This window comes from Oncorhynchus tshawytscha, linkage group LG32, assembly GCF_018296145.1.
Source record: "Oncorhynchus tshawytscha isolate Ot180627B linkage group LG32, Otsh_v2.0, whole genome shotgun sequence".
NCBI classification, from domain to species: Eukaryota; Metazoa; Chordata; class Actinopteri; order Salmoniformes; family Salmonidae; genus Oncorhynchus; species Oncorhynchus tshawytscha.
The window spans coordinates 6,531,516-6,592,463 of NC_056460.1; the positions used below are offsets into that span (position 1 = coordinate 6,531,516).

A 60,948-nucleotide genomic window follows, 5' to 3' on the forward strand; every position below is an offset into this window, starting at 1 on the left:
ACAAAATCTGGAGTGAATCCTGCATATGGCTGAGGAGATATGAGGAGAAGATGATTGCAGATGATTTTGAGCATCAGCGTTACACATGCAAAGAATTAGTTAATAGTTTCCTTGTTTTTTGAGATATCATTACCAAATCCAGTCTGGTTCCTTTTAGGGACATCCATAATAGCGATGCCAAGTTTAAAGTTGATAGGCCACTGTTTAGTGGATTTACAGTGGTTTAAATTGATACCTAAAATCCGATTTTATATTTGTCATTGACTCCGCAACTTTGACCAATCCCTTAGCTCTTCTAAAAGTTAAGCCATGTACAATTGGTCATGTGGTTCATTTTGATTGCATGTCTTTTTTGCATGTTTTAGTATATTAGCGAATGTACTAATATGCATCTACTGGTAGTGTGGCAATATTTGAATGTGTCAATGTTATTTTCTCAAACTCTTTAGGGACTATTGTGATGAGTCCAAATACCAACTTTGGAGTGACTTTTAGTCCATGAGAAGATTTTATGTGATTATTTTAAGCTTTTTAACGTTAGTCAAAAAAGGTTATTGTATAGTTTCCTTATCTCTTAAGATGTCAATACCAAACTTTACAATTTTCATCATGGTAATGTTTTTGATTACCCTAAAATGTTTGAAATTGATAGGCCATTGTGGAGTAGATTTACAAAGGATTGAAATGGACAAGAAAAATCTGATTTTCTTATTTATCAATAACTCAGCCATCTCTTAACCAATCCCTTAACTTTTTTAAGTTAAGAGATGTGCCATGGGCCGACAAGTTCTTTGGAATTATGGTCCATGAGAAATTTTTCAAAAGTTTTTCCAAAATGTCCAAGATGGAAAAAAATATATCCTGAGGGACCTTATGTGTCCTTGATACAAATTTGTTCAGCATGAGGAAAGATACGTATACAAAATTTGAAGTCTACGTCAAACGGGGCAATGGATATAAGGGGGATTAGAAATTATGCAAACAATTAAATATTAAAGCTGATTCAAATCATCAAAGCTTGATGAAAAGATGATGACTTGAATCAGCTGTGTAGCGCTAGGGCAAAAGGACCAGGATGAAGAAAAAAAACACTGATTTAAATGACCGAAAACGTCTGTAAATATCAGTGGGCCTTTAATGTACTACTACACTCTTGCCTTCTCTCTGAAGTAAATGTTATGGTGGGTTTACACAGCTGTTCACAATAAAAGTGAGTGCGGTGGATGATTGTTGTTTATGCAGAAATGTATTTTTGTATCAAGGTACCCACAGGCCATCTGCAATATGAAGCGTATGGCTGTTGTTACTTCCCACCACAAGCTCCAGACACACACACACAAACCAGCAGGCTCCAGACTCCGTAGGGTAAGAGTTGAATACCTCTGCTACACAAAGTGTGTGTGTGTGTGTGTGTGTGTGTGTGTGTGTGTGTGTGTGTGTGTGTGTGTGTGTGTGTGTGTGTGTGTGTGTGTGTGTGTGTGTGTGTGTGTGTGTGTGTGTGTGTGTGTGTGTGTAGCAGAGGTATTCAACTCTTACCCTACGGAGTCTGGAGCTTGCTGGTTTTCGGTTCTACCTGTTTGCTGCATCCACCTGGTGTTCCACGTCTAAAAGCAGTCCCCGATTTGAAGGTAACAATGACAAAATGCAGTGGAACTGGCTTCAAGGTCAAGAATTGAGTTTGAGAGGAATATACAGTGAGCTCCAAAAGTATTGGGACAGTACAAATGTTTTGTTGTTTTAGCTCTGTATTCCAATACTTTTGATTTGATATGACACCATGACTATGAGTGCAGACTGTCAGCTTTAATTTGAGGGTATTTTCATCCATATCGGGTGAGCCATTTAGAAATTAAAGCACTTTTTGTACATAGTACTGGGACAAAAGTACTGGGACAAATTCACTTATACTGTATGTGTATTAAAGCAGTCAAACGTTTAGTATTTGGACCCAAAGTCTTTGCACACAATGATTACATCATGCTTGTGACTCTACAAACTTATTGGATGCATTTCCTGTTTCTTTTGTTTGTGTTTCAGATTATTTTGTGCCCAATATAAAATAATGGTAAATAATGTATCGTGTTATTGTGGAGTCACTTTTATTGTAAATAAGAATAAAATATGTTTCTAAACACTTCTACAGAGAGAGAGAGAGAGGGAGAGAGAGAGAGAGCAGTAAATGTACTTTTCACCACCCTCCTTTATCGTTCTCTGACCTAGCACTCCTTCCCCCATTGTACCATGGCCTTGAACCTCTCTGAATGAGACTCCACTTCAGAGAGAACACATCCCTTGTGCTTTGGATCCATCTATTTGTCTTAAGGCTACGTGCACTTAAATTAGGCTGGATGTCATTTATAAATATAAACACATGTAAGGTGTTGGTCCCATGTTTCTTGACCCGAAATAAAAGATCCCAGAAATGTTTACAGCCCTTTTAGTGAGCATTTCTCTTTTGCCAAGATAATCCATCCACATGACAGGTGTGGCATTTCATGAAGCTGTTGGTCCCATGATTAAACAGCATGATCTTTACACAGGTGCACCTTGTGCTGGGGACAATAAAAGGCCACTCTTAAATGTGCAGTTTTGTCACACAACACAATGCCACAGATGTCTCAAGTTTTGAGGGAGTGTGCAATTGGCATGCTGACTGCAGGAATGTACACCAGAGCTGTTGCCAGAAAATGGAATATTAATTTCACTACCATAAGCCGCCTCCAACATCGTTGGAATTTGGCAGTATGTCCAACCGGACTCACAACCACAGACCCCGTGTAACCCCATGGTGGCGGTGAAGTTATGTTATGGGCAGGGATAAGCTACGGACAACAAACACAATTGCATTTATTGATGGCAATTTAAATGCACAGAGATACCATGTTGAGATCCTGAGGCCCATTGTTACATTCATCCGCCGGCCATCACCTCATGTTTCAGCATGATAACGCACGACCCCATGTCGCAAGGATCTGTGCATAATTCCTGGCAGTTAAAAATGTCCCAATTGTTCCATGGCCTGGATACTCACCAGAAATGTCACCCATTGAGCATGTTTCAGATGATCTGGATCGACGTGTACGACAGCGTGCATGAGGCAAATTGTGGTCACACCAGATACAACTGGATCCACACCCATACCTTTTTTTTTTAAAAGGTATCTGTGACTAACAGATGCACATCTGTATTCACAGTCATGTGAAATGCATTGATTAGGGCCTAATGAATTTATGTCAATTGACAGATTTCCTTGCATGAACTGTAACTCCGTAAAATCTTTGAAATTGTTGCATGTTATGTTTATATTTTTGTTCATTGCCCATGAAGGATGTGATTTATTTCCATGCAGAACATTCCGTCCATTTGTCCAGATGACACTAACCATGGTTGTTTGTATAGACTGTTCTACTGCCGCAAGCGCAATTCAAATACCAGGGGAACCACTCATCTGGCTGTATTCACTCACAGATAGAAGTATCACTAGTGTGAACACATCAAGTAGGTTGATTGATAAACATATGGTTGAAGACAGTTCCTGTTCAACTGTAGCCTGCTCTATTGCCATATACTATTTCCAAGGTCATAATACACACACACAAAAAAATAGTATTTTGTAGTTATTTGAAAGCGCTTTCTAGATGAGTAAATGCCATTTAATACAATTATATAATGGGTGATTTAGCAAATACATGTGTCTCAGGGTTAGAATCTTAAGATAAAATGTTCATTTATTTTTTATTTTTTATTGTACAGCCATTCAGTACAGACTAAAATAAACCTTAACATTTGTTTTTCAGCTTTCAATATGTTTCTAAAATGTAATTTTCTAAAGCATTTCATGTCTGGATTTCAATTGTTTTGCACCGTTTTTGCCCTGTCTCACACACATACTTTTGACATTCTTCTATGTATTACACGTGCAAAAGTCTTGATAATTACAACATATTTAATGGACCAGTTAAAAAGAAAAAGTATAATAAATGGAAACTATGTACATATTAGATGTGCATAAGCCATTTGATACTTAAAAAAAAAAATACAAAACACAATCCTTTCTAAGTATTGTGTTATTACCACCAAGACAAGCAAATTACAAGAAATAACCTTTTTATAAAAGGTTGTGTACTTGGTTACCATGGATATGAATAGTGACAGTGACATGGGTGTCATGGAGGGGAATTCCAATTTTGATGCCAGGAAATTAAAAGGTCAAAAATAAAGGTAAATATTACTTGAGATAATATTTTGTATTGTATGTAATTAGCAAATTGGCTATAATTACATCAAATTATGTTAGATTTTAGAAATTATGTTTTAATTATGATTATTTGGATAACATTGTATACTAGCTGTTCAACTGGAGTTATTAGTATGCTAGAATCCCTGCTATTTATGACCAAATACTGCAAAAAATGTCATTCCCACTGCACCTCATTACCAGCACATAAAGAACTGTAATGGTAAGGACAGAATGTTGTGGTAATGACAAAATGTATTAGCTCATACACTTTTACTTACCTTAAGACCTGAAAAGACACAAATTACATATATGATCATGGTTAAATTGAAATGGAACACTTATTTGCTAGTAAGACATGCATGTTGTATTATGTTAGGATGATTGAGTGATTTTGATGTCTAATTATGTGCCTTACTATGGTTATTACTGATTAAAATTATTTATTTAAATTTGCCCCCTAAATTTGCCCCCTAAATCAACCACATTATATATACACAAGAATGTGGACAGCCCTTGAAATTAGTGGATCGAATTAGTGGATTCGGCTATTTCTGCCACACCCGTTTATTGAAAGGTGTATAAAATCGGGCAAACAGCCATGCAATCTCTATAAACAAACATTGGCAGTAGAATGAACCATACTGGAGAGCTCAGTGACTTTCAACGTGGCACCGTCATAGGATGCCACCTTTCCAACAAGTCAGTTGGTCAAATGTCTGCCCTGCTAGACCTGCCCAGGTCAACTGTAAGTGCTGTTATTGTGAAGTGAAAACGTCTAGGGGTGCAACTCAATAATTGGACGGTGTTGCTAATGTTTTGTACACTCAGTGCACGGTGGTTGGAGAGTGGAGTTGACACTGGTGCGCGCACTGACTGAATAGCATGGCATTGCCACTAGAGGGGGAAAGGAGGGTTACAATCTACAACAACAGAGATGATACCCAACCGCCGATTCCAATTTGAGCCCATTCTCCTAGCAGGAATGGAAAGAGCGCATCCGCGCTGCCTCAATGTTATTTTTTCCATAGAATACGCGGTGCTTTAATATGAAAAGAAAAGTCACTTCTGGCTGGAGTTTTGGTGAGTGTGATAGAATATTTCTCTGGTCTCAACTATTTTAGCACTGTCACAGTTTTGTTGACTCTCAAAGTTTGAACATATCAATTGAACGGATCAAATATGTTACTTTATGTAAATAAAAAAACGTATTTTTATTAATTTAGTCTGCAAATATTTTACCCCGTATTCAGATCGATTATGATGAAATAAATATGGAAACGCAACTGGTAACCTAATTTAGATACCTTGGATTTGGGATCACTCTAAAACATTTTGATTCTGTTGGACACAAGGAACACAGCATAGGTCTACCTCATGCTTTAAAACTCAAGCAAATTCAGGAACAAACGATTGTGTGGTCTTTAAAATGTCAGTCCATCCAAATTTGGTTTCCTCAAAATCTGAAAAATGTTATGTTGCACATCATCATGTTCTCTCTCCCAACATATTTATTATATCACTGATGTTAAAATACTGTGCCACCTAAAATGTTGTGCCACTATGTCATTGTAAGATCTCTATGCTAAACCTTCTACACACATTCAAAGGGGGGCAGTGAATGGAAGCGGCATTAAAATCCAGGCATCATTTTCTTCCTACTTTTTTACTGCAAAGTTAGAAAAAGTCATTATGTGTAAATTATGGATGTAGTTATAATTTTAGCATATAGGACATATCTCCTGGGAAGCATAAATTACCCTAAAGGTTTAGTTGGTGTTTATAATTGAATTGTTGTAGTTTTACTGGCATTTTTCCCTTGTGTAGGCAGGCTAGAATGCAAACCAATTGAATTTCACTTTTTTTTTATTAAACCAAAATAACATCGTTGTGATTTGCCTTGCAGTTAACCTTGGTTGAATATGTTAATCCAACATGGGTGAATGTCACAATAACAGCAGCTTCTCCATGACGCAAGACCTGCCGGAGAATTGTCCTGACACTTTCAATTCCAGCGCATACGATCTGGACTATGGAGTTCCACGGGAGGAGATCCCCGATACAACGCAGGGATGTGCGTTTTTTGTGGCTACCATTGTCATAGCCATGGTCCTGGTCTGTATCATATTAGTCTGTGGCATTGGCAACTGTCTGTTCATTGCCTCTCTGGCGCGCTACAAAAAACTCCGTAACCTCACCAATCTCCTCATTGCTAACTTGGCCGTGTCGGATATTCTGGTGGCTGTAGTGTGCTGTCCGTTTCTGTTGGATTACTATGTGGTGAAGCAGCTGTCATGGGACCATGGGCTTGTCCTGTGCGCCTCAATCAACTATTTACGCACGGTGTCCCTGTATGTGTCCACCAACGCGCTGCTGGCAATCGCAGTGGACAGGTGGGTGAGGCGTTTGCAGGTTCATCCCTCTCCGACACAGAACATAGCAAACAGTTTATCCATATTCACACAACAGAAAATGAATCCCACTATTACCATTCTGTCAACTAAATCTTCATCTGATTTTTTGTTGTTGTCAATTTCAAGACCATATCTCCTCCTGAACTTTTTATAGTTCTCATAAAACCTAAACCTGTAGAGCTATAAACATCTCAGGTGACACACATATTTTACCTACTTTCCTAGCAACATGTGATAATACAGTATATATGCACTTTGAGCATATGGAAATATATAAATGCAATCAATTATTATTATTATTATTATTATTAATATCAACATATCCTATATTGTAACCCTGAATAGTTACAAAGTCAACCCACACACATGTTCAGTGCTCTCATATCCTCAGGCCAGCAGCAGTGCGCATCTTCAACCGTGGGGGTGTGACAGGAGGATATTTGCCATGTTTATGCTCCCTCATAAGCCTCTCTATGTGTGTATGCGTGATGTGTGCATTGCAATGAGAGTCCTATTTTTTTTTAGGTGGTTGTAAACAGTTTACGTAAAAATACATGCATGCAACATCAAATCTTATATGTCACATGCTTTGTAAACAACAGGTGTAGACAAACAGTGAAATGCCCACTTTTCCCCGGGCGCCGAAGACATGGTTGTCGTTTAAGGCAGCCCCCCGCACCTCTCTGATTCAGCGGGGTTGTGTTAAATGCGGAAGACACATTTCAGTTGAAGGCATTCAGTTGTACTACTGACTAGGTATCCCCCTTTCCCTTACTTATGGGCACTTCCAAGCAATGCAGAGAGATGGAAAAAAGAGAAATAATAGGAAAGTAAAACATGTAATGATAAAAGCAATAATACACAATGAGTAACGATAACATGGCTATATGGGTACCAGTACCGAGTCGATGTGCAGGGGTACGAGGTGATTGAGGTAGATAAAGTGCATTCGGGAAGTATTCAGACCCCTTGACTTTTTCCACATTTTGTTATTTCACTTTTATTTAACCATGTAGGCAAGTTTGCGACCTGGCCAAGATAAAGCAAAGCAGTTTCGCACATACAACAACACAGAGTTACACATGGAGTAAAACAAACATACAGTCAATAATACAGTAGGAAAATAAGTCTATATACAATGTGAGCAAATGAGGTGAGAAAAGGGAGGTAAAGGCAAAAAAAGGCCATGGTGGCGAAGTAAATACAATATAGCATGTAAAAAAACTGGAATGGTAGATTTGCAGTGGAAGAATGTGCAAGGTAGAGAAAAAAATAATGGGTTGCAAAGGAACAAAATAAATAAATACAGTCGGGGGGAGGTAGTTGTTTGGGCTAAATTATAGATGGGCTATGTACAGGTGCAGAAATCTGTGAGCTGCTCTGACAGCTGGTGCTTAAAGCTAGTGATGGAGATAAGTGTTTCCAGTTTCAGAGATTTTTGTAGTTCGTTACAGTCATTGGCAGCAGAGAACTGGAAGGAGAGGCAGCCAAAGGAAGAATTGGTTTTGGGGGTGACCAGAGAGATATACCTGGATAGTGCCAGGTTTCCTCCAGACGTGACGCGTCAATCTTGGTTTCATCAGACCAGAGAATCTTGTTTCTCATGGTCTGAGAGTCTTTAGGCCTGATTGGTGGATTGCTACAGAGATGGTTGTCCTTCTGGAAGGTTCTCCTAACTCCACAGAGGAACTCTGGAGCTCTGTCAGAGTGACCATCGGGTTCTTGGTCACCTCACTGACCAAGGCCCTTCTCCCCTGATTGCTCAGTTTGACCGGGCAGCCAGCTCTAGAAAGAGTCTTGGTGGTTCAAAACTTCTTCCATTTAAGAATGATGGAGGCCACTGTGTTCTTGAGGACCTTCAATGCTGCAAACATTTTTCAGTACCCTTCCCTAGATCTGTGCCTCGACACAATCCTGTCTCGGACATCATGGCTTGGTTTTTGCTCTGACATGCACTGTCAGCTGTGGGACCTTACTGTTACATGTGTGTGCCTTTCCAAATTTGAATTTACAACAGGTGGACTCCAATCAAGTTGTAGAAACATCTCAAGGATGATCAATGGAAACAGGATGCACCTGAGCTCAATTTCAAGTCTCACAGTAAAGGGTCTGAATACTTATGTAAATAGGTTATTTCTGTTTAAAAAAAACTTTAATACATTAGCAAACATTTCTAAAAACTTGTTTTCGCTTTGTCATTAAGGGGTATTGTTTGTAGATTACTGAGGGAAACAATTGATTTAATCCATTTTAGAATAACAAAATATGGAAAAAGGGGAGGGGTCTGAATCCTTTCCTCGTGCACTGTATGTACATAGAACTAGGAATAAGGTGACAGATAATGGACGGTAGCATCAGCGTGTGTGATGAGTCAAAAAGGTTAGTGCAAGAAAGGGTCAATGCAGATAGGCCAGCTAGCTATTCGGTTAACTATTTAACTATTTAGCAGTCTTCTGGCTCGGGGGAAGAAGCTGTTCTGGGTCCTGTTACTGCTCACGATACATGCCAGCAAACGTAGGCTGAAAACCTTTGAACATGAGTGTGACAGTTAATCTGCTTTCATCACATCAATTTACTTATTTTCATTTCACTCCAAACTATACCAAAAGCCAGTTGAAACAACGTTTTCAAAGTGCCATCATGCTGTTAAGTCCCCTCCAAAATAATCAAGTCAAATTAATCATGACCAAAAAAAGGTTCCGAACTTAACCTAGAAAATCACCTTACTGTCACCACAGAAAGCACATTTCATGCATTAATAGGAATATACATCTTTATCCAGGGTAACTAAGATATGATATAACAAAGTATTTGTTTAATAACAATGACATATAGCCATGTTCTGTGGAAACATAACATTCCCTGTGAAGTAAGAGCAATTGAGCAACACCAATGGGTTGCCCACCAAAAATCCATCACCTGCTTTTAGTTAGTCCTATCACACTGCCCTTTTAGGATCATATGGGAGGAAGTTACTTGGACAAGGCTACGTGCTCCCATAAATCATTGCTGACATGCCCAACTATGTAAAAATAGCCATTTATGAAGATGGATAATCTCCCGTCATCTCAAAATGCTAAAGCATTTCCAAATTCCCCATTATTGCTATGTGCAGAGTTTGCTAGGAAGCCAAGAGGCGGTAAGCTCCATAATATAACTTCAGGTTCCGGATACGAATCATTTACCCTAGTCAACAGTCCCAACAATGAAGTTCTTCTACATTGTGACAGATCCAAGATTGTCCTAGAACTTCCAAGATCATTCAATAACCTCAGAGAGATCACTTGGTCTTTCCAACTCCCTGGCATATAAAGCTTGACATAAAACACCTTGACACTCATAACTCAAACCTTCCAACTAGTTTCTTTGCATTGTCTGTCTTTTCCTTGTGTTCCCAGGTACATGGCCATCGTCCACCCTATGAAGCCTCGCATGAAGTACCAGACGGCCTACAGCCTGATCCTGGGCGTGTGGATCGTACCCATCTTCATCTCCATCCCCTCTGCCTACTTTGCTTCCGAGATCACATACCCGCGCATCTCCAGTCAGAGCCACAAGACCTTCTGCGCCCAGATCTGGCCTGTGGACCACCAGCTCTACTACCGCTCCTACTTCCTCTTCATCTTCACCCTGGAGTTCGCCGGGCCCGTGGCCATCATGGCCGTGTGTTACGCACGGATTTTGCGGGAGCTGTGGTTCAAGAGCGTGCCTGGCTTCCAGACAGAGCAGATCCGGAAGCGGCTGCACAGACGGCGGAGGATGGTGGTGGTGCTGATTCTGGTGTTGGCCGCCTACGTGCTCTGCTGGGCACCGTACTACGGCTTCACACTGGTACGGGACTTCCACCCCACCCTGATCTCCAGGGACAGGAACTCCCTGGTGGCCTTCTACATTATCGAGTGCGTCGCCATGAGCAACGGGGTCATCAACACGCTGTGTTTCGTGAGCGTCCGCAACACTGCCGAGTGCATGCGGACAGTGACCAGGCTGCGCTGGAAGTCTGTCAAATGTGCAGCGGGAAAGACGGTGGATGAGCACACCTCGTCTTTACGCGTGACAGAGGATGTTGAGTGCACACGCCTGAGATAGAGGCCTGATCCTGAGATGATCGTCTCTATTGAAAGGTAGAACCAGCAGTAGACCAAGTGGATTCTGGGATGTTGCACACTTCCCATTTTTTAAGGTCCAAAATGGTGAGATCTAAGATTGAGTCAAGGGAACGGTTTGGCGTTGGACAAGAGATCCAGACTGCTGACAGAGTAGGGCTGCATGATAAAGGCAAAAAAATTGAACAGCGATTTTTTTGGACCAAATATTGCGATTGCAATTTGGCTTGCGATAAACAGTAGATCAAAACACTTGGTGAATTATATAAATCAAATAAAATGATTTATATTAAGAAGCAAAGTGGAAAGCAGCATTGTTCTTGTTTGGAACAATGCATTGACTGCATTTGACCTAACAGAACAGCATGCAACCTTAGAGTGAATCTAACAGCGAGGAGGAAAAACTGCACTGTTCGAGTGACAGGGGGCAGGGCTTTGTATGTGGGAATAATTTTGAAGTGAATTATATTAATTGTGCAGCCCTAAGACAGAGTGACAATGTCCTGCCAAGTTCATAACTTAGTTCATACTGGCACAACGCCTCTCATCGTCACTGCTATCATACCATGAAGGCCATTTTGAAAAAACTTGAAAGTTTAATGGAATTAGAACTTCTTCACAATGTGGAATTACTCACGAGGAAGGCATTTGACTTTGAAAGGATTTTGCCTGTATTTATTCAAGAGGCTTGATTTGATGTAATCCTGGAGGTTACAAAACAAACAGGTTATTACAAGTCTCTATGTCTTACAGTAAATAATTGTGCTCTCTATTCTTATTTTAAAATAAATAATTCAACCGAAACTAGCACACTTATGGAATCTAAGAATCTAAGATAAATCTATTGTGGCGTGGGGATAGCTAGACAATTAAGAGTTAGGATAGATCCAGATGGATCAATTCATTAAGAGATGCTTTCTCGTTTGACGCTTCTTCTTCTTCTTCTTCTTTTTTTTACCATACATACTCTCAAAACACATGACTGAATAACATTCCATTCGCAAATCCAGACACATTACTTTACTTTGACATTTGGCACCATTAATTGGCACCATTAACAAATAGCATAATCCCATAATTAAAGTATCAGTCTACCGAGCCAGGTACCAAATTGGCGCAACACCAAGTAAGCATTTCACTGTAAAGTCTGCACTCGTTGTATTCGGCGCATGTGACAAATACAATTTGATATGACCATGGCTATCGGAGGGGGTCACACTGTAAAGCCTAGCATGTGATAGGAGTGAGATTGGGGGGGGGGGAATAACCACTTCAAGTTGGTGCTGGTCCCAGATCATGGGAGGATATTATGGTGACGTCGTCGTTGCTTCTCTCGCTATCAATTCAGTTCACCTGTTTTAGTCTGTAATGTCAAATAAATGGCTCAAAGAAATTCCCTAATGATAATCTGTTCAAGTAGAGGGTGAAATAAAAAAAGGTGATTTGAAGTCTGGAAACCAGCAGGTTCATATTGGCGTTGAAATTCCTCAAGGCTACTTTTGAGTTCTCACTGCTACCTTTTGGGATCTCAACGATGACAATAACTATTAACCATTAGGTTTAATCAAAACGACATTTTAGGAGTAAATCAATTACGGAAAGCTTGTCACTTTTGTTGCCTACCAGTTTTTCATTCTCTTTTACAAAATTGCTGTTAACGTTTTCATATGATAGCGCCATACATGGGGGCTCTTACATTTGTAATAGGATGTATTATTATTTATTTTTTGCCTTGCTTGTTATGCTACGAGACCAACAGTTAGCTTGTACTTGTTATGAGACATGCGCTTGGCATTTGCAGTAATTCAAGTCAGAACCCTTACCACTTCTAGGCTCGAATTAGTCATAGAAATCCAACAACCTGCCTCCGCAGTATGTATGTTTTTCCAGCAGGTTCCAGAAAATGTGAAAAGAGAACATGCCATGAAGGATAATTTCATTATTTTCATATTATATTTTTTACAGTGTATGGAGCTGTGTGTTGACCTGTTTTTGTTACGCTGTCCACAAAAGAGGGTGAAAAGAGGGAGATGTTATTAAAACCGCTACCCGGATGAAAAACACGAGGCCGCCACGCTGTGTTTTTGTTTATGAATGCATGTGGATTGGATCACAAAATGAGTGGTCAAACTGGACGACAAAATAAATACAAATTTGCTCACAAAAAAACGGTATATATTTTTATTTATTTTTTATAATTAAACACTATTACACTCTGGTGTAATCCCATCTTGTGTATTTTTACAAATCTTTCTACATTGAGACAGACAATGAATATTGTTCTATAAAAGCATATGTACTGTAGAAAAACATGACACTGGCATTGATCATACAAATCATGACAAACTACTGTCAATTAAACACATAACTACTGGTATGATACATTATTTATAATGCCTTCAGAAAGGATTCACATCCCTTGGACTTCTCCCACATTTTGTTGTGTTACAGCGTGAATTTAAAATGGATTAAAGAACTACATTGTGTGTCACTGATCTACACACAATACCCCAGAACGTCTAAGTGAGTTTTTAAGCATGTTTTACAAATGAAAACAAAAATGGCTGGAATGGCTTGAGGCAATATGTATTCAACCCCTTTGTGATGACAAGCGTAAATAAGTTCAGGAGTAAACATTTGCTTAGCAAATCACATAAGTTGCATGGACTCACTCTCTGCAATAGTGGTTAACATGATTTTTGAACGACTAGCCCGTCTCACACATATAATCATCTGTAAGGTCCCTCAGTTGAGTTGTGAAATTCAAGCACAGATTCAACCACAAAGACCAGGGAGGTTTCTCAATTCCTCACAAAGAAGGTCACCGATTGGTAAATGAGTAAAAAAATGTAAAAAGCAGATGCTGAATATTGAGCATGGTGAAGTTATTCATTAGGTTTTGGATGGTGTATCAATACATCCAGTCACTACAGAGACACATGCGTCCTTCCTAAGTCAGTTGCTGGAGAGGAAGGAAACCACTCAGGGATTTCACCATGAGGCCATCAAAACAGTGTAGTTACTCGATAATCCTAACCTAAATGACGATGCATCCTGTTTGCAAAAAGAAATTAAAGTAATACTGTGAATAATGTGGCAAAGAAAAAAACTTTTGTCCTGAATACAAAGTGTTATGTTTGGGGCAAATTCATCACATCACTGAGTACCACTCTTTGTATTTTCCAGCATGGTGGTGGCTGCATCACGTTATGGATATGCTTATTGTCTGCAAGAACTAGGGAGCTTTTCAGGATAAAAATAAAGAGAATAGAGCTAAGCACAGGCAAAAACCTAGAGGAAAACCTGGTTCAGTCTGCTTTCCAACAGACAATGATCAACAACCAACTTGACAGAGCTTGAATAATTTTTTCAAGAATAATAGGCAAATTTTGCACAATACTGGTGTGCAAAGCACTTAGAGACTTACCCAAAACAATTCACACCAAAAGGTGTTTAACATTTACTGATTATTTTCCTTAATAAATACTAAATCTAGCATTTTTCTTTGAAATTACAAAACCTTTTGTGTAGATAGTTGACGAAAAATTGACAATTTAATTGCACTTTATAACAACAAAATGTGAAAAAAATCAAGGGGTGTGAAAACTTTCTGAAGGGACTGATCAAAGATTTTTAAAGGAATATATATATATATATATATATATATATGTTTTACTGCTTGTCCATACTATTCAAACAAACCAATAATCAAGAATTTCTACACCTCAAAAATGCTAGTGATGAATTACTATCCAAGAAAGTATTACACATAAATTCAATTACTTAAAAAATAAAGGTATAGCCAGCAATATGACATCAAGACATCAAGTCAAGAATCCCATTATTGATTCTTCCCAACTGATGGGGTAAATTGCTGACAATTTTCCCATCACAGGGAGACTAATATTATTTGAGATTCTAGACCTGCTGGATTCCAAGTGTGTTTGAAGAGGAAAAAAGGTATACCCAAACACGCTTCAACCCTGCTTAAATAGCATGCTTAGTTTAAAAACAGGTAAGGGGAGATTAGTCCAGTTTAGGCCAGTAGTTCAGATTTGTGAAGGCCTTGGCTTCTTTCTTGAGTCTTTTGAGGTCCTCCTTGCCACTGTCGTCTGAGTCAGGTGGCTCATAGTCTTCACTTACGTCCTCGCTCTCATCATTGATGAAGCGGTCATCGTCCCCAAACTCATCATCATCGTTGTTGTAATGATACCGGCTTTATCGCTGCAGAAGGGATTGTATAGAATTATTAATGACCATTTATAGTATTATTAACGTGCTGTATAATTACATTGATGCTAGCACAAGACATTGGTTGTGTCTTTATCAATATTATATGGTACGTTCCACAAAAACAGCACAGCATTTTATTACATTCACTCATAACAGGATTCAAATAGGTATCATTCAATTCAGCATTGAAAAAAGGGACAAGTTTAAGTTTGTTCCACCTGAGCGAGTCCGACCACAAGTCTTCTTCTAATGCATTTTAAGGGGAAAGTAATCCAAAAGTAACTGAAAGTAATTCACCAGGTAACTAGTAACTAATGGATTGCATTTAGAAAGTAGCCTACCCAACCTGTGACCTACGCTCCGGGATGAAGTTTCCCTATGCAATGATCGAGAACAGGGGTGGGGGGTTTGATGGCCCACAGGAGGTTTGGTGGTGGTGGTGGGGCATTATAAATATAAATTATAATGGAAACAGATTTTGACAAGCAAATTGTTTAAAAAAAAAAAAATCTGTGCGACCCTCCAATGAATTTCTAAATCCTGATGTGGCCCTCGAGACAAAAAGCTTGTCCACACGTGATCTACGATTAGCATCCCCTTCCCCGATCGTTACCTTAACCATTAGTGGGGTAAATGCTAAACTGACACAAGATCAGCGTCTAGGGGCAACTTCATCCTACTACAGGTTTCTGGTAATGGCAGCTATGTTCAATATCATAACTATGAGTCTGTAAGCTGAGAGGCAATACAAATTGAGTTTACACACCTCCCTTACAGGAAGTCAATGTTACCCAATGAGCTTAAAGATCCTGCTGACGTCACATCCGAGAAACGGAGGGCAATTGGTTTAATTGCTTCTTTAAACTCTGGAGGGGAATGTGGATTATACGTTTGTACAGTGTATTCACTAGTGCTACAGTGGATGGATATGCATACACATCGCTGTCTGACTAAATCTGGAAAGATAAAACAAACTGAATTCAATAGCCCAGATAAGATTGTTGGGCATCTGCACAATAGACGTATTTATAGCATTGCTTCAGATCAAAGGTTTCTCTTATATCTCTGCTCTGCATACAAGTTGGATTCATTGGATGTGCGGCTGATTATGTTCTGCATTGAAAGGAACCAAAAATGGAACCTAAGAAACAATTGAGGGGTTTCTTGGTGTGTTTGTATTCCTTCCAGTGAAGAGGGTTTTTCCTGGAAAGAAAACATGAAAAATTGCTTGATTTACTACAAAGGGCTACTAGTATTGTCAAATGCCAATGAGACTAAAATGTCAGCCTCTCCTGTTGCTCAAGCACTTTGGTCGCCGATGTCAACTGCTCAAGGTTAAAATGGAGGCCAACAAATTGAGTCCACTCAGACACTCTCCTGTCATCTGAGTCCTGATTACTGCCTTACTGTTTTATTTAACCTTCCTGTATCCAGAAAGTTCCATTGAGGTCATAATACCTCTTACAGGGGAGAACTGGCTATAATAATAGGTTATATTCTCTTTTCCTGTTGAAATTGTAGGAGCTATTAGGCTACTTTTTTCTGATGTTTGCCATTACTGACAATAAATGGTCTTGAGACGCGATTACCAATTCCTTATATCCTGTGGTGTGCATCCTACCTGTAGCAGTCTGTGCCATATGGACACTCAGGTTGGTCCACGTCCTCCTCTTCCTTCACGTCTTTCGCGGAATCGTCCTCGTAGTCGCTGTCCCCGTGGTGACTGGGTTCTTGGAAGTGGACTGGGTTTTTCCTTTGATAGAAATAACAATTTTGAGAAGAAAATCATTGAAAGCTCGCTATTAAAACATTGAAACTCACTGAAAGTTATGGTCAATCCCGTTTTGATTGGTATTCTTTGAAGAGCTTTTAGCTTTTGAGCTAGCACATTCTCTTTGCTCATTTCATTTGCCTGAAAGAGAATCTAAATTTGAACCTGCTCTCTGCCATTTAGTTTTGGACCCTGAGTCCCTATCTAGGCAAATCCTTGTGTACGTCCCAAATGGCACACTACTCCCTATATACAGTGGGGCAAAAAAGTATTTAGTCAGCCCCCAAATGTGCAAGTTCTCACACTGAAAAAGATGAGAGGCCTGTAATTTTCATCATAGGTACACTTCAACTATGACAGACAAAATGAGAAGAAAAAAATCCAGAAAATCACATTGTAGGATTTTTAATGAATTTATTTACAAATTATGGTGGAAAATAAGTATTTGGTCACCTACAAACAAGCAAGATTTCTGGCTCTCACAGAACATTTTGACGGCCTAAATTCATGTTCTCAGAAGTGCATTTCGAACAGTTGTTGTTCAGACAATGTTATGTTGGGATGTACCTGTAACAGTACTTTCCAAAGGGGCAGGTCGTACTGAGCCAAACTTAGGACTGGGCGGGGCCTGAAACTTCACTTGACCCCTGAGGTCCCTTGCCGACCTTCTGTTCTGAGGCTGTCTCCTTCTAACCTCGGACTCGCTGACCTCCGCTCTGCTCGTAGAAGTGCTGCTGCCTTTCCCTGTGGAAGCTTCTTCTCCTCTTCATCATCCTCCTCCTCCTCCTCCACGTCAGAGTGGTCCGACTCCTCGCTCTCCTCTACTTTACTAGGCTTCACCTGCTGCCTGGCTTTAAATGCCTGAGGAGTGATATACCATACACTGTAACATTAACCAACAACACACAACAAACACAATACTGCACATTACAGACAACACTACACAACAGTGGAGGCTCCTCAGAGGAGAAAGGGTAGGACCATCCTACTCAGTAAATTTCAGAAAACTTTTAAAAATGTTTAACTATTTCCATTTATAATTTTTTGACAAAAATATACGAAATACAGTTGAAGTCGGAAGTTTACATACACCTTAGCCAAGTACATTTAAACTCAGTTTTTCACAATTCCTGATATTTAATCCTAGTAAAAAAATTCCCTGTTTTAGGTCAGTTAGTATCACCACTTTATTTTAAGAATGTGAAATGTCAGAATAATAGTAGAGAGAATGATTTATTTCAGCTTTTATTTCTTTCATCACATTCCCAGTGGATCAGAAGTTTACATACACTCAATAAGTATTAGGTAGCAATGCCTTTAAATTGTTTAACTTGAAGGCCTCCCAGGTGCCGCAGTGGTCTAAAGCACTGCATCGCAGCGCTAGCTGTGCCACCAGAGACTCTGGGTTCGAGCCCAGGCTCTGTCGCAACCGTCCATGGGGCGACGCACAATTCTCCTAGCGTCGTCTGGGTTAGGGAGGGTTTGGCCGGTAGGGATATCCTTGTCTCATCGCGCACTAGCGACTCCTGTGGCGGGCCGGGTGCAGTGCATGGTGTTTCCTCTGACAAATTGGTGTGGCTGGCTTCCAGGTTGGATGTGAGCTGTGTTAAGAAGCAGTGCGTCTTGGTTGGGTTGTGTTTCAGAGGACGCATGGATCTCGACCTTAGTCTCTCCCGAGCCCGTACAGGAGTTGTGGTGATGAGACAAGATAGTAACTACAAACAATTGGATACCATGAAATTGGGGAGAAAAAGGGGGGTAAAAAAAAATCTATATAAAAAAGTTTAACTAGGGTCAAATGTTTCAAGTAGCCTTCCACAAGCTTCCCACAATAAGTTGGGTGAATTTTGGCCCATTCCTCCTGACAGAGTTGGTGTAACTGAGTCAGGTTTGTAAGGCCTCCTTGCTCGCACATGCTTTTTAATTTCTGCCCACAAATTTTCTATAGCATTGAGGTCAGGGCTTTGTGATGGCCACTCCAATACCTTGACTTTGTTGTCCTTAAGCCATTTTGCCACAACTTTGGAAGTATGCTTGGGGTCATTGTCCATTTGCGACCCTAACCCTAACTCTAACCCTTTAACTTCTTGACTGATGTCTTGAGATGTTGCTTCAATATATCCACATCATTTTCCCTCCCATGATGTCATGTATTTTGTGAAGCAAAGCACCCCCACAACATGATGCTGCCACCCCTGTGCTTCACGGTTGGGATGGTGTTCTTCGGCTTTTTCCTCCAAACATAATGATGGTCATTATGGCTAAACAGTTCTATCAATCTTTGTCCGCGTATGCTGTTGCAAACCGTAGTCTGGCTTTTTTATGGTGGTTTTGGAGCAGTGGTTTCTTCCTTGCTGAGCAGCCTTTCAGGTTATGTCGATATAGGACTCGTTTTACTGTGGATATAGATACTTTTGTACCCGTTTCCTCCAGCATCTTCACAAGGTCCTTTGCGGTTGTTCTGGGATTGATTTGCACTTTCAACACCAAAGTACTTTCATCTCTAGGAGACAGAATGTGTCTCCTTCCTGAGTGGTGTGACGGCTGTGTGGTCCCATGGTGTTAATAATTGCGTACTATTGTTTGTACAGATGAACATGATACCTTCAGGCGTTTGGAAATTGCTCCCAAGGATGAACCAGACTTGTGGAGGTCTACAATTTATTTTCTGAGGTCTTGGCTGATTTCTTTTGATTTTCCCATGATGTCAAGCAAAGAGGCACTGAGGTTGAAGGTAGGCCTTGAAATACATCCACAGTTACACCTCCAGTTGACTAAAATGATGTCAATTAGCCTATCAGAAGCTTCTAAAGCCATGACATTTTCTGGAATTGTCCAAGCTGTTTAAAGGCACAGTCAACTTAGTGTATGTAAACTTCTGACCCACTGGAATTGTGATACAGTGAATAATAAATGAAATAATCGGTCTGTAAACAATTGTTGGAAAAATGGTAAACTGCTTGCTAAGTGTACACGATGTGGTCCAGTCTAAAACAGTTGTGTATACGAACTATTGTGTGTGTGCGCGAGAATGTACGTACGTACGTTCAAAAGTTTGGATACACCTACTCATTCAAGGGATTTTCTTTATTTTTTACGATTTTCTACATTGTAGAATAATAGTTAAGAGATCAAAACTATAAAATAGCACATATGGAATCATGTAATAACCAAAGTGTTAGACAAATCAAAATGTATTTTATATTTGAGATTCTTTAAAGTAGCCGCCCTTGATGTCAGCTTTGCACACTCTTGGCATTCTCTCAACCAGTTTCATGAGGTAGTCACCTGGAACGCATTTCAATTAACAGGTGTGCCTTGTTAAAAAATAATTAGTGGTATGTCTTTCCTTCTTAATGCGTTTGAGCCAATCAATTGTGTTGTGACAAGTAGGGGTGGTATATAGAAGATAGTCCTATTTGGTAAAAGACCAAGTCCATATTATGGCAACCTCAAATAAGCAAAGAGAAATGACAGTCCATCGACACGAAGGTCAGTCATTCCGGAAAATTTCAAGAACTTTGAGAGTTTTTCAAGTGCAATCGCAAAAACCATCAAGCGCTATGATGAAACTGTCTCTCTTGAGGACCACCACAGGAAAGGAAGACCCAGAGTTACCTCTGCTGCAGAGGATAAGTTCATCAGAGTTACCAGCCCAAATAAATGCTTCAGAGTTCAAGTAACAGACACATCTCAACACCAACTGTTCAGAGGAGTCTGCTTGAATCAGGCCTTCATGGTCACATTTCTGCAAAGGACACCAATAATAAGAAGAGACTTGCTTGAACCAAGAAACACGAGCAATGGACATTAGATCGGTGGAAATCTGTCCTTTGGTCTGATAAGTCCAAATTTGAAAATTTTGGTTCCAACCTCTGTGTCTTTGAGAGACGCAGAGTAGGTGAACAGATGAACTCCACATGTGTGGTTTCCTCATAAAACATTTTTTGTCCTCCCTCATCTTAAAACGGCACCGACCGCCACTGCCACATACAAATTAATGGATGATAAATTGCAAGGTCACAATGCCTCTGTGTTGATGACATGGGAAAAAAGCTACCAGCCCCTCCGGTACTTCATGCAAAAATAGCTACCATTCCATTCTTGAGTAACTGTTAGTGGAATTCTAAATTCCTCTGTATTATTTCCCAATCAGAATTCATTACTCTGTCAATGCATTCTAAAGGGATTGTAAGACCCAATATTTTTATAAGAAATGGACAGAGTCCCGGTCTTAAAAGTCAGGTAACAGCGTTTAATTCAAGAGAGTACTGACTTATAATACAAAGAGCATTTGATTTTAAAGAGAGAACATAAAATGACGTCATCAGTTTCACACACTCTCTCCGATCCCCACAATAGCGCAGTATCTTCAGGTCTGGAGATGTCTTCTACTCCCCTCATAAAACAAACATTCCAATCTGTCTAAAATATATACTTTTCTCCACTAATGGAACCTCAAACAAACATTCTTATCTATCTGAAAAGATATATGCCCTCCTTTCTCCCTTAAACCCGCAAGGTACAGACAATTAATTTGTTCTACTTATATTTTCAGTAACAGCTTAACCAAGAACCCATACATTTCATACCATAACGCAATAGTATTAAAAGAAATGGTTCTTAAAGAAATGTATACATAATTAATAATTTCAACGATAATTTCCTCCAACAGTAACGCTACATGGCATGAGTACATTAGGGAGGAAAATGCTCAGTTAATACCCAGTCTGATATAAGCCTTTTAAAGATCCTTATCTAACCCAACTACTAGAACACCTATGAATAGTCAGTTTAGTAGAATAGCTGCCAAAATGTGCTTTGTTATGTTATCAGGTCATCACAGAACAATAAGCCTTTATGATGGGGCAACTGGGGAGGGGATCATGGAGTAGAAGATTTGACAAGGTACAGGAAATACTCTCATAGTAGCTCATTTCGTTTTATCACGCGCCAGCATCTGTAAATGCACTAAGATGATTCAGTGATGTATTCTTGAGGAATTTCAAAATTCCCTTTTATGTACCGATTTGTTGATCAAAATCAATTCGAGGGTTGCAAAAAATTGTAGTTATTTCAAAAAACTGTATCTAGGTCCATTACAATTTGTTCAAATAAAAAAATATATATATTTTTTTAGAAGTTCAAGTATAGCTTGGAGTTGTTTTCTAACCCAAAACAATAATTTCCCCCCCAAAAAGATCACTCCTTTGTGTATAACATACAGGACAATTTTGTTCCACAACACACCAAGCCCATCTGGTATTTGCCCAAATTTCCCTATGGCTACTCTTTTTACAAACTAAATTTCCCTCGGGGACCATAAAGATTGATTGGTTGATTGTAAGTAAATTACAAGTCAATGTGAGCCACGAGAGGCTGTGGTCTAGCGGATGTGGTCTAGTGGTTACACATCCGGTGCAATCACACCAGAGACCAGAGTTCCATCCACATGATATATTTTACCTTTATTTATCTAGGCAAGTCAGTTAAGAACAAATTCTTATTTTCAATGACGGCCTAGGAACAGTGGGTTAAACTGCCTTGTTCAGGGGCATAACGACAGATTTTTACCTTGTCAGCTCAGGGATTCGATCTTGCTACCTTTGGGTTACAAGTCCAACGCTTTAACCACTAGGCTACCTGCCGCCCCAATATATACAGTACGAGTCAAAAGTTTGGACACACCTACTCATTCAAGGGTTTTTCTTCATTTTTACAGTTTTATACATTGTAGAATAATAGTGACAACATCAAAACTATGAAATAACACATACGGAATCATGTAGCAATCAAAAAAGTGTTGAACAAATCAAAATTTAATATTTGAGATTATTCAAAGCCACCCTTTGCCGTGATGACAGCTTTGCACACTCTTGGCATTCTCTCAACCAGCTTCATGAGGTAGTCACCTGGAATCCATTTAAATTAACAGGTGTGCCTTGTTAAAAGTTAATTTAATGCGTTTGAGCCAATCAGTTGTGTTGTGAAAAGGTTTGGTTGTGACAAGGTTTTGTGGTATATAGAAGATAGCCCTAATTGGTAAAAGACCAAGTCCATATTATGGCAAGAACAGTTCAAGTAACAGACACATCTCAACATCAACTTTTTAGAGGAGACTGCATGAGTCAGGCCTTTATGGTCAAATTGCTGCAAAGAAACCACTACTAAAGGACACCAATAAGAAAAAGAGACTTGCTTGAGCCAAGAAACACGAGAAATGGACATTACACTGGTGAAAATCTGTCCTTTGGTCTGAGTCCAAATTTGAGATTTTTGGTTCCAACTGCCGTGTTTTTGTAAGACGCAGAGTAGGTGAACGGATGATCTCCGCATGTGTGGTTCCCACCGTGAAGCATGGAGGAGGAGGTGTGATGGTGCTTTGCTGGTGACACTGTCTGTGAATTATTTAGGATTCAAGGCACACTTAACCAGCATCGCTACCACTGCATTATGCAGCGATACGCCATCTCATCTGCTTTGTGCTTAGTGGGACTATCATTTGTTTTTTTCAACAGGACAATGACCAAACACACTTCCAGGCTGTGTTAAGGGCTATTTGACCAAGAAGGAGAGTGATGGATTGCTGCAACAGATGACCTGGCCTCCACAATCACCCGACCTCAACCCAATTGAGATGGTTTGGGATCAGTTGGACCACAGACTGAAAAGCAGCCAACAAGTGCTCAACATATGTTGGAACTCCTTCAAGACTGTTGGAAAAGCATTCCAGGTGAAGCTGGTTGAGAGAATGCCAAGAGTGAGCAAAGCTGTCATCAATGCAAAGGGTGGCTACTTTGAAGAATCTCAAATATAAAAGATATTTTGATTTGTTTAACTTTTTTTGGTTACTACATGATTCCATGTGTTATTTCATAGTTTTGGTGTCTTCACTATTATTATAGTAACCAACCAATGTAGAAAATAGTAAAAATAAAGAAAATCCCTTGAATGAGTAGGTGTATCCAAACGTACTCGCGCACGCACACGCACACACACACACACACACAATAGTTAGTATACACTCAATGTGGACCACATCGTCCTCATCACTCTTCCTCCTCACCCTCTTGGCTCCGGCTCGCTGTGTTCAGATTCCTCCTCCCCTGACAAGGGCACTGCGTCCCTGGCCCTTTCGGCCGTGCCCTGATTGGTGCTAATGATTGGGGTTGTGGTTCCTCTGCCTCGATTTCCAGCTCCTAAAACGAGGAGGATTCTGGGTTAACAGGTCGAAGGACACCAGAAACAAAATTGTAGACCTGCACCAGGCTGGGAAGACTGAATCTGCAATAGGTAAGCAGCTTGGTTTGAAGAAATCAACTGTGGGAGCAATTATTAGGAAATGGAAGACATACAAGACCACTGATCTCCCTTGATCTGGGGCTCCACGCAAGATCTCACCCCGTGGGGTCAAAATGATCACAAGAACGGTGAGTGAAACTCCCAGAACCACACGGGGGGACCTAGTGAATGACCTGCAGAGAGCTGGGACCAAAGTAACAAAGCCTACCATCAGTAACACACTACGCCGCCAGGGACTCAAATCCTGCAGTGCCAGACGTGTCCCCCTGCTTAAGCCAGTTCATGTCCAGGCCCATCTGAAGTTTGCTAGAGAGCATTTGGATGATCCAGAAGAAGATTGGGAGAATGTCATATGGTCAGATGAAACCAAAATATAACTTTTTGGTAAAGACTCAACTCGTCGCGTTTGGAAGACAAAGAATGCTGAGTTGCATCCAAAGAACACCATACCTACTGTGAAGCATGGGGGTGGTGCTTTGGGGCTGTTTTTCTGCAAAGGGACCAGGACGACTGATCCGTGTAAAGGAAAGAATGAATGGGGCCATGTATCGTGAGATTTTGAGTGAAAACCTCCTTCCATCAGCAAGGGCATTGAAGATGAAACGTGGCTGGGTGTTTCAGCATGACAATGATCCCGAACACACCGCCCGCGCAACGATGGATTGGCTTCATAAGAAGCATTTCAAGGTCCTGGAGTGGCCTAGCCAGTCTCCAGATCTCAACCCCATAGAAAATCTTTGGAGGGAGTTGAATGTCCGTGTTGCCCAGCAACAGCCCCAAAACATCACTGCTCTAGAGGAGATCTGCATGGAGGAATGGGCCAAAATACCAGCAACAGTGTGTGAAAACCTTGAAGACTTACAGAAAACGTTTGACTTCTGTCATTGCCAACAAAGGGTATTTAACAAAGTATTGAGATAAACTTTTGTTATTGACCAAATACTTATTTTCCACCATAATTTGCAAATAAATTCATTAAAAATCCTACAATGTGATTTTCTGGATTTTTTTCTTCTCATTTTGTCTGTCATAGTTGAAGTGTACCTATGATGAAAATGACAGGCCTCTCTCATCTTTTTAAGTGGGAGAACTTGCGCAATTGGTGGCTGATTAAATACTTTTTTGCCCAACTGTATGCATGTAATCAACAGGCACAACTAAGTTGTTTTTCTCAAAGCTGACGGAATACCAAGTGCATCCACTTATAGCAGTACATTTGTAACAGCCTAAACATTTCGAAACTTCTATTCGATCAAATAAGCCTCATGTAATTTAACATCTCTCATAGACGTCCAAAACAAAAATGTGTTTCTCACGCAGACAGATTTTTGGCCGAGTAAATCCTCTCGCTTCGCCTCTAACTCTCTGGTCATGTAAAGCAGGGATGGGCAACTCCAGTCCTAGGGGGACTAATTGGTGACACTTTTGCTCAAGTTCTCCTAGCTGATTCCAATAATCATGGTCTCCAGTTTAGAATACATTTAGCTTATTGAGGTGTTTTAGCTAGGGCTGGTGAAAACGTGTGACGCCATTCAGGCTGCCGAGGCCTGGAGTTGCCCAAACTTGATAAAGGGACGCCAGGTGCAGATCACAATGACAACAGCAGAGATAGGAAGCTCTGATCCTCTGGGTCCAGTTTAGTTTTTCAAAAGTTGTCTATCTGGACTTAGCCTATTGGATAGGATTAAATGCATAGAAGGAGAATTAATAGAAGGGACGAATCACTGACTTGAATGGGGACTCCCATTCTATTTCTTCTATTTTTCTGCATTTAATCCTATCAGATAGGCATAATCTAGATAAATAACTTTTTAAAAACTGGGCCCAGGGGCTGCAGTGTGCACTGGTTTCAGTTTCTCCCTGGAGTTTAATTATTCACTTAATGCCATTAACTCCCAGACCTGGGCCTGTATTCGCAAAGCGTCTCAGGAGTGCTGATCTAGGATAAGGTCCCCCTTGTCCATGTAATCCTTTTCATTATGATTGAAAAGGGAAAACTGATCCTAGATCAAGTTCAAGATAGGAAATGAGGTATCTGAAAAAGGGTATGTGCTGTTGACCACTGATTGATTCAACCGAAAATATAGATTGATGGTCCCTGTCAAAAGGCTTGCTCGAAGGCATTGGCTATCAATAATCAGAGCCTTATCGGCCCTGGTCAAAAGTAATGGACTCTATAGGGAATAGGGTGCCATTTGGGATGCATACATGGTAAATGGGTCACTAGACTCCAGAGTGAGTCAGAATGAGGAAGTTGAAACTTTCAGGGGAACTTTAAGGAAACTAGGGCAACGATATGAGGAAATAACAAAGGCTTGACCCAAAAGAGTAAGGTTTGGCAGCACACCGCAACTGAAATCTGTTTTCCTGAAGAGGATATTGACATCTTCAAGAGTGGTAGGTTGTTTCCAAGTGTTTCACTTGTCGACGTACAAAATTACACATGACAGCGACCGTTGAAGTAATGTAGGCCTAGCTCTCAAGATCCCTTCCCGACTCAAGATTAGAAATTCCAAAGTTTTCCATTTATCAACTAGTGAGTAGTGATTGCCAATAGAATAGGCTATGGCTTGGCCTCTGCTGTTGTTGTACAAGACCTTGTAAGCGATGTGTGTGCTGATACAGCATCCTTTCGGAAATGTCCTCTCCCACACACACACACACACACACACACACACACACACACACACACACACACACACACACACCTCCTAACTCCATGTAGTTAAAGGGTGGCTATATGTATAGTAAAAAGCAATTGGCCTCAAGTTTCATTGAATATAAGTAAAGAGTTTAAAACCAATGCAGTGCATCCTGTTAAGGGGTTAAAACGGGTTGTAAAGCCCCTTATATTATCACTCACTTAAGTAGGATTCCTAACATGGAGCCTTATAAAGCTAGCAAGTTAAATATCAACAATATGTCACTTAATGCATTTGATTTTCTTTTTTTGCAAGCCAACATATCGTTTTGAAATTATTTGAGCACAGACCCGCTATTTCTCATGCTTTTCCAGCTTTGTTTTCACATATGACATAGAATTACAGTTCAATACCGCTCCTCAGGAAATACTGCTCCTCGGGAAATACCGCTCCTCGGGAAATACTGCTCCTCGGGAAATACCGCTCCTCGGGAAATACTGCTCCTCGGGAAATACCGCTCCTCGGGAAATACTGCTCCTCGGGAAACAGTGGTGCGCACAGCTTACTGCTTCCGGCGCAGTTCACTAAGTGCGTGAATCGTGAGGGAGAATAAACATGTCAATCTTCTATAAAAAATGGTGGAGGTCTCTGACTAGTTCGACCTTTTCAGAAACAGCAACAGCAGTTGACAACTAGGTTATTCCATCTCTCTCATGCACTAATCTTGTGTCAATAGTAAAATGTGAAAATCCACTCCAACCTAGCATCCCTTCATTTGATGAGGAATCTTTTCTTAAATTTGTAATGATAACAATTATAATGTTAATTGCTGTCATATGCATGTCCATGGATTGTTACCCACAATTCCATTATGTCACAGCCCTAAATAGGAGTGATACCTTTGGTGGTGGTAGGGCTCTTGGGAGCTGCAATGGGTACCGTCATCCACGAGTTTCAGCTCGTTCTCGTCATTTTCTGCTTCAGCTACCCCAGCTTCCGTCTGAGTACACAACCACAACACAAACCGGGTTTATTGGTACCACCACATTCACAGAAAACATATATAAATATACATATTAATTGGAGTCACGAATGGGATTTCCCTGGGAAATTGGTGTCCAAAGTGGGATCCCAAAGCGAATTGCTGTTTACAAGTGGGATCCCAATGGTAAACGGTACTAGGTAAGGGATTACAAGGGTAAATGGTGTCAGAAGTGGAATATGAAGCGTAATTGGTGTCAGCAGTGGGATCCCAGGAAAATTGCCAACACCAGGTTACATCTCAAGATAAAAACTTTTGCTAACACTACAGATTTCCTGACCTGGTTTGAGGTAGGTGGGTTGGGTAGCTGTTCATCTGGCTCATTCTGGTCCACACTACCTCCCAGTCTAGATCCTTGTACATGGGAGCTTGGTGTCCACCCCTTGCCCTGTCTTAGTGGGGCAAGCGGCTTCGTCGCTTGGTTCAGGAGAGGCAGTAGGAGACTTCATAACAGCCTCGTCTTCATCTTGAAGAGCCTGACTGTTTCTGCAAGGGAGAGACAACTTGTTGCAAACACGAGCTACATGAGTCATGCATGTTCCTTCTTTAGTGTAGGCAGTAGACAGGAGCTAAATTGACTTGAGTGTCTGGTTTGGATCCTTTTGATATAAGCTTCAAACAAAAACGTAACAGGGAAAAAAAAACCTGAAGGGTAAAAATTCAGAGACAAAAGACCAATTAAAAAATACAACATAAGTTAATGTTGCTTAGATATTGGTTTTTACACAAAAAGAGATAAAAGACACTGGTATTTGTTCCTATTCAGCCCACTCAGTCTAGCCTGTTTTTGGGAGATGAAAGGCACAACATTTAGATGAATGCAAATGAACGTTGTAATTTGCAAATCAATTAGTTAAGCTATCGTCTGATGACAGTGCCAGAGAACAATCCTTATCTTTCCAAATCTCTCTAAGGGTGGTCAGGATTGATTGATTACATTTGTTTGACAATTTGTAAAAATCCATACATAAGGTCGCTCCAGCTGGTGACGCCTCCACATACAATTTAAGAAAATCATCAAGGATAACAAAAATAAAGCTTAACAGCTTATTTCCATTGTGGTCCTTTTGAAGAGGGAAAGGGGGAATAACCATAAGGTTAGGCGGCGATTGTAATGGCAACAGACAATGAAAGACAATTGTTGTTTGTTTCACAACATTCGATAAGTAATACAATTTCCGTTCCTAATAAACAACTATGGACAGGTACATCTTCCTTGTCTCACATACCCATAATATTATATATTTATACATATATCTACACACACAAACATTTTTCCTTGTTTTTTTAAAGAAAGGCACGTTTCTTTGTCCATTAAAATAACATCAAATTGATCACAATTGCAGTGTAGAGACATTGTTAATGTTGTAAATGACTATTGTAGCTGAAAACAGATTATTTTTAATGGATTACCTACATGGGCGTACAGAGGCCCATTATCAGCAACCATCCCTCCTGTGTTCCACTGGCACGTTGTGTTAGCTAATCCAAGTTTATCATTTTAAAAAGGCTAGTTGATCATTAGAAAACCCTTTTGCAATTATGTTAGCACAGCTAAAAACTGTTGTACTGATTAAAGAAGCAATAAAACTGGCCTTCTTTAGATTAGTTGAGTATCTGGAGCATCAGCATTTGTGGGTTTGATTACAGGCTCAAAATGACCAGAAACAAAGACATTTCTTCTGAAACTCATCAGTATATTCTTGTTCTGAGAAATGAAGGATATTCCATGCAAGAAATTTCCAAGAAACTGAAGATCTCGTACAATGCTGTGTACTACTCCCTTCACAGAACAGAGCAAACTGGCACTAACCAGAAAAGAAAGAGGAGTGGGAGGCCCAGGTGCACAACTGAGCAAGAGGACAAGTACATTAGTGTCTAGATTGAGAAACAGACGTCTCACAAGTCCTCAACTGGCAGCTTCATTAAATAGTACCCGCAAAACAATGGCCAAAGTGAAATGGAGACAGTAGATACAGCTGGTCTGTTGTAATATAATAAAGACAGTAGATCTAGCTGAAATGTCATAATATAAATGAGACAGTAGATCTAGCAGGTCTATAATAATATATTCAACCTTATGTTCCCTGTACTCTATATATCTGTTTATTATACCTGTTGATACAGGGCTCATATGTGAAACTATTCTAACTGAACATTTTCTTTCACAGTGACACTGACTCTGAACGGGAGCCCCCAGTGCCAAGGTGTCCATCCCCCACTGAAGCTGGTTCCTCCAGCTCCTGCCACAAGTGGTGTTCATCTGCCCAAATGTATTTCTGCAGGCATGGATGTGCTATGGCACCTGGCATCAGCAGCATAATATTGTGTCGAGGACTCTAGGGTCTTCCAAATATTGAAAGTGGTATTTTGTAATTGTATATATTTTTTTTGGGGGGGGGTGTTAGAATACCATTTTGGTATTTTGTATATAGTTATTCCATTCAAAATGTATAACTTGTATATTCCATTCAAAATGTATAACCAATTTGGCCACTTGGGTACATATGGGCTACTTGTGTGGGACACCTGGGTCACTTCATGATAAATGTCATGTAGCACACTCATTTTGGAAGTTATCATTCTGAAACTTTGCACAAGTACTGTTGAAAATGAATCCACTTCACAACTAAAAAAAACAATTGAATGTATAAGTGTTGTGCCCTTCTCCCTTACTCGGTAAACTATTAAATAAAAGTATTTCTAATAAAGGTAAGTTAAAAAAAAAAATTGTACCTTTATTTAACTAGGCAAGTCAGTTAAGAACAAATTCTTATTTTCAATGACGGCCTAGGAACAGTGGGTTAACTGCCTGTTCAGGGGCAGAACGACAGATTTGTACCTTGTCAGCTCGGGGATTTGAACTTGCAACCTTTTGGTTACTAGTCTAACACTCTAACCACTAGTCTCCCTGGGGTACAAATCTACAGGTTCTTAAATGGTTCAACACCCTTCCAACACATGGAAAGAAAACATGGTGATTCCAGAGGGCCCTTCCTCAACGCACTAATGATGTCTGATTTCAAAGGACTGTCATTTTGGCAAAATAACCCGCTTTGGCACTTAGCTGTCTTAATAGGGTCAGCATGCACTTGAGCCCAGGATGAGAGAAAATAGTCTACTCTGAAAAAATTATAAATTCTACTTAAGCCTACAGGTTTGATGTGCAGCTGTCCATTCAGGTTCTCAAGAAGGCTGTGGTGTCTGGAGACTTTTTTGTGTCGCTGACCTGAAAACACACAGAGAATAAACTCTCAGATCAGGGCCCGTATGCAAAATGTCTAAAGTGTATCAGAGTTAGGAGTGCTGAGAAGGACCAGTTTTGCCTTTTTAGATACTATTATATGGACAGGGAGGTCCTGGTCCTCGATCAGTACTCTGAGATGCTTGATTACATACAGCCCCAGACCTGAGAGAATAGGTGGTCCGGACAGTACAAATCAATAACAAAAATGAAGACGGGCAATTCCATACTAAAGGGTCCTGAATCCTGAGCATAATATGTTTTGGGCTGCTGAAATTGTGCTACAAGTGCATGTTGTTAATATGTGACCCACATTCAAAAGATTATCCTAATTACTGATCTTTAATTGAAATTAGCTTCAAAGCATTTTCATGAACAAATTCAATACATATTATGCTGTATGACTGACCTGATTGCAGTCTGAACATCTGCCACTGCAAATTGAAATGCACTTCAGTATAACACTAAGAGCCAGTCGGTCTAAGGCACTGCATCTCAGTGCTAGAGGCGTCACTGTAGACACCCTGGTTCTACTTCAGGCTGTATCACAATCGGCCGTGATTGGCAGTGCCATAGGGCGGTGCACAATTGTCTCAGCGTCGTCCAGGTTTGGCCGGTGTAGGCCGTCATTTTAAATAAGAATTTGTTCTTAACTGACTTAAACATGTTTTTTTTAATCAAATGGGAAATCAGAACCGGAAGAAAAACCATGTCACAAACAGAGCACTAAGAAATTCAAAAATGGACGTCAACTGTGTACAGCCTGGACAAAGACAATTGTTTGTACTGTAAGGTATATTATGCATGAACGTAATGTTGTATGACTAGGGATTTTAAACGTCCACCGATATCCATTTCTTTCCATAAGAGAAGATATAACAAGGTACAGTTCAGTATATTCTTTTTTGTTTCTAGCTAGGATATTTGTCTATGCTGTCTCAGGCCGGGGAAACTCTGTGGCATCCGAGACCGCACTGCCTCAGTCTGTGGGATTGGCCACTAAACGGCACCAATGGTCCATGTTAGGACTACAGGAGAGCGCAATGTACACCATGCAGAGCGCAAGAGCACTGGCTACAACCAGTTGCGCTGGCGGTTCTTCTGCTCTTGGTGCACTGGTGTTGAGATTTTGCCCGAGTCAAGAGGGGTGCAGTACGTCCTCCAATACCTGCAGTCTCGCTTGGATGAGGGCTTGGCAGCCTCTACACTGACAGAGTATTTGGCCGCTATATCTGCCTGCCATGTGGGGTGGATGGACAGGCCAGTGGGACACCATCCCTTGGTCTCCAGGTTTATGAAGGGGGTTCGTCGCCTGCGTCCAGCTAGGACCTGCTCAATGGCGAGCTGGGATCTGGTCTTGGCAGCTTTGGCAAAGCCAAAAGTTGGAGGCTGCCTACCTTAAACACCTCTCTATGAAGGTGGATTTCTTGGTAGTTATTACTTCCTTGAAGAGGGTGGGTGAGCTCCATGCTCTTTCAGTAAGTTCTGAGTGCTACCGGATGGACCCCTGTGAGAGGAGTATATCTCTCCGCCCCCAACCCTTCATTCCTCCCGAAGGTTCTGTCAGACCAGCATGTGAACATCCCTATTATCCTGCCTGCTTACGACCTGCCCTGTGCGGGCACTGGCTGCCTATGTGGAGCGGATACGGTCAGTGAGAACAACAGACCAGCTCTTTATCTGCTATGGTAAGAGAGTCCTGGGGGCTGGGTTATCAAAGCAGAGGCTATCTCACTGGATTGTGGACACGACAGCATACCGCCTGGCTGGCAGGCCAGTGCTGAGATCTGTGGTGGCACATTCAACAAGTGTGGCAGTGTCCTGAGCTCTACTGAGAGGAGTGCCCCTCGCTGATATCTGTGAGGCGGCCAGCTGGGCTTCCTCTTGCACCTTTGCTAGGTACTTATTTTCCACCATAATTTGCCAATTAATTAATTAAAAATCCTACAATGTGATTTTCTGGATTTTTTTTTCTCATTTTGTCTGTCATAGTTGAAGTGTACCTATGATGAAAATTACAGGCCTCTCTCATCTTTTTAAGTGGGAGAACTTACACAATTGGTGGCTGACTAAATACTTTTTTGCCCCACTGTAATTGCAGATTCAACCAATATAGCATTTGGTTAGAGCAATTGTCACCAACCCTAGTCCTGGAGAGGTACAGGCCAGGGTATGCATGCTTTTGTTCCAGTCTAACACGAGAACACTTGATTCAACAAACCAAGATGCATACTAGCAAATAAGTTGAATCAGAAGTGTCGATGGTTGTCTGGAACAAAATCCTATCCTGTAGCTCTCCAGGGCCAGGGTTGAGGACTACAGACGTAGCTTACTCTACCAGTCAAAATTGTCCAGCTAAAGTTACTCACGCCGAGGAATGGACCCCTTCTCAGCAGTGTCTCCCCCACGGGCAGGTGTATAGGACTGCCACCGTCTACAGGCACGAGATCGAACCCCTCCATCTGTGGGTGGTGGATACCTTTGAATGAATGACCAATTGCTTCTCGTTAGTTGAGAATAAATGTTTTCTTCCAAATTGTTGTTAGCATAACTTCATTAAACTGACAGCTGCCTGCCTTATTCTTGGACTCTCCCTCGGAGGTAAAGGGAGCTTTCTAACTTACTGCATTTGGTCTTTGGATAGATATTATGATCAACCATAGAAATTTACACGTATTAGTGCTAAATTATTTCCATAAATGCTTTTTACTTGCACTCGAACTAATTTACGGTGCTGAGAAACGGGTTAACTTTGATCAATGATTTCTCCAGTAGCTAACTTCCGGGCTGTTGTAGTGCATGCGCGCGTCGTTTTTGTGTGGAAGCGACGTTCGATAAAAACATAGGATTACGCTATTTAATTGATCGAAAACATCAACAAATTATCCATGCATATTTTGATTTCGGTACTGAGTAGTTATTTAAATGGAACTATGCAAGTTAAAGGTGTATACACATTTTGCTTTCACTACTGCCCATGTTGAGCATGTACGCATGCGCTGTCCCATATCAGTTATCGTAGCTTTGAACTGAAAGAGAGACATTTAAACCGTGAGCTGTCTAGGAAGTCGACATAGTGTTTAGGGTAGGTCAACGATGAATTATTTCATATTATTTCATACCTTTTTATCTGATCTAATAATACAATGATGAATATAACCTTCATATCTAGTCTGACTCTGATCAAGCTTGGACAATTGTCGTAATATTTTTTTGTTGTCGTATTCGACACAATGAAATAATTTACCACGCTACACACGTCGAGTAAATTACAGTCGAATCGGACCTGGCCAGCTGGCTACCGTACATACTCTATATACTGTATAACGTTATACAGTATATAGAGACTCTGGTCAATGTTTTCTTGCTTAATGACTAACAAAACCATGGCTATAAAACTACAGCATATCTATCAAACTATATATCAAACTATACATCGGGAGTCCATAGACTGTGTCCCAAAGCTAGCAAGCCCCAGACAAAGTCCATTGCATTGGCACAGACCTATATATGGCCCTGTACAGAAACAGCCCCGAGCCATTGACACTAGACCTGCATTAATTGGACATGTAGCTAGGTATAGGTATTAAGCCTTTATAAGCATTGTTTTTGCTGCAGCCTGCTCTCTGCTACACCACTTGCTCATTATCATACTTTTTTCACAGCACAGAGCCACTGTTAAATCAAGGTGTGGGACACTGAACTATGCAGTATGTCTCCAAAAGGAACTCTATTACCTATTTTGTCTGTGAAAGAAGTCCCGCCTTGACCTCCGCCAAAGAGACATGCCCACACAACTTTGCTGAAATATTTCCCACGGAAATGAGCTTGAAGATTTTCAGCGAACTGGACATTGACAGCTTATGTAGTGCATTGTTGACTTGCAAACTGTGGCACCACATCATTGAAGACAGTGACCACCTCTGGAGGAATCACTGCCTGACTGTGCAAGCTTTCTGTCAACAGGAGGTTGATGGGGACAGACAGTATGGACTGTCGTGGAAGGTGGGTCTGTAGGTTTTTAAACAGCTTCACCTCAATTATGCTAGACTACTGGAATGCCTGTCTATAACATCATTGCCAGATTGCAAATATAGACATATCATAGACATCACCCCCCCTTGTGAAACATTAATACAATAATGCTCTTTGGATGAGTGTCATTTATCTCAATAACAAATGCCTTTGTCATTCTTTGATTATTTCTTATTAGGTCACCCTGGTGCGGAACTATAGGAGAGGTTTTCTGAAGAGAGAATGGTTAAGGGGACGATACAGCAACATTCATTCAGCCGATGAACTACTGGACAAGAACATGTGCTCATTGGATGTCGAGACTTGGGGCGAGATTCTGGAAGCAGAGCTGGAGAGATAGATGCAATGCTATAAAGAGATATGAGTGAACTCTTTAGATTTCTTTTTTTTATACTTATGTCTTAAGCACTTGATTTGTTTTATACCTTAATACATTTTTTATATAGGATTATGGTTAAATCACAGACTTGTATATATTTTTTGTTATGCATTAATACAGTGGGGAGAACAAGTATTTGATACACTGCCGATTTTGCAGGTTTTCCTACTTGCAAAGCATGTAGAGGTCTGTAATTTTTATCATAGGTACACTTCAACTGTGAGAGACGGAATCTAAAACAAAAATCCAGGAAATCACATTGTATGATTTTTAAGTAATTAATTAGCATTTTATTGCATGACATAAGTATTTGATCACCTACCAACCAGTAAGAATTCCAGCTCTCACAGACCTGTTAGTTTTTCTTTAAGAAGCCCTCCTGTTCTCCACTCATTACCTGTATTAACTGCACCTGTTTGAACTCGTTACCTGTATAAAAGACACCTGTCCACAGTTGAAGTGTGCCTATGATAAAAATTACAGACCTCTACATGCTTTGTATGTAGGAAAACCTGCAAAATCAGCAGTGTATCAAATACTTGTTCTCCCCACTGTATATGGCAGGCTATACTCCAGTAAAATATGGATACTCTTTAATGGCTTCCTAAATCAGTGATACAATTGTGCCTTCACTACACTGAATAAAGTGGGGTCATTAAAATAATTTGCGTTCACGTCTTTGTTTACAGTATAGCATTAAAGTGCAGTACTTGTGCTATTTGTCAGTATTTATGAGCTATTTAAACACCTTTGGTTGACTTCTAATTTGAGTTATATTGTATACAAAATACTCATAATGCACTGTATCAGATATATGGGGCTGGAACCCAATATTTGCTATTTCAATTCATTTTGACATGACTGTTCATGTGTTCACTTTATGTACATCCATGCAAATTCATGTATTACTCACTCACTGTAGACTATATCACCACGGATCGCCATACATTCATTGAGAGACATCATGATTTTGATGCACAAACAAATCTGGTGTGGTGCATAACATCTTTAATAGTCTAATGAAATTATTGTAGTCGGTACTGTAATTATAAAGACAAAGTCAATTGCCATATTTAAACTCTGGCACTGTATCAAAAGCCACATCCACAAATTAAACAGCAATGAAACTTCAGGCTACACTTTTGAAGGTTCTTTAACGAAGTTCCACTATTTAAGCAGCCTGGACAGGGTCGACTCGAATCAATTGACAGACTTTCTAAGGTCTCTAACAAGAGCCAATGTCAGCACTTCAGACAGGGATAGCTAACAATATTCAGACATCACACATTAGGGTAGTTCACCCTGCATTGTTAATTGTTGTTTTGTAGTTTAATACAGTGTGTGGGCCTACATCCTGCCAGTATGTCCATGCAAGCATATAGCAACCAGAAACACCATAGAAAACCCTGAAAACAAAATAGACTGAGTGTACAAAGCTCTTTCCATGAGATGAATCCATGAATCCACGTGAATCTTATGGATGTCACCTGTTAAATACACTTCAATCAGTGTGGATGAAGGTTAGGAGACAGGTTTAATCATTTTTATTAAGCTTTGAGACAACTGAGACATGGATTGTGTATGTGTGCCATTTAGAGGGTGAATGGGCAAGACAAAGATTTACAGTACTGTCAGAAAGTATTCATACCCCTTGACTTGTTCCACATTTTGTTGTGTTACAGCCTGAATTCAAAATGGATTCAATTGTTTTCCTTAACCATCTATACACAATACCCCATAATGATAAAGTGAAAACATGTATTAGTATTTTTAATTTTAATTTTAAATACAGATATATCTCATTTACATAAGTATTCACACCCCAATACATGTTATAATCACATTTGGCAGCGATTACACCTGTGAGTCTTTCTGGGTAAGTCATAAGAACTATGCACACCTGGATTGTACAATATTTGCAATTTTTTTTGCATTGTTCAAGGCCTGTCAAGTTGGTTGTTCATCATTGCTAGACAGCCAAGTTCAAGTCTTGCCATAGATTTTCAAGGATATTTAAGTCAAAATTGTAACTAGGCCATTCAGGAACATTCAATGTCATCTTTGTAACTCCAGGGTATATTTGTCTCCGAATGTCTGTTGGAAAGCAGACTAAACCAGGTTTTCCTCTATGATTTTGCCTGTGCTAGCTCTATTCAATTTATTTTCATCCTAAAAAAAACTCCTTAGTCCTTGTCGATGACAAGCATACCCATAACATGATGCAGCCACCACCTTGCTTGGGAATATGAAGGGTAGCACTCAGGGATGTGTTGTATTGACCCCTCTTCCGGTGCCGACAGAGATGGCCGCCTCGCTTCGCGTTCCTAGGAAACTATGCAGTTGTTTGTTTTTTTACGTGATATTTCTTACATTAGTACCCCAGGTCATCTTAGGTTTCATTACATACAGTCGAGAAGAACTACTGAATATAAGATCAGCGTCAACTCACCATCAGTACGACCAAGAATATGTTTTTCGCGGCGCGGATCCTGTGTTCTGCCTTACAATCAGGACAACGGAGTGGATTCCATGCAGCGACCCAAAAAAAACGACTCCGAAAAAGAGGGAAACGAGGCGGTCTTCTGGTCAGACTCCGGAGACGGGCACACCGTGCACCACTCCCTAGCATTCTTCTTGCCAATGTCCAGTCTCTTGACAACAAGGTTGATGAAATCCGAGCAAGGGTAGCATTCCAGAGGGACATCAGAGACTGTAACGTTCTTTGCTTCACGGAAACATGGCTAACTGGAGAGACGCTATCCGAGGCGGTGCAGCCAACGGGTTTCTCCACGCATCGCGCCGACAGAAACAAACATCTTTCTGGTAAGAAGAGGGGCGGGGGCGTATGCCTTATGGCTAACGAGACATGGTGTGATGAAAGAAACATACAGGAACTCAAATCCTTCTGTTCACCTGATTTAGAATTCCTCACAATCAAATGTAAACCGCATTATCTACCAAGAGAATTCTCTTCGATTATAATCACAGCCGTATATATCCCCCAAGCAGACACATCGATGGCTCTGAACGAACTTTATTTAACTCTCTGCAAACTGGAAACGATTTATCCGGAGGCTGCATTCATTGTAGCTGGGGATTTTAACAAGGCTAATCTGAAAACAAGACTCCCTAAATTTTATCAGCATATCGATTGCGCAACCAGGGGTGGAAAGACCTTGGATCATTGTTACTCTAACTTCCGCGACGCATATAAGGCCCTGCCCCGCCCCCCTTTCGGAAAAGCTGACCACGACTCCATTTTGTTGATCCCTGCCTACAGACAGAAACTAAAACAAGAGGCTCCCACGCTGAGGTCTGTCCAACGCTGGTCCGACCAAGCTGACTCCACACTCCAAGACTGCTTCCATCACGTGGACTGGGACATGTTTCGTATTGCGTCCGATAACAATATTGACGAATACGCTGATTCGGTGTGCGAGTTCATTAGAACGTGCGTTGAAGATGTCGTTCCCATAGCAACGATTAAAACATTCCCTAACCAGAAACCGTGGATTGATGGCAGCATTCGTGTGAAACTGAAAGCGTGAACCACTGCTTTTAATCAGGGCAAGGTGTCTGGTAACATGACCGAATACAAACAGTGCAGCTATTCCCTCCGCAAGGCTATCAAACAAGCTAAGCGTCAGTACAGAGACAAAGTAGAATCTCAAGTCAACGGCTCAGACACAAGGCATGTGGCAGGGTCTACAGTCAATCACGGACTACAAGAAGAAATCCAGCCCAGTCACGGACCAGGATGTCTTGCTCCCAGGCAGACTAAATAACTTTTTTGCCCGCTTTGAGGACAATACAGTGCCACTGACACGGCCTGCAACGAAAACATGCGGTCTCTCCTTCACTGCAGCCGAGGTGAGTAAGACATTTAAATGTGTTAACCCTCGCAAGGCTGCAGGCCCAGACGGCATCCCCAGCCGCGCCCTCAGAGCATGCGCAGACCAGCTGGCCGGTGTGTTTACGGACATATTCAATCAATCCCTATACCAGTCTGCTGTTCCCACATGCTTCAAGAGGGCCACCATTGTTCCTGTTCCCAAGAAAGCTAAGGTAACTGAGCTAAACGACTACCGCCCGTAGCACTCACATCCGTCATCATGAAGTGCTTTGAGAGACTAGTCAAGGACCATATCACCTCCACCCTACCTGACACCCTAGACCCACTCCAATTTGCTTACCGCCCAAATAGGTCCACAGACGATGCAATCTCAACCACACTGCACACTGCCCTAACCCATCTGGACAAGAGGAATACCTATGTGAGAATGCTGTTCATCGACTACAGCTCGGCATTTAACACCATATAGTGCCCTCCAAGCTCGTCATCAAGCTCGAGACCCTGGGTCTCGACCCCGCCCTGTGCAACTGGGTACTGGACTTCCTGACGGGCCGCCCCCAGGTGGTGAGGGTAGGCAACAACATCTCCACCCCGCTGATCCTCAACACTGGGGCCCCACAAGGGTGCGTCCTGAGCCCTCTTCTGTACTCCCTGTTCACCCACGACTGCGTGGCCACGCACGCCTCCAACTCAATCATCAAGTTTGCGGACGACACAACAGTGGTAGGCTTGATTACCAACAACGACGAGACGGCCTACAGGGAGGAGGTGAGGGCCCTCGGAGTGTGGTGTCAGGAAAATAACCTCACACTCAACGTCAACAAAACTAAGGAGATGATTGTGGACTTCAGGAAACAGCAGAGGGAACACCCCCTATCCACATCGATGGAACAGTAGTGGAGAGGGTAGCAAGTTTTAAGTTCCTCGGCATACACATCACAGACAAACTGAATTGGTCCACTCACACAGACAGCATCGTGAAGAAGGCGCAGCAGCGCCTCTTCAACCTCAGGAGGCTGAAGAAATTTGGCTTGTCACCAAAAGCACTCACAAACTTCTACAGATGCACAATCGAGAGCATCCTGGCGGGCTGTATCACCGCCTGGTACGGCAACTGCTCCACCCTCAACCGTAAGGCTCTCCAGAGGGTAGTGAGGTCTGCACAACGCATCACCGGGGGCAAACTACCTGCCCTCCAGGACACCTACACCACCCGATGTTACAGGAAGGCCATAAAGATCATCAAGGACATCAACCACCCGAGCCACTGCCTGTTCACCCCGCTATCATCCAGAAGGCGAGGTCAGTACAGCTGCATCAAAGCTGGGACCGAGAGACTGAAAAACAGCTTCTATCTCAAGGCCATCAGACTGTTAAACAGCCACCACTAACATTGAGTGGCTGCTGCCAACACACTGACAATGACACTGACTCAACTCCAGCCACTTTAATAATGGGAATTGATGGGAAATGATGTAAATATATCACTAGCCACTTTAAACAATGCTACCTTATATAATGTTACTTACCCTACATTATTCATCTCATATGCATACGTATACACTGTACTCTATATCATCGACTGCATCCTTATGTAATACATGTATCACTAGCCACTTTAACTATGCCACTTTGTTTACATACTCATCTCATATGTATATACTGTACTCAATATCATCTACTGTATCTTGCCTATGCTGCTCTGTACCATCACTCATTCATATATCCTTATGTACATATTCTTTATCCCCTTACACTGTGTATAAGACAGTAGTTTTGGAATTGTTAGTTAGATTACTTGTTGGTTATTACTGCAATGTCGGAACTAGAAGCACAAGCATTTCGCTACACTCGCATTAACATCTGCTAACCATGTGTATGTGACAAATAAAATTGGATTTGATTTGATTTGATTTGATATTGGATTTGCCCCAAACATAACCCTTTGTATTCAGGACATAAAGTTAATTTCTTTGCCACATGTTTTACAGTTTTACTTTAGTGCCTTATTGCAAACACAATGCATGTTTTGTAATATGTTTATTCTGTACAGGCTTCCTTCTTTTCACTCTTTCATTTACGGTGCATTCTGAAAGTATTCAGACCCCTTGACTTTCTCCACATTGTTACATTACAACCTTATTCTCAAATGGAGTGAATGCATTGTTTTCCTCATCAATCTACACACAATACCCCATAATGACAAAGTGAAAACAATTTTGGGGAAATGTTTGCAAATTTATAAAAAATAAAAAACAACTTCTTTACATTAATATTCAGAACCTTTGCTTTGAAACTCGAAATTGAGCTCAGGTGCATCCTGTTTCCCATTGATCATCCTTTAGATGTTTCTACAACTTGATTGGAGTCCACCTGCCCTGAATGATGGGTGGCCACTGTATTATTGCAACTTATTATGTGGCTTATGTGACATTTTTACTCCTGAACTTATTTAGGCTTGCCATAACAAAGGGGTTGGGGTTGAATACTTATTGGCTCAAAATTTCAGCTTTTCATTTGTAATGAATTTGTAAAAATGTGTAAAAACATTAATCCACTTTGACATTATGGGGTATTGTGTGTAAGCCAGTGACACAACATCTCAATGTAATCTATTTTAAATTCAGGCTGTAACATCACATTTTAGAAAAATTCAAGCGGTGTGAATACTTTCTTTCTTTGAACGGGGTATGGAGGTAGGTGCAATGTGCACCGGTTTGAGTGTGTCAAGAACTGCAACGCTGCTGGGTTTTTCACGCTCAACAGTTTTCCGTGTGCATCAAGAATGGCCCACCACCAAAATGACATCCAGCCAACTTGACACAACTGTGGGACGCATTGGTGTCACCATGGGCCAGCATCCCTGTGGAACGCTTTCGACGCTTTGTAGTCCATACCCCGATGAATTGAGGCTGTTCTGGGGGCAAAAGAGGGAGTAACTCAATATTAGTAAGGTGTTTCTAATGGTTTGTACACTCAGTGTATACTTACGTGCATTCAGATCAGATCTTTATTTGTAGGACTATCTATGGTAGAATGCTATGGATAATTTTCATCTGTATGGTGATTATCCTCAGTGAGGAATGGGGTCGGAGGAATGCAGCCATCATTGTTAGTGGTTTTACCCTTTTTGCCAGCTGTACACGTCACAGCATCCTCTCTCTGGTGCGGTTGGAAATGCACCATTGCTGCATCATTCCGCTTTCTCTTTAATAATTATAGGGTGCCCCCGAGACCATAATAGGTTATATTTCAGTCATGGTCGACGATGTTCCACCGATTATAAACATTTCTATCGCTCTAAAAATTCAACCCAATGATGGACCGGTGTTTTTCAAGGTGGATGGGACCCGATTCGGCCAGAGCAGGACAATAAAATTGCTTACAGGGTCGAAGTATAAGGTTGAGGTGGTTATGAAGCCGGGCAATGCTGATGCCGCGTAAGTACAAAAGACTACATCAAGAAAAGCACTGGACATTTGCATTAGTAATATTGAATTCGTTTACAATACACTCAAATTAAATGCACCTGTCAGTCTTACTATAGCCCATTAAAGTGCGTCTGTGGATGCAGCCTGATGCAGGCGCTATATCCTGCCTCCCCTGAGTGTTAGATCAAATTTTGTTTTTCTGACGTATAGGCCTATGTAACTGCATGTTGCTGTATCTTCAAATGGGTTGACTGCAAATATATGTCTGTATATCCCAAATATCTTACAGGCTATTTTACAACGCATAGGCTATAGCCTACAATGGATAGGCTACATTAGCCTACCTTACCCCTTTCCCCTACCCGATATTCTGCGTTAATAAATAATGTCTTGACGCGGCGTGTGAATGCATTTTTAATCAAACCAAGGAGGGTGAGTACAGAACGCATATTTTGCGTGTTGATTCACGTCTCAACAATTCACTGCCGATGGTAGGCTACAGGCCCATTTGGGTGGGGTTGGGAATGATGCCCACTAACCGGTTTCATGTCTGTTTCATTATTCCCAGCACCATGAACATCGGAGGTATCACCCTCCCTCTGGAGCAGCAGTCCAAAGACGAAGAGTCAGTGGTGTACCATGGACATTATGACACAGAGGGAGTGCCTCACACCAAGAGTGGGGACAGGCAACCTGTCCAAGTCAGCATAGAGGTAATCTAGTAGAATACTTCATCCTAATTGTATAACTAAGCGGTAACTGAGTTATTTATAATTAAGTGGTGTCTTCTGGCAATATAAATGTACATTTTCTCATATTTAGACCCAACTCAAAATAGTGATATTATCAGCACTAATAACTCATCAATTCTCTTATCAAAACTATTTTCAGACATTTTCAAATACATTTGTCGTAAGAAATGTGCTATAGACAGGAAATCCAAGTCATCTACAACAGAGTCCCTTCAATGAATGTCTTTCTTTTCTCTGTGTGTTTTTGTGTCAGTTTGGAAAGGCGGGCCAATTCGAGACAATATGGCAAGTAAAGTACTATAACTACTACAAGCGAGACCAATGCCAGTTTGGGAACAAATTCGTCAATATCGAGTACGAATGCAAGCCCAATGAGACGCGCAGCCTGATGTGGATCAACAAAGAAGTGTTCAATTGAGGAGCACCAATCAACTCCTCCTTCAAACAAGCAGAGGAGATGAGTTGCACACAATAACCCTTTTTTACCATCAAGTTCAGAGGAAAAAGCCTTACTGTAGGCATGCGTTTCAAGTCACTGAGCACCATAATTGTCTGTTTTAGAGAAAGGGGGGAAGTTATCTACCAGTCTGATCTCGGGGTGGTTGTTCTTTGATTGGTTTTAATCAAGACACATGGTCAGGTTGTTATCAGCAATCTCATTGGGAATCACAGCTATACAACATCTGCTGTGTTACTCTGAGCTCTGGTCACACGAGCTGAAGCTGTGGCCCTCCTGGACCAGGTTTGAAGACAGTTGCGGGTGAAATGTATCTAGCCTTTGAACAGCTGTCTACTTCTGAACAGCACAATTGTGATTAGCCTATAAAGGTGTGAGACAGTTTTTTTGTTAAAACTTCTATATTATTTTATGGAGATATTCTATAATCTATTAAGTGCTTCTATTTCTGTAATGTTGTGGATCACTATCATTGTTTTGTCTCAGTTTTGTCTGTAAATGCATGGATGAATAATCCTATGCCTAAAGGTTTTGTTCTTCAGATGCAAAATTATATGAGATTGCCTAAAATGTTCAGTTCTGTTATATATGTAATTGAAAAGTGTGGAAGTAAATATACCCATACCAGTTACTAGCGTACTTGATTAACATCATTGTACAATAATTGGAATAAGTAGTTTGTTGTTGCTGTTGTTTAAATTGTATTATTGAAGACACTAATTCACTGAAAGTGTTTATGATTCATTTCTCATTTCAGAAGCCTGTTTAGAGACGACAGTTGTGCCATTGCTTCCTTGTCCTCATTAGCAGTGTAAGCCCCCTTATTCACATGCCCGCTTGCACATCCTATTCCAATCTGTTAAACACATTAGGCTTCATCTTTTACATCTAGTACAGTATGGCTATTCATGCCCGTGAAAGAGAAAGCTGCAACAATCTTACAACCATGCATCTTTATGGGCAAGCCTGTAGGTGTGGCATTCATATTCACTGGTCGATTTTTCCACATACTTAAACATTACTGCATAGGTCTCCATTTAGAATCTGGATGAGGAAATAGGCCTACGCCGAAAAGCATTAAACGCATCACTTAAACCCTGTATTGATTGATAGGCTACAATTTTATGTAAATGTCACAATACATGGTTGGCATACATACATTAAAAGAAATAGACAGGGTACCCGGATGTACTGTATCGCCGCACCTCCCCCTATTCGCCTTTCAACCTCGCTCGCTCTCTACACCAACACAACCTCCTCTGCGGATCCACTGTAGCTACTGCAGTGAATCCGTCATCCTTAAAGAGAAAAGGCGAGAGCAAGTCAAGCTGGTCTATATTTATTACAACCAGAAATATTTCCCTGAAACAGTCTTAAAATTGATTGTGCAACGTCGTCCTTTCAAAGTGTTTCTCTTGCGCACCAGGTGAAGAAACCCAACCGACAGAATGGTAAGGAAAACTATAGCTAGCTATTTTAATGTTGAACCGAACGTGTACAAAATCTTACACCATATGCATGCATGCATAGCACTCAAGGCTATCAAAGATCTCGTTGCACTACGTTCTTATTCTCCCGACCAAATGAGCTTGAAAGCGTGTATCGCGTTACATTTTTGCACGCACAATTTCATGTTCACAGATATGGCAATATGGCCAACGTTATGTTTTGATGATTTATCGCATTCTGGTGTGTTCTGAAAAGCTATACTGAGACTTCTCAAAATGTGTGACAAGTAGCTAAACCAACAACCTAGCCAGTTAGCTAAAGCTATAGGCACATGAAAAATGGCGCGAGCTTGTGGGGGAAAAGTGAAACATCGTATCTTTCCTGAACCCGCAAGCAGGCAACACTAACAATATCGATAGGCTGTCACGCCTTAGTTTGTGCATAAATTAGATGCGCTTGTCAACTTGTGTCGGCAATATTCTACTTTATAACGCAGGTCCAACAAAGCTGAACTAGCACTAGTTAAAACATACTACATGGTCACAGCAAATGGGCACTTTTCCTGTTTGTCACTTATGAGAGCTGCACGGTACGTTAACGTGGTTCCCAATCAACACAGCTAGCTAAACTACTCGTTGGAACGTGTTAAAAAGAACAGGACTGTTCTAGTTAGTCAGTCACATTTATTAATGTTGAACTACATTTCCAGGAAGAAACAATTGCTTCCCAAAGATCCACCTTTTCTTACATTTTCTATATTACCTCTCGTTACATTATTTGTATTTTCTTTTTACCAGTCCCAGTACAGGGATCTGAATAAATGGCTTTAAAAGGACATGCATTGCAGAAGGCCAGATACAGTTTCATACTACCCCAGTCATATCAATTTGCATCAGAGTTCCATTTAAAAAGATTGATATCTTGTCGTTCACTGACCTATTTCCTGTTCCTCCCAATTTCCAACGGTCATAGGCCTACATTAATTGTACACGCATAGCACATGTTTGGGGGGTCAGTAGGCGACTTGATTATTAAGCATGCATACTGGACCTGTATGCATTTCTGAAGCGCCAGCATTTAGCTCAGACCAAGTGTGCATAGTGGTTTCAGGAAAAAGAACACAAATGCATCAACCTTAAATACGCTATAGGATCTGAATATTTGCTTCAAACAAAAATATAAACGCAACATGTAAAGTGTCGGTCACGTGTTTTATGAGCTGAAATAAAAGATCCCTGACATTTACCATATGGACAAAAAGCTTATTTCTCTCTCATTTTGTGCACAAATGTGTTTATGTCCCTGTTAGTGAGCATTTCTTCTTTGCCAAGATAATCCATCCACCTGACAGGTGTGGCATATCACGAAGCTGATTAAACAGCATGATCTTTACACAGGTGCACCTTGTGCTGGGGACTATAAAAGGCCACTCTAAATTGTGCAGTTTTGTCACACAACACAATGCCACAGATGTTTCACATTTTGAAGGTGTGCATTTGGCATGCTGACTGCAGGGATGTCCACCAGAACTGTTTCCAGATAATTTAATGTTAATTTCTCTACCATAAGCCACCTCTAATGTAATTTTAGAGAATTTGACAGTACTTCCAACCGACCTCACAACCACCAACCATGTGTAACCTTGCCAGCCCAGGACCTCCACGTCCGTATTCTTCACCTGAGGGATCGTCAGAGACGAGCTACCCAGACAGCTGGTGAAACTGTGGGTTTGCACAACCAAAGAATTTCTGCACAAACTGTCATGTCTGTATGGGCAGGCATAAGCTACGGACTACAAACACAATTGCATTTTATCGATGGCAATTTGAATGCACAGAGATACCGTGATGAGATCCCGAGGCCCATTGTGTTGCCATTCATCTGCCGCCATCACCTCATGTTTCAGCATGATAAGGCACGGCCCCATGTCGCAAGGATCTGTGCACAATTCCTGGAAGCTGAAAATGTCCCAGTTTTTCCATGGCCTGCATACTCACCAGACATGTCACCCATTCAGCATGTTTGGGATGCTCTGGATTGACATATGACAGCATGTTCCAGTTCTTGCCAGTATCCAGCAACTTTGCACAGCCGTTGAAGAGTGGGACAACATTCCACAGGCCACAATCAACAGCTTGATCAACTCTATGCGAAGTACATGCGTCGTGTTCCATGAGGCAAATGGTGGTCACACCAGATACCGACTGGCTATCTAATCCACGCCCCTACCTTTTCTTAAGGTATCTGTGACCAACAGATGCATATCTGTATTCCCAGTAATGTGAAATCCATAAATTAGGAACTAATGCATTTATTTCAATTGACTGATTTTGTTATATGAACTAACTCAGTAAAATCTTTGAATTGTTGCATGTTGCGTTTTATATTTTTGTTCAGTGTACTATATACTCCTTTATAGGCTGTCGCTGCAGGCAGCCAGGACTTGGGATGATGCTGATTTGGTTTTAATGGATTCTATTGGTAGATGGATTGTACACTCAGGCTGTCTCTTTGAAACCACATTCCAATTGTAAGCAGGCCCTCAGTGAGAACTGTTGAAGTCAAGTGTATTAGGCTCTGACTGCAATATATCACATTTTTCATAAAACGTATTAAGTTCTCAGCTCTTGACAGATAGTGCTGTCATGGTGCTCAAAAGCAAAATGTGTAGCTTACTACCAGCCTTGGCATATACTGTGAAAGTTTTTCAATACAATGCGTGTCGGGAGACTGGCTTGCTTCTTCTTAACCCTTAGTACAGATGTTTTAGATAAACAAAGGGGATGGTTTTGGAAGAAAATACTCCTCACTTTCCAAACCCAGTTGTAGTAATGTGAGTACTAACTGGTAACAGTGTTGAATACGCCTAGACATTTTTTAATTTTTTAGAATGAATCGTTAGTGACAAATTAGTTGCCTGAAGGAAAGGATGTTGAAAAGAAAGTAACAAGATCATTGTTCATTTTATATGTTTGGACTGGCAATTGTGGTACAAACTACGCAGCTGAGTTAGGCCTAAATCCAACCCATCTGCCCTCCCACCGTTTTGCAATGTCATAATTACAAAACTAGGTTTACTTCTAGAACTCCCACTGTTTGGTTACCACACAGACATGACCTTACACCAAGGAAATGGTGTAATCCTAAACCTCTCAGTCCACTTGAATTGAATGCTCTGTGTGACCTGAAGTCAGAGGCACAGGACTGTTGCAGCATCAACCCTACTGTGCCAGTGATTTGAAAACACTTTGAGCATGGACATCTATGGGATTCTTGGAGTTGAGGTTAGCCTATATCAAATAAAGAAAGTGTGAAACAAAATGTTGATATTTGCCAAACCAAAAGTAACCCACACCAGTCATAGTGACAAAAGTCACATTGCCTGGACGTTGGAGCCTAATCCCTAAAATACTGTTCATGAAACAACTTTAATAATACTTTTATTGACATTTCCTTTACTATTTTATGAGTTCAAGTGATGGGGATATGGAGCCTATATGCACAACGTAATTTTATTTGGTATTGTATCCAAAGCTTAGCTAGATGGAAATACAGGGCCGTGTCTTTCTGGTTGTCAATGATCAGTCTTGGGTTATGTCAGGCTTTGTTGTCAGGAGCAAGTCGAAACAGGTCTCCTACTTTCGCTGTTTTGTATTCATCACAGAGAAAAGGAATTTCGGCTTGCAATCCCGATTCGGATTCTGCAACATAGTCCTTATCAGCACATTCTGGATGATGTGTGGATTTACACAAGGTAGCCTCGCTAGCCATTCTGATATTTGGCAGACATTTCTATCCAAAGCAACTTACTGTCCTTACAGTGCATATGTTTTTAGTATACGGTGCAGTCTGAAAGTATTCACAGACTTCTTGGCTTTTTCCACATTTTGCTGCATTACAGTCTTATTCTAAAATGGATTTAAATGGTTTGTTTTTCCCTCATCAATCTACACACAATACCCCATAATGACAAAGCAAAAACAGGTTTGTAGAAATTTCTGCAAATGTATAATAATTTTTAAAAACTATCACATTTACGTAAGTATTCAGAACCTTTACTCAGTACTTTGGCAACGATTACAGCCTCGGCTTCTTAGGTATGATGCTACAAGCTTGGCACACCTTTATTTGGGGAGTTTCTCCCATTCTTCTCTGCAGATCTTCTCAAGCTCTGTCAGGTTGGATGGGGAGCTTCGCTGTACAGTTTTTTTCAGGTCTCTCTAGAGATATTTGATTGGGTTCAAGTCCGGCATCTGGCTGGGCCACTCAAGGACATTCAGAGACTTGTCCTGAAGCCACTCCTGCATTGTCTTGGCTGTGTGCTTAGGGTCGTTGTCCTGTTGGAAGGTGAACCTTCACCCCAGTCTGAGGTCCTGAGTGCTCTGGAGTAAGATTTCAACAAGGATCTCTCTGTACATTGCTCCTTTCATCTTTCCCTCGATCCTGACTAGTCTCCCAGTCCCTGCCACTGAAAAACATCTCTACAGCAGGATGCTGTCACCACCACGCTTCACCGTAGGGATGGTGCCAGGTTTCCTCCAGACCTGACGCTTGGCATTCAGGCCAAAGAGTTCAATCTTGGTTTCATCAGACCAGAGAATCTTGTTTCTCATGGTCTGAGAGTCCTTTAGGTGCTTTTGGCAAACTTTAAGTAGGCTGTCATGTGCCTTTTTTACTGAGGTGTGGCTTCTGTCTGGCCACTACCATAATGGCCTGATTGGTGGAGTGCTGCAGGAAGGTTCTCCCATCTCCACAGAGGAACTCTGGAGCTCTGTCAGAGTGACCATCGGGTTCTTGGTCACCTCCATGACCAAGTCCCTTCTCCCCCGATTGCTCAGTTTGGCTGGGCGGCCAGCTCTAGGAAGAGTCTTGGTAGATTCAAACTTCTTCAATTTAAGAATGATGGAGGCCACCGTGTTCTTGGGGAGCTTCAATGCTGCATACATTTTTTTGGTTCCCTTCCCCAGATCTGTGCCTTGACACAATCCTGTCTAGAGAGTTATATGGACAATTCCTTCGACCTCATGGCTTGGTTTTCACTCAGACATTCACTGTCAACTGTGGGACTTTATATAGACAGGTGTGCATGCCTTTCCAAATCATGTCCAATCAATTGAATTTACCACAGGTGAACTCCAATCAAGTTGTAGAAATATCTAAAGGATGATCAATGGAAAGAGGATGCACCTGAGCTCAATTTCGAGTCTCATAGCAAAGGGTCTGAATACTTATGTAAATAAGATGTTTAAATTATTATTATTTTTTTTAAGTACATTTGCAAATATGTCTAAACCTGTTTTCGCATTGTCATTATGGGGTTGTATGTGTGTGTGGATGAGGATAAAAATGCATTTAATCTATTTTAGAATAAGGCTGTAACATAACAAAATGTGGATAAAGTCCAGGGATCTGAAAACTTTACTAATGCACTGTATATGTGACCTGAGCAAGAACTGAACCCATGACCCTGGAGTGGCTAATGCCTCTTACCAACTGAGCCACAAAAGTGCTCTATGATATTCAGGAGATAAATGTTTTAACTTGGATTTAAATGGATAGTTATTTAGAGGCATTTAGGATAGTCCATGCCCCTTTTTGGCTAGCCGTTCAGTCATGGCCCAAATCTTTATCTAATAAGGAAGGCTCAGCCTTTCTCTATCGGGCCTTTTTTCAATTCCTTTATGTCCCACTGAGATGCGGTAAGGCAAAGGCAGTGGATTGCCCTCATTTCCAGCTCTGGCAGAATCTAGTTCATTCTGTTTGTTCTCATGCATAATGGAGAATGCCACTTCTGAGGGATAAACAAAATGCAGAGAGTGGGATGGACCGAGAATGGGTTTCAAATCTACCTGCCGTTTTAGTGGCAGGTGGCAGGATATTGTGCCACTTCTGAGGGATAAACAAAATGCAGAGAGTGGGATGGACCGAGAATGGGTTTCAAATCTACCTGCCGTTTTGGTGGCAGGATATTATGCCACTCTGTAGGGTTAATGTTGTTTCCCTATTAACGTACCAAGCTCACATCAATATATTAGCACATCATCACTTTCATGTGTCAATGTTGAGGTGGGTAGTATACCCCGGACGCAAGAATTGGTATGGCGTTTGTCTTATGTGGTGCACACAATCGGGTCTTTTACATAAGCTTGTCACCACTCAACTTGTTACAATGTAATCAATGGTAAAATGGCAATATTTCAGACCCTTGGTGCGAATGCCATCTTATTATAGCAACACAATTCCTATATTTTGAAGAAGAAAATACAGATTTTAATGGTGAATGGTATTAGCTATGGTTTCCTGTCTTCATTTCTGAATAGACATTCGGTTGGATGGTCATTCTCACCATTCTTTTCCTCTTTCTTTCTAGGGAAACGAAGCAAGTTATCCCTTGGAGATGTGTACACACTGTAAGTATTTGAGAGCGTCACCGGCAACTTCTCCAATACTGCTGCTGTGATTCAAACAATATCAGCTGTGGGCTGTCCTGTATGTAATATTCAGATATGACTGGAATTTAATTTGACCGAGAACAATTTTGATGTAAAAAAAAAAAGTTTAGGCTATGGGATTGTATTGTCTCTGGTTTAAAGAGTGACCGCCCAGTCAACTCAAAGGCCAGAATCTACCATAGGCGTTGCAGTTTACAAAAGTCTGGGACACTTAAGAGGTAAACAACTGGTCCGGTCGGGGGAATTGAGCAGACCAATATATACATCACCACACGCTATACTGCATACTTCAGCCCTTCACAGTGTGACCCAGTCTCAGACGCTGCTGGGAGGCTTGAGCACTTGGCTGCCACAGCTAAAAAATGCCTCCCCCCTCATAAAGGTCAGTTTCAGGGCTGGTGGGAGAGCCTTATTTATTTTTAGTCCGAGTAATATTCCATTTTTAATTGGTTTGTCACCCTGCTGCGCCATCCCTCCACCCTCATCAATCCACCCACCCCTCAAGAGAAAATGGGGCTAATTAGAGTTTCAGGACTGAACTTTCAAGCTCTACTTTTTCGGGAACTCCCTCCTGTGGAGGATTGTGGCGTGCAGAGCCGGAGCTCACGTCAATGTTGGCCGGTGTCGAGTGTGTTCGGGGGGGGGGCACCTCTGCACCACCCAAACGAGCTGTTACGTTAGGTGTCACAGGGGTGGCCGTCGGACCGTGATTTACGACGGCACTTGTTACTTTACTTGCCTTAACCCAGAACAATCTCCCTCTCTCTGTTTCTCCCCGCCCAGTCTTGTACAGAATGTGTTTGACTGGAAAAGCAAATGCTAGGTTTTCAATCGTTTTGAGAGAGACCAGACTCGCGTAGGACTTTGTCACGGGTGCAAGTAGGCGGTACTACTTTCTGGTGTTGACTTAGGGGTCTCACTTCATAAAGACTTGCCACTTTGATGCTTATGGACCAGCTGACACAACCACCACCATCAAAAACAAACCTGTATTTAGAGTCACGCCTGGGTTGCGCACCTGCAGGACAATCAAAAAACAAGAGACTTCAACAGGTCTCAAACCTCAGCCAGCCGATGGACTTTCCCCACAGTGGGGTATTTTGGGGAGTCTCTACCCACCACCTCAGTCCTGGGAGCAGGGCGTGGGGCAGCTGTTCGCCGTGTCAAGAAGGCGCACAACCTTAAATCAGCTGTGCGCACCGAGCTGGCAGGGTCTGAACACTGGGAGCTCACCCAGATCCCTGTCCAGGTCAACTAGTCAGGGCGTTCATTAGTAGACCCCTAGAATGCTGGTCAGTTCTGTCTTTTACCCCGAATGGTAAAGGTTGGATACGGGGAAGGGGAAGCTGATCCTAGCAGAGGGGCAACTTCTACTCCGAGGGTTAGGTGACTCCCTGTGCAAGGCTGAAGCTGTAGCTAAACAGACAAAATGACTTGCCCTGCAAAGACTGTTTTTCGCTTCAAGAGAACATGGTGACTCCCCTCTTAACACCTTGTGTTTTTCTGTAGTTGTACCCACTTGTACACCCTCCCTCCCCGCTTAGACTAGTCTTAGCACAGTGTGCGTATCTCTAAGTGGCGATCTTTAGCATCTGCTGAGAGCTTTGGGCGTGTCGTAAGGAGCACCAGTCAAGCATGGTGACGCAGCAGAACGTGCCATGCATGCAAACCCACACACAAGTATGCATGCAAACCCACACACAAGTATGCATGCAAACCCACACACAAGTATGCATGCAAACCCACACACAAGTATGCATGCAAACCCACACACAAGTATGCATGTACACAGACGGCCACGTATTGGCTACCGTGTTCTTTGGAGCAATTCATGATCTGTTCATCAAACTAGAAGAGGATCTGCATCTATAGACAGGTTGTATTTACTTGTTTTTTTGTACACACATTCTCACAGGCACATTCCAATCAAAAAACTCCACAAACGCATTATGTATATCAAAAAACAACAACAACAAGCTAATAAACCATCCAATTTGAGCTACAAACCAGCACATCAAGACAAATGAACTTCCCATATATTGTATAGAGACAGAGCTGAGAGTATTTATTCGGCTGTTTGGGAGAGCTGCAGTGCTTTGATGCGCCCCAGTGGGTGCCGCTTTTTCAGTAAGATCAGCGGTGTGACTCGCCCACATGTAAGGGGGGGGGGTTGTGTTTCTGCAGCAGTGAATTAAGTGCGATGGCAACATAGTCACCGCCGCTTCCTTATTATCTGCCTCTTGTCAGATGTGCTGTTGGTTTATAGGTGTGAGGTTTATAGGTGTGGGGGGGGCGCATGATTTGTTTACAGGCCTCTAGAGCAAACCAGTGTCTAGAATTACTATAAAATGACTATTTAGACTCGTACGGGGCTAAATCTTGACACGTGCCTGAATGCTGGTAACACTAACATAACAAATTGTTGATAACCCAATTGTGGTGGTAACAGTGTTCCTAAAATATCATAACCGGGGCTTGATTCATGAAGACTCGGGAGACAGTCTCAGAACTCTCAAGCTGTCTGCGTGGTCATTGGTTGTGAGGGAGATGAGGCCCAGTGAGCCGAATTATGAAACCGATGTGAATGTAACACGTTGTTTCCTTCTGCAGATCAGTTTGTGTTGAAAGCCTCTCCAGCTGGCTGTCTGACTGCAGCTCTCAAAATACCCTCCCCCCTTTTGTGTGTTGGCTTGCTGGGTTTCCTTGTTGCTAGGGTTTTCCCGAGGGGAGGGCAGCACCAGCCATTTAGCTGTGTGTGGAGTGAGGGGTGTTTTCTCTCTGCCTTGTGGCTATAAATACTTTTTTCCTCCGTCTATTTGATCTACACTCGTGGACTGTATACACGGACAGAATGGTACCCAGCACTGTCTGGCATATACTGTTGTGTAATTGAATTAATGCAGTGCTGTTGGGGCCTGTGCCTCTGCAGCTACATTTCTGTGTCCCCTGATAAAGAGTTTGTGTCAGGGGAGGAGCTATTGATGTATTTAAAAAAATATATATTTTCTCAGTTTGTATACAAGAGTTAGTCCATTGTTAACGCTGAAATTATTAAGGTGTAAGTTAAATCAGCTTAACTAAAATGATCATCAATGGGCTGGCTATATCCAAATTATTTTCAATGGCATCCTTCCTTGTCTCCATGTCAGACTACTACTGACAGGCTTTTGGGGGCTGGAAAAAGGTGCATAATTTTCCGGCTTATATTGATTTGTCTTCAATTCATTTTCCACATAATTAATAAGGTTCTTAATGTAGAGATATGAAATTACCAATGCATAAGCACCTGTTGCCAGGTAGTGTCGCGTAGCCATCCAAAATGTTGTATCAGCTAAAACTCCTAGAATGGGCGGTTTACTTTAAGCGGCTACATTTTGATTGGATGTTGGATTTCAAGAACCCTCCCCCACATGCCCGTAGAAAGGCGCTGCGTGTTTACGTTTTTCCAATTTGGTAGGACACATTTTGCAGAGAGTTGCTCACAAATAGATGTAAAAGGGCATCAGTTTTCACTGTGGTGCTGTATTGGCAGCACCCCATAATGTATAGCCGCCATAGTAATATTCTAGTTCTTGTGACACCCCACTCACTTGTTTTGTGGTACATCTAGTGGTGGGTCTCAGTTATGGCAGCTGTTGGTTCCTACTTGTTAAGCCTGTCATCATGGTACAACACTGCTGACTAAAACGCCACTGCCACGTCGAGGTGCCCAGAGGAACGCCTCAGCAAACCCAAGCCATATCGGGTCAGAGAGAAACTCCGGATTGCCTGTAACTGTCAAATAAAGCTGATGGAAAAATACTTTTGAGTCTGTAGATATGAATTGTGCCTTCGAAGACTGATAAAAAAAAATAGCTTGTTATTTACAGTGAGACTCTGTAGGTGATTTTAATACTTGTGCGAGGTTGATCGTATTAACAAACTACTGGAATATTCTTTCTCATATATGGAGAATCAAGCATTGTGCACAGCAGCAGGTGAAATCCCGCCCACATTACGGCTCACACTTAGTCTCACTTAAGTCAACCTCACGCTGTTGTGTCCACGTTACGATTAATGCATATCAGTCCAGTGATTAGTGTGTTTCGGAGGCGTCACATGACACAGTGAAAGAGCTTAGAGTGGGGAACCGAGAGGTATGCTGCTGCTGTCGCTCAATGTTGGCCACCAGTATCAAACTACACTAGGTGGGCGGTAGCTTGGGACGGCTATGCTATGGCCAGCGCTCGAAAGAATTTGGGTAAGAATCAATCGGGGATGGGTGAATCGATTCTAAAGGCCGCAAAGGACCATAACACCAGATGTAAGTGGCGAGGTTGCCCCGTTTTCTTCCCCCCCCCCGTGTGCTGAAAGTGTGCTTCCCGAAACCCGGCGGTGGTGGTTGCTACCCTAGAAAATGGAGTCTGCTGTGTAAAGTTTTGTTCCCCTATATGTGAATCGGTCGGTTTTTAACGCCACCCTTTCTCGCTCTCTCCTTTTCTATTTCAGTTGATGCTGATGAGATTAAGAGGCTAGGAAAGAGATTTAAGAAACTCGACCTAGATAACTCTGGCTCCTTGAGCGTGGAAGAGTTTATGTCCTTACCGGAACTCCAACAGAATCCCCTTGTACAGCGAGTTATCGATATATTTGACACAGATGGCAATGGGGAAGTCGACTTCAAAGGTAAGACTGATATATGGGGTTATTCACCTTTTCTAAATTCTAACTTCAAAAGAGCCTTTGTTGTCTGTTTTAGTCTGGTGTCTTTGTTGTAGGATATCCTTGTGGATAATGACCAGTGCTGTTTCACCTTGAAATGAAATCATCAACCAAATGCTTAAATGTATAATGTTTTTTTCCTAAGAAGTGTTGGCCTGCATTATGATGTTATGCTGACCAACCTTAAATCAGAAAATGCCTTAACAGTTTTTGGGCCGTTTGGGCATTTTCCTCAAAAGCCCCCTCCTAGCTCTTATACAACTGAGTGAATGAAATAACGATATCCGATGTGTGTTCATGTCCTTGTTACTGTCCTTTTTAATTGTTGGTTGACTCAAAATGGCTTCACATTCTTTGACAGAATTCATTGAGGGCGTCTCCCAGTTCAGTGTCAAAGGTGATAAAGAGATGAAACTGCGCTGTAAGTAGACTGCCAACTAATCTCAACTGCTTTCACTGTGACCCCCCCCCCCATTTTAAAGTGATTACCCACCTTTTTGTCGATACACCAATGCTGAGCTCATAAAGCAAATGTTTGTGATTTTTTTCTGTGTGAAAAATGATCCCCGTTCTTGGATGTTCAGAAGTTCTTCCTTGTTTAAAATGTGCGTATTGGCAGGTCATTCCAATGACGCTGCGATGAAAACCCAGAGGTCTGACCCAACCTTCCCGTCTTCCCCTTGTCCTGTTAGTTGCCTTCAGGATCTACGACATGGACAAGGACGGCTACATATCCAATGGCGAACTCTTCCAGGTCCTCAAGATGATGGTGGGGAACAACTTAAAGGACACCCAGCTCCAGCAGATTGTTGACAAAACCATCATCAACGCAGACAAAGACGGCGACGGGAGGATATCCTTTGAGGAGTTTTGTGCGGTGAGTCGAAGAAACGACGTTTTAACTCTGTGATAGGGTTGCACAGTTCCTGAAACTTTCCGTAAAATGTTCACAAGTTTGAGAAATCCCATTTGGGGGATTTCCCGGAACCAGTAGGGAATAATCAGGAAATCCTCCCAACAGGGATTTCTGCAACAAAAAAACTCTGAATTTATCTGAAATGTTGCAATCATATTCCCATGATCATGATCGCGGTGCGTCACTTCTGTTCAAATTCTAAAGGTGTCTGTTGCGTCCGTGACAGTTTCTTGCCCCTCTTGTCTTCCATTAGGTGGTGGGAGGATTAGACATACACAAAAAGATGGTTGTGGACGTGTGACTGACCTCACGGGCCCCCGCAAAAAATCCCTTTTCCTTCTCCATTTCTGAGGATCTGCTCAAGGTGTCATCCAGCAACGGTCTCTGTGTATTTTTCTCTGTGAAGCCACTTCTTTTTTTTTCTTTTCAACCCCGAGCCTTCTGACGCCAACCATTTGTAAGTGTTATCGAACATGAGTTCTCTCAATAACCCGGTGTAGAACTTTAAAAGCCTGAAGGACAGCTTTTTATCGTTGAGTGCGTGTTTCAGTTTGGTGGAGGAAGGGTTAGTGTGTTTCTCTTTGATTTTGATGGCAGTTGGGATTTTTTTTTTTTTCATATTTATTTTGGTCTTGGCTTTTTTTGGGGGGGGGTGGGGGATGTGTGTAGTTAGCTGTGATGTAACTTGATGTACTTGATTTCAACACAACACAAAAATAGAGCATGAAGTGCCAATCAGCACATATAATAAACCGGTTGAATATAATGGTATACATCTTTTTCTATCAACATTCGGTAGAATTTGCTTATTTCAATGTGCATACTGCACGATTCAAACAGTCCAATTACATTTTCCAGGCAAATGCTTTCCCTGCTTCTTTCACTCCCAATATTTTGAACAGCTACATTTTTTAAGATCATGTAAGACAGCCTTTTTTTTTTAATAAGGGGGATTGTGCACTATACATATTTATATTGTCAGGGACATCGATCATCTTGCTTTGAAGATGCAGTGGAGTAGAGAGAATAATATTGACATTTCTGCACATACAAGCTTACGGTTTTACTTCAAGGACAAGGTCTTTTTTTTTTGAGTCACTGGTTGGTTATGTGAATAATTTTCACCGTAAGTCTCTTATTCCAACAAAAAGCACGTCTTCATTCTGGATGGTAGGACATCACAGGCCATTTAGAATATTCTCGTTTTTGTATTTACTGCTTTCGTCAGCCATGTTAAGTTACAGATATGGATTGGTTACAGACTATCAAATAGAAGTAGTGAGTGCTTTTGGTTTAAATGCTTGTGATACGGTAAATCTAGCTTTTTTTTGGGGGGGGGGGGTTGCATTTAACAACTTAACTGCAGGCAGAGCTGAGGTAACTTACAGTAAGTAGGCTATAGTTGGGACATTGAGGGATGTTAAGTTGGTTCGGCTTATGAGAGGCGTTGATTTCAACGTACACATTTAGCCTTCTTGACCATGTAATTTGCATCTATTTCATGAGCATCTTTTAATTCGGTTTCTCAAACATTGTATGGACTCTTGCCGTGAGTTGACGTAATAGTGCAAGGTCACAGGTGGGCTGTCCCTCTTCCTCCCTACCTCCTGAACATTCTTCTTCTTTTTTCTTGGAGATGCAACCGACAAGGGCATTTTATTATAAAGCTACCAACGTTCTTTACACAGAGAGAGGGGACAAGACGGAACAGGTTTTATTTGTATCTATACATTTTATGGAATTTAAACGTGTATTAAGTTTGTGGCTCTGCTTTTTTGCTCAACTGAATGCACCAACGGGCAGGTGTTCACGTGCGTGATCCTGTGCCGCATGCGCCCGCCTCGCACCGCTGTTTTGTCTTCAATGGCGTGCTGCACGACGATGGCTCTTATCTGATCTTAAAAGGCCCCCGAAGTCTTGTGATGTGCTTGCATGACATGGAGGGTTCTCCCCCCCCCCCTTTTTTTTCTTTTCTTTGTGCATGTAGATCCATTTTTTGAAAATCTCTATGTTTACATATGAATCTTAATGTTAATATATTATAACAAATGAAAATGACATGTATATGGATGTTGCCAAAAAAAAAGAATTGGTGAATGTTGAATAAATATGGAAATGACTCAAAGTAACTCCACTACATGTAACTGTTATTCTAAACAACTATAATCTTTTGGATATCTCTGTCACTTCTATTCCAGCAAAGCTTCACTTATGCCCCAGAGTAGCCTACCAGCTCTGTTTCAGGGGGAAACCATTCGAGATGTATTTTTTATATATATTTTTTTCTTTACAGATATATTTGCTATTAACATGGTAGTATTAGTGGTCCCTCGTTTGTTTTTTTTTGTTTTTTGGGGGGTTTGTGCTAAATGTGTCCACTATTGGAGGAAAGGGATCTGTGTGTGTGTGTGTTTTTATTATAGGGTGGAGGCAAAGAAACAGTTTCAGTCTTAGGTTTATACCTTCTTATCCATCTCTGCATGCTGCATCTGCTGTGGGAACCATTTGAAACTTCATACATGAAAAAGAGAAATAAACGATTTGAAAGTTAGGAGGCTGTGAATTGTGTGACAACACATGCATTATGTATCCATGCATTGTGACCGTGGCAAGGTGGCGCTTAAATTAGAATGAATGCAGTCGGGATAGCACGCTGCAGAATATGTGTGAATGCGCTTTGATAGAAAGCCAGACAATTTGTTAAAGACCAGCAGCAAAGGGATATTTGTCCTATGAAAGTGGGGGAAATGTGTTTTATATTGATGATTAGTATCCCCACATGTATGCCACTGTTTTCATTAATAGGACAACCATATTGTACTGAAAAATGCACTCAACCAAGCAGGAGCAGAATGCACGGATGGATGGTCATGGGGTATGTTATTGTACTCTAAACTGGCCGCTAGATGGCAGCATAAGAGGGCTATAAAAAAAAGTTGCTATTGAGTGGGTGAATCGCAAATATTTTCCTTGTGTCCTCTCCTTGTCTCCTCAAAATGGTTCCTTCCTTCGGGCCTTGTTTTTAGGAGGCGAAAAGACGTGTGTCTTCAGAGTTGTGCAGAGGGTAGTGAGTAGGGCCCAGTACATTACCGGGGCCGAGCGTCGTGCTGTCCAGGACCTCTATGCCAGGCGGTGTCAGGAAGGGTCTAAAAATTGTGAGGGACTCCAGCCACCCAGGTCACACTGTTCTCTCTGCTACCGCAGGGAAAGCGGTACCGGAGCGCCAAGTTTAGGTCCAAGCGGCTTCTAAACAGCTTCTAACCCCAAGCCATAAGACTCCTGAACATCTAATCAAATGGCTACCCAGACTATTTGCATTGCACCCCCTCCCCTCTTTTACGCTGCTACTCTGTTATCGATACATAGTCACTTTTTAATAACTCTACCTACATGTACATATTACCTCGACCAACCGGTGCCCCCGCACATTGACTCTGTACCGGTACCCCCTGTATATAGCCTCGCTATTGTTATTTTACTGCTGCTCTTTAATTATTTCTTACTTTTATTTCTTACTTTTTAGGTATTTTTC

The 60,948-nt window shown here is 41.4% G+C and overlaps 4 protein-coding genes and 1 long non-coding RNA gene across 8 annotated transcripts; 4 read left to right on the top strand and 1 right to left on the bottom strand.

Moving 5' to 3' along the window:
- The first annotated feature begins 6,172 nt into the window (after positions 1–6,172).
- Positions 6,173–11,016, top strand: LOC112230125 (prokineticin receptor 1-like). Its single transcript, XM_024396326.1, has 2 exons — positions 6,173–6,630; positions 10,050–11,016. Exons 1-2 carry the CDS (start codon positions 6,173–6,175, stop codon positions 10,738–10,740), a joined length of 1,149 nt encoding a protein of 382 aa, XP_024252094.1. The 3' UTR covers positions 10,741–11,016.
- Positions 11,017–12,932: 1,916 nt separating this feature from the next.
- Positions 12,933–33,923, bottom strand: LOC112230386. Of its 3 annotated transcripts, XR_002950314.2 has the most exons (8): positions 33,361–33,916; positions 30,903–30,976; positions 28,028–28,233; positions 27,605–27,705; positions 23,828–23,960; positions 17,329–17,622; positions 16,612–16,743; positions 12,933–14,981 (listed from the first exon to the last, which is right to left on the bottom strand). It is a non-coding gene; the product is annotated as an uncharacterized LOC112230386 (long non-coding RNA). The 3 variants fall into 3 exon arrangements; XR_006080608.1 differs by lacking the exons at positions 17,329–17,622; positions 23,828–23,960 and adding an exon at positions 27,119–27,289 and having other exon boundaries at positions 33,361–33,923; XR_006080609.1 differs by lacking the exon at positions 30,903–30,976.
- Positions 33,924–33,948: 25 nt separating this feature from the next.
- Positions 33,949–35,605, top strand: LOC112230384 (F-box only protein 48). 2 transcript variants are annotated; one of them, XM_024396661.2, is made up of 3 exons: positions 33,949–34,076; positions 34,657–34,996; positions 35,205–35,604. In XM_024396661.2, exons 2-3 carry the CDS (start codon positions 34,697–34,699, stop codon positions 35,364–35,366), a joined length of 462 nt encoding a protein of 153 aa, XP_024252429.1. In that variant the 5' UTR covers positions 33,949–34,076; positions 34,657–34,696; the 3' UTR covers positions 35,367–35,604. The 2 variants fall into 2 exon arrangements, with proteins under 2 accessions (XP_024252429.1, XP_024252430.1); XM_024396662.2 differs by having other exon boundaries at positions 33,984–34,076; positions 34,662–34,996; positions 35,205–35,605.
- Positions 35,606–42,376: 6,771 nt separating this feature from the next.
- On the top strand, positions 42,377–44,529 carry LOC112230383 (CB1 cannabinoid receptor-interacting protein 1). Its single transcript, XM_024396660.2, has 3 exons — positions 42,377–42,698; positions 43,258–43,402; positions 43,695–44,529. The coding sequence occupies exons 1-3, from the start codon at positions 42,517–42,519 to the stop codon at positions 43,857–43,859; spliced, it is 492 nt and encodes a 163-aa protein (XP_024252428.1). The 5' UTR covers positions 42,377–42,516; the 3' UTR covers positions 43,860–44,529.
- A 566-nt stretch (positions 44,530–45,095) lies between these two features.
- On the top strand, positions 45,096–59,545 carry LOC112230382 (calcineurin subunit B type 1). Its single transcript, XM_024396659.2, has 6 exons — positions 45,096–45,349; positions 51,718–51,757; positions 56,288–56,464; positions 56,862–56,921; positions 57,193–57,377; positions 57,670–59,545. Exons 1-6 carry the CDS (start codon positions 45,347–45,349, stop codon positions 57,715–57,717), a joined length of 513 nt encoding a protein of 170 aa, XP_024252427.1. The 5' UTR covers positions 45,096–45,346; the 3' UTR covers positions 57,718–59,545.
- Positions 59,546–60,948: the final 1,403 nt, after the last annotated feature.

Coding starts and splice junctions, on each gene's coding strand:
- LOC112230383 (XM_024396660.2), top strand. CDS start 42,517: ATGGTCGACGATGTTCCACCGATTATAAACATTTCTATCGCTCTAAAA. Junction 42,699..43,257: donor CCGGGCAATGCTGATGCCGC/GTAAGTACAAAA, acceptor CATTATTCCCAG/CACCATGAACATCGGAGGTA. Junction 43,403..43,694: donor CTGTCCAAGTCAGCATAGAG/GTAATCTAGTAG, acceptor TTTTTGTGTCAG/TTTGGAAAGGCGGGCCAATT.
- LOC112230382 (XM_024396659.2), top strand. Junction 56,465..56,861: donor TGGGGAAGTCGACTTCAAAG/GTAAGACTGATA, acceptor ATTCTTTGACAG/AATTCATTGAGGGCGTCTCC. Junction 57,378..57,669: donor CCTTTGAGGAGTTTTGTGCG/GTGAGTCGAAGA, acceptor GTCTTCCATTAG/GTGGTGGGAGGATTAGACAT.
- LOC112230125 (XM_024396326.1), top strand. CDS start 6,173: ATGGGTGAATGTCACAATAACAGCAGCTTCTCCATGACGCAAGACCTG. Junction 6,631..10,049: donor CTGGCAATCGCAGTGGACAG/GTGGGTGAGGCG, acceptor TTGTGTTCCCAG/GTACATGGCCATCGTCCACC.
- LOC112230384 (XM_024396661.2), top strand. CDS start 34,697: ATGCAGTATGTCTCCAAAAGGAACTCTATTACCTATTTTGTCTGTGAA. Junction 34,997..35,204: donor AGTATGGACTGTCGTGGAAG/GTGGGTCTGTAG, acceptor ATTTCTTATTAG/GTCACCCTGGTGCGGAACTA.